This window comes from Perognathus longimembris, chromosome 2, assembly GCF_023159225.1.
Source record: "Perognathus longimembris pacificus isolate PPM17 chromosome 2, ASM2315922v1, whole genome shotgun sequence".
In the NCBI taxonomy this organism is placed as follows: Eukaryota; Metazoa; Chordata; class Mammalia; order Rodentia; family Heteromyidae; genus Perognathus; species Perognathus longimembris.
The window spans coordinates 3,797,658-3,868,391 of NC_063162.1; the positions used below are offsets into that span (position 1 = coordinate 3,797,658).

At 53.7% G+C, this 70,734-nt stretch overlaps 1 protein-coding gene across 1 annotated transcript; it reads left to right on the plus strand.

Annotated features, from left to right (window-relative positions):
• The first annotated feature begins 47,106 nt into the window (after window positions 1–47,106).
• Window positions 47,107–58,900, plus strand: Clrn3 (clarin 3). Its single transcript, XM_048338030.1, has 3 exons — window positions 47,107–47,462; window positions 53,873–54,052; window positions 58,298–58,900. Exons 1-3 carry the CDS (start codon window positions 47,234–47,236, stop codon window positions 58,567–58,569), a joined length of 681 nt encoding a protein of 226 aa, XP_048193987.1. The 5' UTR covers window positions 47,107–47,233; the 3' UTR covers window positions 58,570–58,900.
• Window positions 58,901–70,734: the final 11,834 nt, after the last annotated feature.

Sequence of the window (70,734 nt, forward strand, 5' to 3'; positions counted from 1 at the left end):
TGGCCATCAATGTATTTTGACTGGTCACTGAGTAAGCAGTGGCAGAAATAAAGGAGCAGTGGAGCCCCCATGACACTTCATGGGAGTGGAGGGTGCTGCCCTCCCCCCCACCCCCCTCCACTGACCGCAGTCTCAGACAGCTCCACTGGACTCCTGGGGTCTCACCAACCAGCCCAGAGACAAGGTGTCCTGCTCCTGATTTATCTAGGCTCAGATGCTCACTGATTCCATCCTGTGCCAAAGCTCACAGATTTCTTGTTTACCTTCCAAGCATCAGCAACGTTGCTAATTTTTCTGTTTTCTAAGGCAGGAAAGCCAGGCTGTGGGAACTACTGAAGTCCGGGAGGGAAGTCTCCCTGAATGCTGGAGTTTGGGAAGGGGACAGTCTGCCTAATGCTTAGCCTCAAGCCACCTGACCTGACCCGGGGGGGGGGTGTAAGATCTTCAAAACAATGTTGCCAAGCCTGGGAAAAAAATTACCTAATTTCTCAGCCATCCCAGACCTGCAACCAAGACCCCTAACTACTTGGTAACTTGAAGGAATTATTCATAGGGACTGACGGGATTCTGGTGGAGCAGGGTCCCCTTGGGGCCCTTCACGCACACACAGTGGGAAACCCAGAATTTAGCAAGACAGGGCACGCTCTTCCTGGTGTCCATGCTTAGGAGGGCAGACCCCGCACAGGAGACCGAGCCCATACACCATGGAGACCGGAGAAGGGGAGGGGGCCGAGGGGACCTGGGGTTTGGTTGGTCTGCTGTTTGCCGAGGTGGCTTCTGGTCTCAGGGTTGTCAGGAAGTGACTGCTATAACATCATTATCTCTCAGAGACATACAGAGCCATTCCTCAGGGACTAAGAAAATGTATTAGCATCTTCTGAGAGAGGGAAGCCCACCCTGAAAATAGCAAGCCTGTTGTTCAAGAACACACTATCCACAGGTACAGGGGCTTAAACTCAGGGCCTAGGCCCTGTCCCTTAGCTTTTTTGCTCAAGGTTGGTGCTCTACCTCTTGAGCCACAGTCCCACTTCTGGCTTCTTAGTGGTTAATTAAAGATGAGAGTCTCATGGACTTTCCTGCCTGAGCTGGCTTGGAACTGTGATCTTCAGATCTCAGCCTCCTGAGTAGCTAGCCTGGGAAGGCCATGCCAATGAGGAAAGCCGCGAAGTCAATGATTTGTCGGTGAGCTAGTTCCTTGGGGCCAAGGTTTAATAATCTTCTACCCACTCCACCTGGCTAACCTTACCCTCATTTAATTGGGCTCATTAGGAAGAACCTCTTATAAACCTCACAAATCAGTGTCTAGCTTTAAGAGTAGAGAGAGAAGTTGGGGGAGGGAAGGAAGGAGGGAGAGAAGGAGCGAGAACAGGATGGAGGGAGATAAGTCAATGTCCTCAGTATCAACGGCATCCTCTTAAAGAGGTAATGGTTATGTCTCCAGTTAGAACAGAGCTCATAAGAAAACCAAGCTTTCGGGGAACTTGTAAATCATCAAACCCTAACAAACCCTTCTCTGGGTGCCGTTGAGGACAAGCACCTATTTTCCCCACACAAAGTTTTCTGAACTCAGAATGGATTCCCTCCTCCCTAGGAAGGAACACTGCGACATTCATTTGACAACAAAAACAGCATTGTGATGAAAATATGCAGCGCCCTACCCGGGAACAATCTGCTGCCACAACAAGGCAATGTGTGGCTGCCTTCTGGCTGTCTACCTAGAAAGGTCGGCTCTCCTCTTCCCTGATGGGCATCACATCCATAACACTCAGGGAGAACAGCTTCTTCCGTAGGATCCATCTTGGAATCTCCACGGCCGTGCCACGCGGTCAGGACACTCACAGGCCCTGGGGTGGTGGGGGGGGAGGGGAAGCCGTGCTGTTGGAGGCCAGAGGCAGCGAGCAGGACTGCTGTGTGTCCTTGTCTGAGGGGACCGCGTAACGTCCGGCATGGGCCTTGCGGTTGTCAGGTGGCGGCGGAGGGGGCCGCTGCACCACTGACTGTCAGCGTCATCCCCAACTGGCCCGAGTGAGTGGAGTGGGCTAACGCTTTGTGGTTGGGCCCTTTGCCCGGGAGAGCTGGGGGCGTCGCAGTCTGAGCAGCCCCCTTCCGTTTACACGAACCTGCGGGTTGTGAGCACTGATTCCAAGGGGCACAGTGTCCCTTGCTGTAAGTTCGGCTCTCTGAGGGTTCATTGCCCACTCTACTTCAAAAATACAAAAAGCAGGGGGCTGGGAATGTGTCTTGGTGGTAGAGTGTTTGCCTTGTATACATAAAGCCCTGGGTTCAATTCCCCAGCACCACATATACAGAAAAATCCAGAAGTGGCGCTGTGGCTCAAGTGGCAGAGTGCTAGCCTTGAGCAAAAAAGAAGCCAGGGACAGTGCTCAGGCCCTGAGTTCAAGGCCCAGGACTGGCAAAAAAAAAAAAAAGAAAGAAAGAAGGAAGGAAAGAGAGAGAGAAAATACAAAGCAGAAAGTCCCAGAAGCAAACAATTGATCATTCTAATCGTCTTGCTAGTCTGTGAAGAATGACGTACTTTGCCATCCACTCTGCCCAGCGCACCTCTGCAGCATGCGGTACCCACCCGCCTGACACTTAGCATGCAGCAGATGGCATTCATTATAAAGGTAGCACCGTGCCTGCATTCATGGGGCACTTCTTTAATGATTAATGGCCACGAAGCCCATAGTGACACTGACAATTTTATTGTGTCCCTGGGCCCTTCCTCTTTCTCTTCTCTCTTGGTCTCCCCATCCCTTCTCCCCTTCCTCCTTCTCCCTCTCCTCTCTCTATCGCCTTCTTATCTGATAGGAAGTGAAGATTCTCTCCTCCCATTCTCAGCTGCCATGCTGTTCCAAAGGCCAAGGAACAACGCGATCGTGGATGGAACCCAGTGACTCCATCCCATAGGCTGCTTCCTCAGGCGTCTCGTCATAACCACAGAAAGTCACAAGCACTCAGGACGGTGAGCCCTTCTGTGGTGTCACACTAGCATAGCGTGTGTGCCCAGCAAGTAGCAGTCACAAGCAAGTTAACACCCAAAGTTCAGTGCACAGTGACTCACAAGCAGAACCTCTGTGAAAGACACAGGCCCAGCAGCCTTTGCTGCTATATCTAGATAGTGATACCCTGTGGTTCTGGTGCAGATGCTGGACAGGACACACACACACACACACACACACACACACACACACACACACACACACGGGGCTTTGCTGCATCCATCAGTTGGCATGACGCAGAATCACATCCAGCCACTAGCCTCAGGTAAATTTCCTCTGATTTATTTTTAAAATGACTAATTGTTGAAAGCCTTCCTAATTAAAATGAAATGACATTTCTTGAATAATTCCGATGACACAGGTAGGAGTATTATTCACCCAATCTTCAATCACAAGCCTGTGAGTGCAGCCCTGGTCAGAATCCTAGGTCAACCTAGAAGGAGCACCAGAACAGTCCCACCCAGGAGGCTCGAGTCTGGGGAGGGGCGGGGCCTGTACACTGTTGGCCGGCAGGGTTCCGCCTGGGCCTCGGTGCCGTGCGGTGCATCCCTGGCTGGGTGGCAGGCAGCAGGTACTGATGGAGTGCCCACTGTGCGGAGCAATGACGAGGCGCGTCAGGCTGCGCGAGCACGCGCAGTGAGCGTGAGCAAGGTCAGCCCTGACCTCAGGGGGTGAGGCGGAGAGATGAGCTGGCCTCGAAGGACACCCACTCATCCAGCCCTAGTGGGGAGACAGCGAGATTGGGGTGGGGGGGCGGTCGGCTTGGAGCACTGCTTCCAGCTAACAGTGCAGACGTGGACTTGTCACTCGCGGCTCTCGCGGTCCAGTGATAAGATCGTCGGACGCCCTTCCCCTGGCTTGTCTAGCGCTGCGCCTAGGGGCCACCGGAGCGCAGATGCTGTACACGCCGGGGGGCGGGGCCTGCTGGAACCTCGTCCTGGTGAGCTAGCCTCCTGACTTCATCTCCCCTGCTTCTGCGTCTCCCAGCTGTAGTCTGCACGGGTGGGGCTAACACACTTTGGGTCTGCACTGTTACTGGGGTACATGTGTGTTAAGTTCACTTGTGAAAAACGAAAACGACCATTTCAATACATGGAGTATTTGCCTGGAGGTTGCAAATGAATCCAAACTCTGGCATTTCCAGGCAGGAGTTGTCCTCCTCAGCTCACTGACCCTGAGCCCCACGACGCTCTGGGTACCCTGGGCCTGAGCCCCAGGGGTAGCATGCCATGCTTAAGAAGGAACGCCTCCGCGACCAGCCACCAGTGCCCGTGTCAACAGCTCTCAGCCCTAGACCCCCTGAGTTCAACATCAATCACTGTTACATTACAACTGTGTAGCTTTATGGCAATAAAGAACCCCCTCCCCAAGTCTGATCCTCTCCTTCACAGAGGCACAGCCTGTGCTGGTCTCCTTCCGCCTCATAACCACCCTGTGAAGGCACCAGCTTCACCCAGCTCCATCCACAACAGAGCCCTTGAGCCGGAGGGCAGAGGAGCCCCCTCTGCCCCAGACCTGTCCTTGTCATCCAGGTAATTATCATGAGATGGCCACTGGAAAGAGCACACATGGACAGAGCAACGGAGAAGCACAGCTCAGCCCTAACTCCAAGGCATGAAAATTAGCCCTCCTAGTGGTATATTATATGACTTAAGTCTCAGATTCCCAGGTTGTTTTTTTTTAATTGAAAGATTGACACATGCATGCTATAGGGTTGACAAATGGGTTTCTCCTCCTTTGGGGGGGGGGGGGGGAATCCCCGTGGCAAACCCTGTAATCCCACAAAGGTAAGGCTGTCTTCGACTGTAGCACCAGGAAAGTGTTTCTACTCCCTGAAAACCAGGGAACCTTCTTCGAATCAACCTAGAACAATTCAAGTCATTGTGTCTCGCTTTTGCCTTTCAGCCAGGAAGCTCAGGACTGAATGGAGGCACAACCGCAGTCTCTTATCTCCAGGGAAAGGCAGCCAGCTTTTATTGAATGTCAACTCATGCAAGATGGTTCCACAGATTTTTGTTTTCCTTTTTAAATTTAATGCTCTCAGTCCCATAGCTATTTTATTATGACCTCATAGGCTAGAAAGTCAGAACTGGAAGAAGCCACTGGAGCTCAGCCATTTGGTTAGCAGGTGATGGTAGGAGCACCCAGCCCCAAACCCTGATCATGAAGCTTTCCAATGTGTTCTCCTTCCACAGATACCTCAAGCCCCTCCTTTGGAGACACACAGATTGTCACAGCGTGCGGGGCAGAGGTGGGGCTCCTGCCTGGTGTTGGGGTGAGGGGGCAGGTAGGACTCACAGGATGGAAGGATGGGAAGCATTTTGTCTGAGTAGATTGGGGGCAGGAAAGCAACTGTCTGCTTTGATGGATGTACCTTCACTGGACAGGGTGGCTTCTCCTAAAATGACCCCTGGTTTGGTAACACTGGGAAATTGAACTCAGAGCCTTGTACTTGCTACTCATGCGCTCTACCATCCAGCTGTGTCCCGAGTCCTTTCTGCTTTAGGAATTTGGGGGACAGAATCTCAGTTTTGCCCAGCCTGGCCTACACTGAAATCGTCTTATGTACACTTCTCCCATAGTTGGGATGACAAGCACACACCACCAGGCCTGGATTGCTGGCTGAGCTTTCAACGCTGACCTTCCTGATACCTACCTGCCTTGTGAGCAGCTGGGATTGCAGGTATGAGCTACTACGTCTGGCTTAAGATGACTTCTAATGGTATCGCCTGCTCCTCTGAACCTAAGGGTCTTGGCCCTTGAAGCAGCATTTGCCTGCCACCCAAAGCCAGATTTCCTGTAGGCCAGTCCGTTTAACCTTTCGGTAGGAACTGTAGCTGGAAATCATTTTCTGGTTGTTTTTTCAGAAGGAAGAGGAACCTCATAGTCTCTTCCCTTTGTAAGGCATGGGTCCTTGGGATGACCTTGGGAGTTCTGTCGGGAGGCTCCCCTCAGGGCCATGGCCCGTGGCATGGGGTAAGAACGTGGGGCAGGGGACAGACTCACACAGGCCTCGGCTCCCTGTGCACCTGAAGCGGGAGCCTGGGACACACCTCGCCTTTCTGTACCCCAGTTTCCCTTTGCAAATGGAGAGTCGTCCCCTTTGACCTTGGGTGCTGAGAAAGGCAAGTGGCTCTTCTCACCCTGTCCAAGGTCGTTTCCATTTTAGCACGAACCCTCTCCCACCCGGCTCAGACCCGCCAGAGGGCCCGGCTGCCTGGGTCTCCCGGGGCTGTGTGGAAAGCCACGGCAACGAGCCCCAAGGGCTTCCCCGATGCCTGGTGGACAAGGCCAGGCCCCCCAACACCGGTCACCACCACCGCCTTCCCCAACAAACTCGCCTCTCGTGTGTTCTGGCTGTGCCGTCCGCCAACACCTAGGGGCTCCCTGGGGCCCTCGCGCTCCTTCAGCTTCTTGACCCACTTGGAGAGATAAATGGTGGGCAGCTGCCCGCCGTTCCTACCAGAATGCAGAGCCAGAGGGCTGCCATCCCAGCAGATGGGCGCCGTGCTGCCTTTCAGAGACGCGAGTCCTGGAGGGAGAAATCTGCCAACCTAAGACGCCGGGTCTGACCTGCTAGCGAAGGTTGGGAGGGTCCACTCACGCCGTCCCCTCCGACGGCAAGCACAGGGGCTGCGAGCCTGCCAGGCTGGGGCCACCTGGTGGCTGGTGGGGTCCCAGTGCCGTCCGTGGTACCCCCGGGGGCTTCCGAGGAAGACCAGGACGGAGGAGGGGCTCGCGTGGCGAAAGCTAGGGAGACGACTCCCCAGGCGCCCCGAGTGGTACAGGTACCCGGGGCTCTCCCAGTATGGCTACAGGAAGAGGGGGGAGACTGGGGGGACCCTAAGCCTGTGAAGGTCTCCCATTAGGAGGGGGACAGGCTTGGGGCCACAGCCTGAGACCCCCCACTGCCCCTGGAGGGTCCCCACACTTCTGCAAACGAGGCCAGCTCTCTGTTCTCTTCTAATGTCTGTATACACACACACACACACACACACACACACACACACACAATATACAAGCTGTATAGGAATTAACACTGAAAGCATTTATATGGTTTTGTGTTCATATAAACTACACAAGGAATACAGGATAAAAACAAAAACAACCTTCTTCCCAATGCGAGGAAATAAACAGGAGATGAGGAGCCGGCTCTCACCTCCTCCTGGCCACACCAGGATGGGAAGGGAAGGGACAGGACTCGCGTTGCACAGGAAGAAAAGCCCGAGCTCCAGGGGAAAGGGTGCGGGCGATCCAGGCCTCCCCCTCCTGCATTTTCCACGGGGATGCAAATCAATTGAAGCACTGAAAATAGCCACCGAAAGAGAGGAAAGAGATGGAGCTCTACCGGTTACCATGGGAATTACTAATTGAAGCATTTCTTTTGTCTTTTAAAGATCCTTGCCATTCTTGTGACATTTAGGATGACAAAATTAAGGGAGTCAGCATCTAGTCCCTGACATTTGATAATTATAAAACCACTGCCACGGAAGTTCAGTTCCACTTACAGTGACGATGGCGGGCCGGTGAAGGAAACCCACCACGACGGCAGTAGGAGGTCAAAGGCAAGCTCCCCAGAGGGATCTGAGAAACCTGGACCTCGGGCAGAGCTCTGCCCATGGTGGTGGCGGGTTTCCTGAGACGCAGGCATGAGCTTGGTACCGGGCCTGGAAAACCACCGCTCAGACTGCTAGAGCCCATGCTTCCACACCTGTGTGCGCATGTGCACACACACACGTATGTCCCGGACACTGCTGTGCCCGCGGGGACGAGGGAAACCAGCCTGTGCCGCCCTCAGACATGGCCTCCATCGGGGTGCCAGACGGTAGAGGTGGTCCCCCCGCTCGCCAGGCCCCATGCCCGCCAGGGTGCACTCCATCCACTCCGCCTCTGCCTCCCTGGCGGCCGTCTCTGTCCAGCGGGGTGGCTGCGGGCTGCCACTGTCCCCTAGCGGGGTCACCAGGAACGCAGGGCTTTGCCCCTGGCCTGGTCGGCCTTACCTGTCCAAGGGCAGGAGCCGCTGGCCCGGCCCCGCGCCTGCAGGGCTGTCCCATGGGTGCCAGCTGCCTGCAGGGGGGAGCCCAGCCCAGGGCCCCCTCTCCTTCAGGGCTGGGCCGTGTGCCCAGCCCGCAGATCTCCACACCCTCTTTCTCCGCACCCCACTGGCCGCCCACTGCCCGGGGCTTGGTCTCCCTTTGACCTCTTGGCCTCAGCACAGAGGAGGAACTGACAGTTCCCAGTTTCCTCATTATCTAGAGCTCAAAAAACAACAGAGCACCCCCCACCCCCACCCCGTGCCTGGATCACGTGATTCGCAGGTATGCCATGGCAGTGAAAGTGGTATTCGACATGGTAAGACATGGTAAGAAGGAGGGCAGTGACAGGCCATTTTCAAGTTGACAGCCACCTGTCTCTGGGACACAGTCACTCCTCCCAACTGACCAGTGTCCCCTTGCCCAGGGGCAGGTTGAGGAAAGCCAGCTGCTCTCCTTTGCCCCCACGACGCCTCCCCTGCCCAGAGAATCCTCTAAAGATGCATTTTCCATCCTCCACGCCGGCTGCCTTCCAAACAGCTCCCAACAAGCCCGCTCTGTCTCGCCTCACCTCCAACAGCCCCGACCCAAACAGGGGCCGCTGTCCCGGACGACGACAGGAAAGAATCGGCCTGCAGCTGGGGGATTCTACTGAATGTCTAATGGCTCTCGCTTGTGTGAGCTGCAATAAGCACTCTGTGCCCCCAGAGAAGGCCGCATGCATCCCGGGCATGGGGGGGGGGGGCGGGCAAGAAGGCGTGAGCCCCCAGCTCTGCCCTGACAGGCTGAACCCTTGGCGCGGCCTGAATGCACCGACAGCCACCAGGCGCCCGCGGCACCCCACTTGTCTCTGGGGTAAGAAAAAAAGCCTCACAGTCTGCGTGGCAGAGCCGAGCTCTCCTAAGTGAAAGCCAGGTCGGGTGATGGCAAAGTCACTTATTATACCGTGAGGCCCGAGGATGACTTGAGTCATCTCCTAGAGCTCTGAACAGATGCAGGGTGGGGGCGGGGGGGGGGGTGATGGAGCTCAGGCCCCAGGTGAGGTGGAGTCGTGGGGTGGAGAGTAAACGCCAAGGAGGCTGACAGCGGAGCAGACCCAGGAGCCTGGGCAGAGGCCTCACAGAGGGGCTCTGGAGCAGAACCACCGACCTTGTGCCTTTCAAGGGGCAAGGCTGAAATTGTGGCTCAGAGGCCCCTGGAGGGGGTTCTCCTGTCGTTCTAACTCCACCCTCCCTGCCTGCAGTGGGAAGGGCAGTGAGGATCCTGTAGGTGGCAGCCAGGAAGCCACCTTGCCCTTCAATGTCCCCCCCTCCAGAGGGCCCCCCTCTGGCCATTCAGTGATGGGGCCTCGAGTCCCCAGGTGCCATGGGATGGGTCCATGTTGGAAGAGCCGGTCTCCTTCTGGCCTGTCTCTCTCACCACTTTCTGGCGGAGGCCATCACCTGCATCTGTTCGGCATCCTAAGGAAAGGCTTCCTCCACAGCAGAGGCGCAGCGGCTCAGTCCCCTGCCTGGCACCAAGACCATCTCCCTGTAGCTCACTCTGAACCAAGTGTTGTACCGGAACCTTCGCAGAATTACCTCCAGTACCCTGGCAAACAGCCCGGAAGAGTGCTGTTGTTATTTGCATTTGCAAAGGAGGAAAGGGAAGTTAAAGAGATAGCCCCTAGCACACGGCAGAGCCGGGCTTCACGGGCGGGGCTGACTCTGCAGCTGCGCCCTGACCGGCTTGCCAAGGGAATCTCTGGGACACGGGGGTAGCTCAGCCTCGGACTTACGCTCCTAATTTGCCTGGCAATGATTTCCTTTGCAAATTCAAGAAGATCACCTTTGGTCAAACATTTCAATAATGATTCGAAGTGATAAAGTAATGGAGTCCGAAGGCTTCGGGATGGACTTATACTTTAAAAAGAAGTAACCAAGGAAAAGCACAGAAAAGCAAGGGGAAGTTGTGCCTGTTTTCACGAGGAAGGTTGGGGTGCGTGAGAACACGCACAGACGTGCAAACCAATGGCTCCATGAGCGATGGTGGGAGCCAGGCAGCCTGCTAAGCATCACATCACATCTTTCCCAACCCCAGCAAGTCCTGTTTTGTGAAATAGAGAGACACAGATCCTCTCAACAGAACCGTATCTACTTGAAAATGAATCAATAATGAATAGGCTTCTAAAACAGAAAGAACCAAGTACAGATAGGCCACCAGCAAAATCATCTGATGTATTGAAGGAAAAACTTATGCTCATTCTCTATAATCTCTTGTAAGAGATAGAAGCAGGGAGAAAACTTCACAACTCATTCTAGGAGGTCAACACTACCCTACCAGATCAGGATAAAAAATTATACACTGGGATCTCTCAGGATTGCAGAGGCAGAATCCCCAGCAAAACACTAGAGGATAGATCAACAGTGTACAAAAAAGAACTATATAATACAACCAAGTAGGTCTTATCCCAGGTAAGAAAAATGAGTTCAATGTTTTAAAAATCAATGGCTGCAAGTCATCACATCAATAGGCTAAAGAAGAAAAATCCCATGATCCCAAGAATGGACCCAGAAAGAGTATTTGACAAGATTCCAAGCCAGTTGTGACAAAAGGGAATAGAAAACTTCCTCAAACAGATCCGGCCACTTACAAAACACCTGTAGCTAACATCGCACGTAATGGTTAGCGAACTGACCCTCACTTGTGAAGATCAGGCACAGGGGAGAACATCAACACTCCTTGATATCACGCTGAAGTCCTAGCGAACGCAACCAAGCAACAACAACAAAAGAAGTAAAACTGCTCTTCTTCATAGATGATATCACCATCTACAAAGGAACTAGAATAATGTAAGTGATTACTTCAAGGTTGCAGGATACAAGGTTAATATAAGAGGCCAACTATTTTCTATATGCCAGAAACAAATGAGTACAATTTGTAACAAAAATACACAGTGCTGTTTATATTAGTACTGCTAACACTTAAATTGAACAAAGTAAGTATAAGATCTTTATGAAAACTAGGAATACTCTGATGAAACAAATTGAGACCTTGATAAATGGAGATATATAGTCCATGTTCAAGGACAGGGAAAATTTAGTACTGGCAAGTTTTTCCAATCTGATCTATAGATTTAGTGCAACCCCAACCAAAATCTCAAGCAACTGATTTTATGACTACCAATAAAAATGATTCTAAAGTTCAGATAGAGAGACAAAAGGTCCAGAAGAAAAAGAATAATATGTCACTTGCAGGGAAATGGATAGACCTAGAACAAATTATGTTAAGTGAGGTAAGCCAACCTCAGAGAGACAAACAGCGTATGTTGTCTCTCCTATGTGGAAGCCAGATCTAAAACGAATTGGGACACAACAAGTTATACAGGACTCTAAGCATTCACATACAGTGAGACCAAAGGACAATGCTCTTAGGAGGGGATCACAAAGGCTTAATACCGCTGCGCCTCTGATCATACAAAGTATTTATCCAAATGAGCTCCAGGAAATGGAAACAAGGGGTTTTTCTTTGTTGCCGCTTTCTTTTCTTTTCTTTCTGTCTTGTTCGTTTATGTGTCTTTGGGAGGGTAAGAGGATCACAGAAATGGAAGGACAAGGGGTAAATAAATACAGCAGTGGTATTCGGTAGACACTGTGTTGAAAAATGAACTCTACAACTTGTGGGTGGGGACAGGAAGGAAAAACTGGGAGAAAGTGAGGGAGGGGTGACATTGTCCAAAAAGAAATACCCTCTTTACCCGACTTACGCAACTCTAACCCCTTTGTACATCACCTTGATAATAACAATAAAAATTTAAAAGACACTGAAATTTAAGACAATTTTCTTTAAAAATCTAGAACAGTTAACACAATTTGAACATAATAATGAACAGGAGAACCAGAATCAATCAGAGGGCTACCACTCCCCAGACTTAAGACTTTCTTAAGAGATACAAAATCAAGGCAGGAAGAGGGGTAAGAAGCAGTAGGAGAAAAGGGAAAGCCCCCAAACAGACTACCTCTAACAAAGAAAATGCAAAAGCAATAAAATGACAGAGATACAGTGTTTTCAACATAAACTAGAACAAATGGAAATGTACTTGCAATAAAATGAATTTAGGCATAGATCTTATACCTTTCACAATACATTTAACACAAAATGGATCACAGATCTAAATGCTGAATGCACTAACTCAAGGAGATAACACAGAAGAAAAAAATGTGAAGATGAGCTTGAGTATAACAATAACTTTTTAAAGTACAACATCAACCCATAAAAAAACAATTTAGAAGCTGGACTTCATTAAAATCATGAACTTCTCTGAAAAAGACAGTGGAGATAGTAAGAGAACAAGACAGAGAAACTATTTGCAAATGAAACATCTCAGAAATGACTGCTATCAAAAATGTACAAAAGAAAACAAACAACTGGATTAAAAAGACCCAAACAGACAGATGCTTCAACAAAGACAGACAGAGGGAAAATAACCATATGAGAATTGCTTTGCTTCATCATCTGCAATCAGGAAACTGTAAAGTTCATAAAATAAGATGTATATTTTATATTAGCCAAAATCCAAACCGTGGATGACCCCCATGCTGTCAGATACAGATAAAGCAGAATTCTTTCATTGCTTGAATGCACAAAGGTCCAACAACTCTGAAAGACAGCTTGTCAGTTTGCTACAAAATAAGCCGTGTTCATATCTTATGATCTAGACAATTGTTTCCCTTGGTATTTATTCAAATGAGGTGATAACTTTGTCTATACAAAAATGCACAGATTGGGGCTGGGGATATAGCCTAGTGGCAAGAGTGCCTGCCTCGAATACACGAGGCCCTAGGTTCGATTCCCCAGCACCACATATACAGAAAACGGCCAGAAGCGGCGCTGTGGCTCAAGTGGCAGAGTGCTAGCCTTGAGCGGGAAGAAGCCAGGGACAGTGCTCAGGCCCTGAGTCCAAGGCCCAGGACTGGCCAAAAAAAAAAAGAAAAAAAATGCACAGATAGATACACGCCCCACTTTATTCACAGTTGCCAAAACTTGGATGTGACCAAGAGCTTAAATAGTTGGGGAGTAAGTAAAATAAACAGTGATACATCCAGATAATGGAATATTGCAGCACATCAAGAAAAAAAATGAGCTACCAAATCATGAAAAGACATGGCAGGAGCCAAATGCCCAGCACTGACCAAACAAAGCCAGACTGGAAAGGCTGAGTCCTGTCGTCATGGAAAAGACAAAATTATGAGGACTGGAAGAAGGGAAAGGGTGAGAGAGACGAGGAGCTAGAGCACAGGGAAGTTTCAGGGAAGTAAAACCATTTGGTCGTTTTTTATACTACAATGGTACATAGATGGCAAATACAAACCTACAGCATCTACCACACCAAGAGTGAATCTTTTTGTTTTGGCCAGTCCTGGGCCTTGAACTCTGGGCCGTGGCACTGTTCCTGAGCTTTTTGCTCAAGGCGAGTGCCCTATCACTGGAGCTACAACATCACTTCCAGCTTTTTGGGGGTAGTTTTTGGAGATAAGAGTCTCATGAAGTTTCCTTCCCAGGCTGCATGTACAGCACCTTAATAATAACAATAAAAATTTAAAAGACACTGAAATTTAAAACAATTTTCTTTAAAAATCCAGAACAATCAACACAATTTGAACATAATAATGAACAAGAGAACCAGAATCAATCAGAGGGCTACCACTCCCCAGACTTAAGACTTTCTTAAGAGATACAAAATCAAGGCATTAGCCTCAGATCTCAGCCTCCTATGTATCTAGGATTACAGGTGTTAACCACTGGCACCTGCCTAAGAGTGAATCTTAGTGTAAACTTGAAACCACTAAAGCAGCACTTCATCAGCTGTAATGAATACACCTCCTAGTGCATGGTGTTGGTATTGGGAGACCGTGTGTGTGTGTGTGTGTGTGTGTGTGTGTGTGTGTGTGTGTGTGCAGAGATATCTCTACATACATCTCTCTAGCTCCCATTTAGTTTTGCTGTGAACTCTAAATTGTTCAAAACTGGGGCCAAGAGAAGCTCTAGGCTGAGCACCTTGGCTTTGTTGGTCTTCTAGGCTTGTCCTTCTCCATCTGCTCTTCTGGAGGTCAACAGTGACCCAACACACATCTGAGTAAGTCATCCCTCAGGCCCTTCCTCAGCGTCTCTCCATCTTCTCCCAGGAAGCCCACACTTCAGAGCATGAAATGTCCTTCCTGTTGGAGCCCCTACTTACTGATGTGTCTGCCTCACGCCCCAAATCCCTTAGTCCCCCATATCCAAGAGATTTGCAAATTGTACACACTCAGGACAATGCCAGTTTGCTTGCACACTGAACTGTCAAAGTAAGGGATTTTCAACTGTGAACATGCTCAAACCCAGACCTTTCCTGTAACAGAGCACAACAAACAATGCCCTGGAAGCCCCAGGACCCTCTGCTGCTTCTGGCGTGGTCCTGAGACAGGAGATGGCCTTTAACAGGGGTGACAGGGCCAGGCATAGAAAAGTATGCACCGAAGTTCTGTGAAGATTTGTCCAAAGGCAAGGGAAGCATGCTAACCCAAAGGACTGAGCTGCACTTTATAAAGAGACAAACAGACTTCTAATGAATGTGAAGGGCGGGGGTGGGGGGGAGGGCTCTGGATATGGCAATACCATGAGGGTTTTCCTAACAGTTGAAGAAAGTAGTGGTGGTGGTGGGGAACTAAGGAGAGGAACTTTAGAATGTAGGTGAGTGTATCACTCTAGCTCTCTATCTAGCTTTTGAGAAACGGGCCTCTAGAACTCCCTTCTGACCCTGGGAAATGGAAGGGCTGGGAGATCTAGAATTAAGAGTCCAAGGAGAACAGACAAAATCCCCCAGCCGAGTGCTACCCACCCACGGAATGAGGCCCGACTCTTCCTAGTTCCAGGAACCTGGCTGTCCAGCAGGCCTAGGCCCGCCCAGGCAGGGAGACTTCCTGAAGCCTGGGGGCTTGGTGGCTGGGGCGTGGCAGGGATGGTCCCATTGTGGGAGGATCCTTTGCTGAGCTTCCTCCAATCAGGACTCGGAGGCCTGCCCATGGATGCTGAGCAGGCCGAACCCCACCGCCTCCTCTCTTACCAGTGGGAAGAGCCAGAAAAGTTCCAACATGCATTCTGACACTGCAGGAATCCGTGGCAGCACTAAAAATCCCCAAAGCCCTCAGGCTAGTGAGAGGGAGGGGGAGAGAGAGAGAGAGAGAGAGAGAGAGAGAGAGAGAGAGAGAGAGAGAGAGAGAGAGAGAGAGAGAGAGAGGTGGGGGAGGATGAGATTATCAGGATTCTTTACAGAGACCTAAGGCAAACTTTGCCTCATCCTGAAGCAGTCTTACATTTCAGGGGTGGAGACACACCCCTCTAGTACTCAGAAAAAGACAAATGTTGGAAGCTCTGAACGTGCGGGGAATGATTTAACGGCCCCGCCTGGCGTTGAAAGCCTTGTTTTCATTAGGACAGGACATGCTCATGCCTGCCAGAGTCAGGAATGGAAGGATGGAATTAGGAGACGGCACTCAAGGTTCCTGCCAGACCCCGGCCGCTCAGGTACCGGGGCCCGGGGCCTCTAGGATGAGCCTGGACATGGCAGAGCGCTGGGCACTGAGCCAGCACCCGCCAGACGTCCTGCCCTTCGGGCCACAGGCGTGACCTTCAAGTGCCTGCTCTTCTAGGGTTTCCTACACACGGCGGTCACAGTCGGGCCAAGTAAAATGGCCATTTTTGTGGTGCACACCCGCCCGGACACCCTGCATCGTTCCGAGGCTGTTCTAGCTGGCCCCGCCTCTTTTCCCAGGCTCAGACTGCGTGTGAGCCAAGATGGCTGCTGGTGGTGAACCCAGAGGCGATCCGCGTAGATGTAGGCCGCCCCTTAGGGAGGTCCCTCGGAGCTCCACCGTGACGGACAGCTCAGGCATCAAATCCCAGCCCCTACATAGGTGCACGTGCCCCTCCCCTTCCGCTGCCCTCCGACACGTTTAAAAGAGCAGCTCATTGCCACCATTAAACGAGTCTTAGCGCTGACTGGCTCCTGGACTGTCTGTGTGTCCTCCGACGAAAGGGGAGCTGGGGTGGCAGTTCGTAGGCCCTTTCCTCTTCTTGGCCCATCCGGGTGGGGCGTGTTTTCCCGTCTCTCATGCAGGACAGGAGAGCCTGGGAGGCTAAACCCCCCCGACACATTTTAACCTGTTGGGGATGTGTGGCTCCGTGGCATGGAGAGCATTCACGTGGCTTTGCAGCTGTCTCCCCCCCCCCCCCGCCCCATTCCCAGGCAATCCTTCAGCATCCAAGCTGAAGCTTTGCCCTCATTAGACACAAACTTCTTGTCCTCCCCCTCTCCAGCCCTTGGCCCCAAATACACAACTGGATGTGACTACCACGTTGGTCTTTGCGCCACGGCTGATTTCCTCATGAAATGAACCTCACCCAGGTTCATTCTGTAGAAGCTTTTGGCAGGGGTATCTTTCCTTTTTTTATGACTGAATAGTATTCCACGGTATGCATACACCAAAAAATGTTCATTTGCGGATGGGCATGCCTTATGACACGTGTTCCCCCTCTGACACGCGGGTCTCTGGCTTCCGGCGTGGCCAGGCTCTCTGAATGCTCGATTGGGCTACAGGAGACTTGGCCTGCTCTCTGGTTATGCTGACCTGTGTTTTTTTTTTTTTTTTTTTCCCCCTAAGGGATGTTAGATGTTAGAGAGATGTTAGAAAGACATCCGGCTCTGCACCGAAGCATTTACGTTTTGCCTTCCCCCCCCCTCCCCGCGCGGTCACGGTTTGGGTTTGCTAGCGAGGTCAGCGTGGGTCCCCGTTCTTGCCTGTGGCTCTGCACACGGCCCTGAGCAGGAGCTGCACAGCCCAGCCCTAGTCTGTTCCCCACACTGAGAGCCGCGGGGTGCAGGTCCAGGACAAGTGTGCAGAGCCCTGGTGGGACTTGGCTTGTGGCTCCGTGGAGATGGAAGAGGCGGCTGCTCATAGAAGGGGCGGGGAAATGATCGCTTCAGTAAGGAGGTGACTGAGCACACCGACGACGGCTCTGGGACTTCCGCTATCCACCAGGAAATAGACCCTATTTAGCTCAAATGTTAGAAAAACTGCCACATACCCACTTGTCTACATTCGAAAACAGCACCATTACACACACACACACACACACACACACACACACACACACACACACGATCTAGATGCATCTCCTGGAAAGCAGAAGACGTGCCCACAGGGGCTGGACTGTTTTGTATCCCCGGTGGGCTGAGCAGGGAGGGGCTGTTTGGGTTCCGGACCGCCTGGCTCTCCTTGTAGCCCACACCCTCCTGGACCGAAACTGTGAGCCCCGGGACTCCCATCCTGGGGCATGGTACCCAGCGGACATCCCATCCTGTCCCCGCAATTGCCAACTGGCCGCTGTCCAGGAAGCCGGGGAGGGCCCTGGTCAGAAGGTAAGTTTAATCTGACGCTCTAGTTTCATGTGTGGAAGGACTCTTCCAGTGACACTGACCTTGACCTCAGGGCCTCCTCCCTCCCCTGGGAGGGCAGACCCTCACCCTCTTTCCTGTCTGCCCCGTCCAAGCACTTTCTAGAACGTCCCTCTACTTTCCGGAACGCTGTCTCCTACTGCAAAGCCCCCAGCAACAAACCTACTGCCAGGCAGATGGCACAGAGACCCCGAGGAGACAGGACCTGAAAGAGAGGAACCGGGCCGGGCTCGATGCATACACCACCTGCCACGAACTCCATGCCATATGCGCCTAACCAAAGTGTGGACCGTGTCAAGTTTCAAACATTGCTTCCATTTGAAAGGCCGCCTGCACACCCACACCTCTTTGGGAAGCCGCCTTGGCTCCAACTTGGCCATGGGCAACTTCTGTGCTGTGTGGTGGCGATGGGGCTGGCGGGTTGTGTGCCGTGAGCATCGATGTGCGCGCTCAGCAGCACCGGCCGCGGGGCCGCAGGCTCCTCCCGCCAGGACGTGGGGTTTGCCCTGGGAAGATCCCATGAGTCACAAGCCCCAGGGCCCTCAGCCGGGTCCTGCCGGGGAACACGGGACCCGAGGTCACGCGTGGGGAAGGGACGTGGAGGGAGGGGCCGGAGGAGCCCGTGTCCCGGGACCCAGAGGGGCGTGCCAGCGGAGGACCTGCGCCACGTGTCCCTGTGCCAGTGTCTCCATGGAAACGGAGGGAAGAGGGGCTGCCACAGAGGTACAAGGGGGAGAACAGCACTGAGAACAGAGGTGGGCAGCCCTTTCCTCCGAGGGCTGAAGAGGGAGACCTCCCGGCAGGGCTGCTCCTGGACTGGAGCCCCGGGCACCTCCGCCGCCAAGGCCGCGGCTCATGCACCGGCCACCATCCTGCGCTACGAGACCGCGCTCTCGGAAGTTCTGCACGTGGCCACGCGGCTGAGCCACGCTGTCCAGACACACAGCAGGAAAGGCCGACTCGACTGTCCAGGGGCACACCCTCCGTGCAGCCCAGCCCTAGAGGGACCAGGACACCAGCCCAGGACTAGAGGGACCAGGACACCGGCCCAGGACTAGAGGGGCCAGGACACCAAACCAGGAGAAGAGGGACAAGGACACCAGCCCAGGACTAGAGGGACCAGGACACCAGCCCAGGACTAGAGGGACCAGGACACCAGCCCAGGACTAGAGGGGCCAGGACACCAAACCAGGAGAAGAGGGACAAGGACACCAGCCCAGGACTAGAGGGACCAGGACACCAGACCAGGACTAGAGGGACCAGGACACCAGACCAGGACTAGAGGGACCAGGACACCAGACCAGGACTAGAGGGACCAGGACACATCTCTTCTTCCCCGTGCAGAGGAAATGGGACAAAGAGCAAGAGTCCTGGCTGATGTGCAGCTCAGGATTCTGATCTTCTGCCTCAGTTTCCTCAGCCAGGCCTGAACTAGAGCATCAACTGAAACCCTGTGTCCAGGGGCCTGTTATCCCAAAGATAGGACAGGTCCTTCGGAGGAACAAGGTATTCTAGAAAATGCCACCATTCCTGAGCTTTCTAGGAAGAAACTCAGGTCTTCCCACGTGGAGGAGGGTGAGGACAGCAGCCCGTTTCCCAGAGGCCCGGTGGGGCCTCCCTCTCCAGAGCACAGAGCTTCTGTGACACGTGGAAGAGTCACACCAGTGTCCACACTGCGACTCGAAGCTGTGGGGACAGACACACACGAGCCGAGCGAGCCTGGAGCCCGTGGCCTCGGAGAGCCCGCCCACAGTTCAGGAGGCAGCAGAGGGGACCGAACCCCATCTTCTCAGATTGTACGGCCAAGGCTTTCCCCAGCAAACATCCTCATTGGAGGTGACAAGCCTGGGAGGTCACGAAGCAATGGTGTCAAGAAAGCTGGGTGAGTTCTTGTGGGAGGTGTGTGTGTGTGTGTGTGTGTGTGTGTGTGTGTGTGTGTGTGTGTGATCAGCAGGTATCTCACCCCCAAGAGACTCCAAATCACTTTCTTAGCGATTCCTTCACTAAATCCTGCCACCACCATTACCATTCCCAGGATACAAAGAGAGAGAAAAAGCACAGGACTTGCTCAAAACAGCCCAGCCTGGAAACTGGGGTTGGGTGGCGGGGACAGAGAGGAGACCCAATCTGGACCTTGTACACCCCAACTTCTGCATCCTCACTTCTGTATCCAGAGGAGACCTGTCGACCTTCACAGAGAGAGGCCCCCTTGAGCACCGCCTGGGGTGTCTGGGGGGTCCCCCGCTCTCTGTGAAATGCCAGGGGGGTCTCAGGCAGGCTCTGGGCCATATAATGAGATAACTCTTTAATAATTTAACAGTGGTTGTGCTTGCCAGGAACCTCAAAAAACATGGCATCCGCGAGAGCACATTTTTATCGCGCGGCAGAACACTTCCAGGGTTGAACCTGGCTCGCGGTGTAAACCGTGCTTCATCTGCACTTAGAACGTGTGGCGTGCGGCAATGCTTTCAGGAAAGAAAACAGCCATCCTAATTTATGTAAAGAGTATTCCTCAAGATGCGTCTAATGCATTCCGCGAGGTTCTCAACACCGAGCGTGTAAATATCACGGGGCTCTCACAGCACACATCGTCTCCAAGACGGAAACAAATCTCTTACTGCAAATAGTCACTCGAGGGAACCTTGAGTGTTGTCAGCTTTGCTGTTTGTGCGTGGAAGGGGGCGGGGGTAGCAGAATGCTAAAAGCGTCCCCCAGATGTCCCCTTTTTTAGTTTCTTCCTCCCATCGGGCACTAATCTAAGTTGGTAGAGGTGCTGGGCAGATGGGAGAAACTAAGTTTGTCAATAAGATGATTATAAAACAGAGAGATTATTCCTGGTTCTCCGAGGGGGGGGGGGCGGTACAGTCACATGAGCCCCTGAAAGCAGACAAGGGCCGAGGAAGCGCTCTGCCTACCATGGCTGGCTTGTCAGTGGAGGGAGGGGCCGTGAGCCAAGGAATAACGGCCACCACCCGCCGCCACTATGCAAACGGGGACTTGAGTTCTTCAGTCCCACGGAGCTGAATTCTGCAAGCCCGGGTTTGACCGTCAGTTCAGAGACTCCAGGGAGGAGCCCGGCTCTGGGACACACTGTCCTGAAAGGACTCTGAGCAGAGAGCTGAGCCAGCCACCCGGTGCCTGGGCTGGGAAGAACTGGATTCCACCTGAAGCCCGTAAGCAATTTGTCAGAGCAGAAACAGAAATCTGACCAGGCTGAGTGAGGGGTGGAGAGACCATACTTGCCAGGGAGTAAAAGCGTCCTTATCCACGCCTTGCACTCCAGGACACGGAGGGGGACAGGCCTTGAACGTCCCACGGCCCCTCTTCATGGGTGTCCTCCTCACGTTCATTATTTATTTATTTATTTGCCAGTCCTGGGCCTTGGACTCGGGCCTGAGCACTGTCCCTGGCTTCTTATTTATTCATTTTTTACTTATTTATTGTCAAAGTGATGTACAGAGGGGTTACAGTTTCATACGTTAGGCCTTGGGTACATTTCTTGTACTGTTGGTTACCTCCTCCCTCACTCCCCCCTCCCCCTTTCCCTCTCTCCTCATGAGTTGTTCAGTTGGTTTACACCAAATGGTTTTGCAAGTATTGCTTCTGGAGTCGTTGGTCTTTTTATCCTTTGTCTCTCGATTTTGATATTCCTTTTCACGTCCCTCGTTCTAATACCAGGCTAGCACTCTGCCGCTTGAGCCATAGCTCCACTTCTGGCTGTTTTCTATATATGTGGTGCTGGGGAATCAAACCCAGGGCTTCATGTGTAGGAGGCGAGCACTCTTGCCACTAGGCCGTATTCCCAGCCCCTGTCCTACTCACTTTCTCTGGGCATTTCCTCACTATCTCTGAGGTACTCTGCACATCTGGACAGCGGGTCTTTCTTTATAACCAAGGCCCCAAGCCATACGCACGCGACATCTGTTTACATTCTAACCCAGTGTGCATTAATTTCCAATCTGTGCGCTGCATTTCAGTTCACTATTTTTTTTTTTTTTTGGCCAGTCCTGGGCCTTGGACTCAGGGCCTGAGCACTGTCCCTGGCTTCTTCCCGCTCAAGGCTAGCACTCTGCCTCTTGAGCCACAGCGCCGCTTCTGGCCGTTTTCTGTATATGTGGTGCTGGGGAATCGAACCTAGGGCCTCGTGTATCCGAGGCAGGCACTCTTGCCACTAGGCTATATCCCCAGCCCTCAGTTCACTATTTTTAAAAAATTTTTTTTCATGGGGAGAAGGAGAATCCTAGAGTTGCTGTTGAACTAAAAGTAAAATGACACAACTTTCTGTGGAGGAGCCATAAAATAAAAATCAATATATTTATTATAAATACACTTTGTGGTTCCTAGAAATAACCCCCAAAGATGGTGTTGGAGTTTGACTGGTAGACTTGGTTATGACTAAGTCAAAACTTAGCTGCTCACTTAAAATAGTCCATGGGGGAATTGTGTTGGAGGAAAACCTCAGATAGAAGAGTTTCCCCGGGAATGTTGCCGTGGGAAACACAAGACAAGGAGGAAAACACATCACGTCCGTGACAATAAAACACACACACACACCCCTATCCTGCCGGCCTTCAGAAGCGCTCGCCACCGATTCAGAAGGTCAAAGACCAGGATTGCGCTTCCGTGACGGCTCAACAATCATGTAAAAATGTGGGCAAAGGATCCAAGAGGGCCTCACCATTTCATAAACCAAAATGGAAGAAATGCTTTGCTAATCCGCGAGGAAGGAGGGGATCCCATGTTTACGGGTGAAGGAAGCCTTGAACCGCTATTCACTCCGTCACGGGTGAGCAGCGTCTACAATGCCGGCATGGCCATCTCGGAGCAAGGCAAGTACGCCACAAGGAAATGCAAAACATGTAGAGAATACAGGTCCTTGGAAGCCAGTGTGTCTTTCAAGGATTCTTAATCTCTTTAATGACACGCATCCCGTTCTCCATCTAGTGAGGCTTATGGATGAAATAATGCTTCTAATTACAAAGAAATACAGGATTAATAACCCAAAATGTAAAAACAGGCAAAAGATTTGAGTGCACACAGCTACAGTAGATAAACAATCAGCAAATAAACATATTACTCACCAGGGAAATGCAAGTGTAAGCTGCAATAATACTATTCCCCTAGAGCAATGGCAAAACAGACACACAGAAACGCAGTGTGGGAGAGAATGTAAATGGCCTGGCTTCTCCCACGCTGGTGGTGGGGCTCACGGCACGTTTCTATGGAGAAAGCACGGAAGCTTCTTCTGAAGGAAAACTCACTTTCTTCCTGGGGTGCGGCAACCCCTCCTCATCCATCTATGGGAAGGAAACTGAGGCTGAGACGGGCACCCACCTCGCATCTCAGAGCCATGTCTTCCACTCCAGGCCCCAAGTGGACATAGCCCCAATGTTCCCCACGAGGGAGTGGACAAGCAAGGTGTGGAACATGCGGCCAAGACCTGGAATGAGGGCCAGAGGCGCAGAAGAGCCCAGCCCAGCAAGTCCGGGGCCCTGCACCCAAACCCAACACTTTACGATTTAAAACAGAGAACCAGGGGCTCATGCCTGTAATCCCAATCCTAGCTACTCATGAGGCTGCAATCTGAGAATTGTGGTTCAAAGCCGGCCCAAGCAGAGAATGTCAAAAGGCTCTTTTCCTCCAATGAAACATCAGAAAGCTGGAGCTGGGGATGTGGCTCAAGTAGCAGAGCGCCAATCCTGAATAAAAACGTCCAGTAAGAGTTTAGTGCCCTACAATTAAGCCTCTAGTACCAGCGTACACCAGTATACACACGCAATATGGAATGAGTTATTGCTACACAACAAGAACGTTGTGCTGTGTAAAAGAAGACGCATCAAAAGAGGACAACTATGTGATTCCATGTCCATGCACTAATAGAAAAGGCAGCCCTAGGACTGGGGACAAATTGGAAGTAAGGAGGGGAGGAATATTAGAGTGCGACTATCCTGGTTCAGTCCAAGATGAATTATCTCCAGATGTGTGTGTGTGTTTGTGTGTGTGTGTGTGTGTGTGTGTGTGAGGGGGGGGGTGCTCAGGCTGACTTCAAACTCCCTATGTAGCCTAGGCCAGTCTTGAACTCACCATCTTCCTGTGTCTGCCTCCCAGTGCTGAGACACAGGCATGGTGACAATGTGCAGCTTACAGCTGTGTGTTTTTGAGTGGACAGGGGGTACGCAACTCTGGATATATCTTTTACAACCCATAGAATTGTACGGCAAAAGAGAGTTTACTCTGAGAAGGAAAGCAAAAAGAAAATTACCAAAAAAAATCAAAGTGCAGTGGGATGCACTGAACCCTGAACGAGGCTCAAGAAACAAAGGGCAAGCCTTTCCACGTGAGCGCTCTGCATTCCCTCCACGAGTTCTCGGCAGACCCCAGGTGAAGAACGACTGCGACCAGAACCTGCTATGCTTAGAGCTGCCGGGCAAGCCCCGGACCCTGTGATCCAGACAGATCTGCTGGGGGGGGGGGGGGTCCTTATGGTGCTTTGGCTGAGAGCCCACCGTCTGTTCATCTGTTCACACCTGGCTGGACCTGGGGCAGATCCTCCAAGGAATCTTCCAGAAATAGTACACTGATTTTTCAGGGCAGGGACCTTCCTTCCTTCCTTCCTTCCTTCCTTCCTTCCTTCCTTCCTTCCTTCCTTCCTTCCTTCCTTCCTTCCTTCCTCCCTCCCTCCCTCCCTTTCTTCTTTTGTCAGTCATGGGGCTTAGAACCAGCACCTAAGCATTGCCCCTGAACTTTTTCACTCAAGTTTAGCACTCTACCACTTAGAGCCACAGCTCCACTCCTGGGTTAGGCTGGCTTTGAATCACCATCCTCGGACCTCAACCTCCTGAGTAGCTATGATTATACGTATGACCCACTGGTGCCCAGACAGATCTTTCTATCTCCAAGCTTCAGTCCATGTAGACATTTGATAAGTAACTGCAATATATATGCAATACACACATATGTATGTATCTCTCTATATATACATATATGCACATATTTTTCTAGTCTCTAAAAATTCACTTTTACCTACTTGCTATGCTCATATTTCCAAGTAATTCTTTGTCACATTACTATTAAGCGTTCTATAACCATTTAGATGTGTAAAGGGACTTATGCGTTCATTACTTACACAGCATACATCACAGAAGAAATTAACCTGAAAAATTAGTTGACAGAACTAAATTACTGCAAGCAATAATACAAAGAACCTCCTAATTTCACCACGCATGCTAAACTCCTCACTTCCAAATAAAATGGCTTAAGGTTGAAAATAGACAGCTCAAGATTTAATTTTGCTTTAAAATAAAGTAGCACATGTGGAACTTAAAAGGAGCTGAGTATAGTCAGAGGTATGATTGGGCATACAACTAATGAGGTTTTGACAAAATTGAACCCATAAATCTATACACAACAACTCTGTGTTTAACAAACATGTCACTCCACATAAATCCACAGTGAATTTCTTTTCCACTGTGAAAGGCTCATTTACCACCGCCTTAACATATGAAATATTTTCTCACTGTGCTGTTCGGCTGTGAAAGTTGGGCTAAGAGCTGGATATCTGCACCTTACGCCTATAGTCCTAGCTACTCGGGAGAATGAGATCTGGAGGATTGTGGTTTGAAACCAGCCCAGGCATGAAAGGCTGTGAGACTCCATCTGCAACATAACCAACAAAAAGCGAGCCTAGAGGCATGACTAAAGTGGTAGAGTATCAGCAAGCAGCCAGCGTAATAAGTAGAGACTTAATTCAAACACCAGAACCACTAAGAATGACATAAAACTGAAGGGTCAAGTATTTTCATGTGAGTCACCAACACAGCTGTCATCTACCAAACCTTGTGCTTTCCAAAATGGTATTCCAAACGCATGCTTACCTTCAAGCGTGCAACTCCCAGTGTATGCCCACAGAAAGACACTTGTTCTTTCTTGACTCCCGCCACGTCGCCGCTGCCCTCAGCACTAGGGACAGCCCCCCCACCCCCCCACCCCCGTCTGCCCCAGTGCGGTGAACCGGCCTCAGAGCCAGAGGAGAGGGCTCTCCGAGAGCAGAGAAAAACCATTAATGACATGAGAAAAGAGGAAATGGGTTTTGGCTCCAGACTCTCCAGAAGAAGGAAGGACAGATCAATACTAACCAATGATCACGTGTCTATATCGGAAAACTCACAGAATTGCCACATCTGCGTTTCACTTTCTACCATTTCCTTCCTGCTCAGAAATTCCAAGCTGTAAGCAAGCCAACCCAGGCTTGTCAATAGCAAAGATTGACCGAAGCGGGGAGCAGGCTAGAACTGGGCTGCGAGATGGCTGGAGAAACGGAGCAGACCCGGGAAGAATTAAAGATGTTCACAGATGTCTTCAGGTGCTGCCTGAGACGAGCTGGACACGCAAATGAGAGATGGGGAAGCAAGGAGGCTTGGGATTCATTCAAACTCAACTTCTTTAGAGTTTTGCCTTACCTAGAAATCAGAAAGCTGCTGCCGGTGAGGTTTATGACTCTGGAGGAGAAGGCCCAGTCAGGATGGCCGGTGCTGGGAGTCAGTATTCCCTCTAACAGCTCTCTGAGTGGTACCTCCATTCTTGATCAAATAAAGACGGCAGCCCAGCACCCATCATTCATGTCTGCAATCCTAACTACTCAGAAGGATGCGTTCTGAGGAGCAAGGTTCATAGCCAGCCCAGGCAAGACAGTCCATGAGAGACTCCTATCTCCAATCGATCACCAAAGAGCCAGAAGTAGAGCTGGGGCTCAAGTGGTAAAGCACTGGCCTTGAGTGGGAAAAAACTCAGAGACAGCACCCGGGTCGGAGTTCAAGCCCCAGGACTGGCACTCCTACACGCTTTTAAAAGGGATGAATCTAAAAGCTGGAAATCACTGCATGCAGCAATAATAAACAATAAAGATTCCATGGGAAGGCAGTAGTTAAACAGGGATCCTCTGTCTGTCTGTCTGTCTGTCTGTATTGGAAGTACAATCAACTCAGAAAAGTAATTCACTCCGTGTCCCGAAACCAGCGCGATCTGTGTTTTCTGGAATAAGCAAGGAGCACAGGCCACTGGAATCAGCGGGTGTTGCGTGTCCTCGGCCACGTGGTGTGGGAAGGCGGGGCATCCGTGAGTCCTGGTTGGGTTCCGGGAGGCGGCTCCCCAGAGCCTGGGCACTCCCGGAGGGCCGCTCTGCGCCGGCGCTCTGCGCCTGTCACCTGTGTCACCAGGTCTGGAACTGAGAACCCGGCCTCGCGTGCCCGCTCTGCTACCCTCTGGCCTACGAACCCCCGCGGGAGGCTCACCGTCCTGGAAGCGCCCGTTTCTCTAGCCATCGAATCTTCTCACCTCTTACATCCAATAAATGCAACACGAAAATACTCAACCAGGCCCCGGGCCCGCTCCGACGTGGCGCCCCGCCACGCGAGCCGGATTCTGAACAGCCCTGCGGATGTGCATCGGGGTTTCGCCTAGCATCGATCCGCCAGCCTGTCAAGGACGAGGCCGAGCCTGTCCAACCTGAGGTGCTGGGGACCCCGCTCAGGTGGGGGGGGACCCTGCCTGTCACAGTCACTGTGCATTCAAGCAGCCCGGCCCCTCCCACTGGGTCTCCCTCCCTCCTCCCCTGTCCTCCTGGGTGGCGGCATCTGCGCCCCAGCTGGTGTCCTGTCCAGCTCCTCATCTGCGGGTCCTCCTCTCTGCTAGTCACCCCAGGACTATTTGGGGGCACACAGCCGCTGGCTGGTACTTGTGTGATGGAGTCTAACTGTCCCGGGCTGGCCCACAGCAGCTGCCTTCCAGCCTGCTTTCCCGGTACCCTGATATCGAGGAAGGGCAAAATCAACTCTAGGAAACTGAACAAAACATCTCTGCTATATATAGCTTGAAAGCTCTTTACAGGAAAAAAAAAAAAAACCAACAAAAACGTTCTTGTGGAAGGCAAATTCTCCAAGTGTGACTTCCTTTGTACAACAATTAAAAACTCCTGCTTCTTCACCCATTCAATCATTGCCATTCTTAGTTCTTAAAGAGGCTGGCATTCAGGCAGCCTAGCAGATAACAGTATAAAAGAAAGCCAAGCTTCTTAAAAGTTTTAACAACCTGTACTTTCTTCAAGAAGATAGTCAGTTGCTGTGGAGGGAAATGGAAACAACGGGGTTTTCACTCAGCATGAGACACTGCCGTGATTGTCTATACTTGTTAAACAGCTCCACCTTGGAAGAAAGGAGAGCCTGTCTCACCTTAAGAAAACACAATCTATACAGTCCAGATCTTTGAGGGGGGGAAAAAAAAGTTAGCTAAGAGGTATTTATCCTGTAAAAGGATTAGCTCTTTTACAAAAGGGTTATCTGTCACTACAACCTATTATGGCTGGGCACTGAGGCTCATGTCTTTAATCCCAGCTACTTAGGAGCTGAGGTCTAAGGATGTGGTTCCAAACCAGTTCAAATCAGTGAGACTATTATCTCCAAGTAGCCAGCAAAAAGCCAGAAGTAAAGTCGTGACTCAAGGGGGTGAGCACCGGCTGTCAGTGAAAAAGCTAAGGGACGGCGCCTAGGCCCTAGTACCTGGGTACATGTGGGAGCATATCTACATATCTACACAGACAGACAGACAGACAGACAGACACACACACACACACACACACAGGTGTGAGGTTGAGCCAATGCGCAGAAGACATGACTTAATAGGTGAATACTGTAGTACTAGCTAGATTACCGCTCAAGCCATGCTTAAGCTCAGTGCAGAACAGACAGAGCGAGGTTCTGCAGCCTAAATCTTCTTCCTAGTCTGAGAAACCATCAGCAGCTCCAAGAGCCCGGCTGCCAGGCACACGGCCCTCCTCCCCTCCCACACCGTCCACACGTTTCCCCCCCCCCCCCCCACGGTGGGCAGGTAGGAGCACACACCGCCCAACAATCGCTCCTGCCCAAGAGCTGGGCCTGTCAGGGCGGGCAGTGCCCTGGCCCCGGGTCGCTGCGGGAGGCCCGAGAGAGGCCACGCCGCGACGCGCACGGGCCCCGGGCCGCTGCGGGCCGGCCAGGCCTCGCCTGAGGCTCCGGCTGCTGATTTCTACTCTGGCTCTGAGCCCTGCGCTCCCGCTGTACCGTCGGCCCGAGAACGGCTCCGTAGCCGTCAGTCGGGTTCCTGTTCTTCCTCGGTGTAGTGAGTTCACCGATGCGCAGTGCTCCGTGACGTCCAGATTCTAAAAGGACACACGACTGGGAATTTCCAAGGTTTAAAGGGCCACATTATCTGGGCCCGCGCAGTCTCTGTGTCCTGTAACCAGGTAGAGTTTCCGGAGCATTCATCCAACCAGTCCTGGTAGGGGTGTGTGTGTGTGTGTGTGTGTGTGTGTGTGTGTGTGTGAACTTGGATCGCTGGCTACGCTGAGAGGACAGTGACCTGCGTGAGGTCCCTGTGGTCTGGGGGTCGGCGTGCCGCCTTCCCCGCCCTTCCTGAAGGGCGCTCACGCCTGCGACCCCAGAGCAGGAACTGGATAGCGCTGCTTCACACACAGGTTGTCTCCCTTTCGTCTGTTCAGATGCTCAGTTTCCTAGAGATGTCTTCTGCCGCACCCCATGGCACCCACGGCACTGTCGGCACTCACGTCACCGCCGGGTCTGCTCGGATGCCATGTGGGGTTCACCGGCTACGTCGGAAATCGGGTGCTGTGACGTGAGCACTGGGAGCCAGAGCCCCCTCCTGAACATGAACGCCGGGTTCAGACCCATCCGAGATCCTGACAGCGACACTCGGAAATAAAATGTGTGCGTATGGGCTCCTACACACACACACACACACACACACACACACACACACACACACGCACAGAACGATGGAATCTGCAACACTAGGCTATCTTGATAGCATTTTTCTCAAAGCAAAAACTCTCCATGGAGCCCTTGAAACTGATTCAAAATGACTTTCACACCAGGGGCAACTAACGGGGAAGAGCATTCCACGGTGGACTCCTCCCAGACTCGTAGCACTTAGCTGGAGAGAGGACTGGTTGCTGCAGCCTAAGTTGGGGGGCTTCCACACCCCCTCAGCCCTGTGCCCACTGGGGTGGGGTGGCACCCAGTTCCAGGAAGACTTGCCCCTGGGTCCTTCTTCCCATGAGAAAGGCCATGTTGGGCAATACCAGGGAGAAAACACCAGACATTTTTTCGGACTTGCTTTGCTGTTACTCACTTCAAAGGAATGGCATGCCCGCCCGTGTGCCAGCTCGAGTGCCCTCTCTCCCGGAGCCACCAGACCCCGTCTGGGTCAGCCCTGGGCTGGGTCAGCCTGCTCTCTGGGCAGCCCGGCAGGAGCACACACACACACACGCAAGCCCGGTGGAGCACGTTCACGCGAAGCCCAGAAATGCCTTCTCGTGGGCGCCGGCTGGGGGTCGGAGCAGCACGGTGGGGCAGCCGCCCAGGCAATGCCGGAGTAGAAACCAGCCCCAGAACGAACCCCGTGGCTCTGGATCTCCGGGAAGAGGAGCCTCGCGGCGCCTGGACACGGGAGGCCTCGGGTCTGTGAGGGTGACCCAAGGGCCTCACAGCCGCCCACCACGAGTCCCAGAGACACCGCGCAGGGCCTGGGCGCAAGGCTGAGCGCCACACGTCAGCCTTTCAGGGCAGGGCCCCGCATGGCACCCGGGGGGTGAAAGACACAGGAAGGAGGTGGGTTCCAGAAGAAGGCTCCTGGGGCAAAGGACGGGAGAGGCCCAGTGGCTGGAGCCACCACTGGCGTCCTCACGCGTCGTAGAGGAACAGGAGCGAGCCAAGACTGAATGGAAGGACGCGACGGCTCCTGGAGCTGCTCTGTCACCCAGCTGACCGCCGTACCACGGCCAGCCTGTGCCTTCCCTGTAGGCTCTGTCTTTCCTCAGGGGTCTTCTTTTAAAGAGCAACTCTGAAATGGACCGTCCCGTCAAGCACCCTGTCCGAGCCAAGGGAAGACGCTCATCGTGGTGAGCCGCCAGTCCCTCGGGGGAGCCCCTCTCCCGCCGCCACCAGGCCTCGGGGCACAATCTTGTGAGAGGGCTTTAGGCTTTCGGGGGTGTGCTCTTGGGAGGTGGTGGTCCCTCACAAGAAGATTCCCTCCTCTCCCTCTGTTCCCGTGTCCGGCCCTTTCCTCCATTGTCCTACACCAGGCACCTCAGGGGCCCTGGCTTAGTTAGACATGCGGTCGAGTCCTCCCTCCAAACAGATTGGCAGGATAGGGGTGGTGCAGGGCCACGTGGGCAGCCATGCCCCCCCCCCCCAGCTCCCTGGCTGCGGGAGGGGAGCTGGAGCAGAAAGCGGGCCCTCAGTGAGACCTGATCTGCAAGATGCTTCTCACCTTCCTGGTGAGACCCAGGGCTCGAGGAGGTTCTCTGGCCTTGACCAGTGCCTCCTGTAAGGTCACCAGCGATCAGCTCCACTTCCTCATGGTCAGCTCAGCCTCCGACAATCCCACGTTCATGCAATTTCCACCCAACACCGTTCCAGCCATGACGGAGAGCCAGTCACATTGCTGCGGCTGCTCCCGGTACCTGCCCACCTAAACATGAACCCAGCCCACAGCCCACTGAGCCGAGGGCTCCCACGTCCAAGCCACAGTAGAAAGCCCTGCTCCTACCTCCCCCAGTCACTACTACCTTCAAAAGAGAAAGGAAGCCAAGGCTAAGCAAGACAACCAGGGTCTATGGCCCTGATTTGTGCCCAGCCATTCAGGATGCGCATTTGAATGTAACAAACAATAAATCATTTGCTAAACAAAAGCGTGCAGTGTCAGGCACATACACACTGCGCACACACTACCCTGCCTTCTGAAATTCCTCCTGGATGCAATTTGCTGGTGGAAACCACACCTCCAGGACCAGGCCAAGCCTCGCTTAGGCTGAGCAGCTTGCGGAGAAGCAATGGCTTCTCACCTTCAGGTCCTGCTCAAGGTTGGAAGGCACTTCCGTCCTGGCAGACAAATAGCCTGGGCTCTCTTGCTGGGTGCAGAGGAGGGGCTCCCATTTCCTGAGACCCCGCAGCATCAAGCCATACGGAGGGGGCCTGATGAGCAACCCACCGGACAGGGGCAGGGCAGGAAAGTGACACTCAAGCCCCGGGGGCCTGCGGCACACTGTGGGGTCCAGGGACACCCTCGTTTCTGTTTCCCTCATTTACAGCCGGTGACCGGCTCTAAGCAGGGAGAGGGGCAAACGTCACCCCACCTACAAGAATATCCTCAGCAAAAGGCAGAAATCGACTCTGGTGATGGATGAACAAGGTTCTCCAGAAACCTTGGGTTCAGAGAGATGAGGAATTTATTGAGAAAATAATTAGAAATGAATAAAAGCCTTTTAGAAAATAATTGAGGACAATGCTCTTTGGGGCTGACCCTTTGGTATGTGATGAGTCTGCATTCCTGAGTTTAAAGGTGAAGACGAATGTATGCCGAACTTCCCCACTCAGAAGGGCAGGCGTTTAGGCAAGGCTGGATTTGTCAGAGGATTTTTTAAAGTGAATCCTTCATGCACTGTGGGGGCCACTGTTGTTTCTGGCTGTTAAGAGGTCTTCCAGCCCTTGGAGCCCCCAGGCAGTATCCTCTCTCCCTCTCAGAAGGTCCTCCTTGATTTTCCTGGCGGAGCCAGTGCCTTCGCCTTTCAAAAACCACATCTTTCCCGCTCCTTAAGAAACAGACATCCACAGTGCACAAGGGCCCAAACCTCTTCCTGGTGGGTTCCCTCCTGTCTCTCCCTCCTGCAGTCTGGGATGCCTCCTCTGCCCCTGCAGGGGGCCGGCGGGCTGGAGCCCCTCCCTGGCCCTGCCAGTCCCACTCCCACCCTTCGCGGCTTCCACAGAGGAGTCTCCCATGTTCAGAGGCCATGGGGAGCGTGGGAAGCCCTTCCACAACAGGTGTGGGTGTCGCGGGGCGCAGGGGGCGACTCCCAGGCTGCTCCATGCGCAGCTCCAGGAATCCACTCCTAGTGGCTTTTCGAGGGGGAACAGGGTGACCTGGGCCTTCTCGTGTGCTGGCATCCCCGAGGTGACCGTGGTCACGAAAAGATCCCCCTGGGTCAATGGACTGGGAGTCCTATCGGATCCTGAGGAGCGTCCGCGGCAACCCGGCCTCGGATGGAAACTGTAAGCACGAAGGGCGCTTACTGGACAGGACAAACAAACCCTGCCCACCGGCACCTCCTGAACCACGCAGGCTCCGGGCTGGGGGGGCGGGGTCAGGCGAGCCTCTGCTGAACCTGGCGCGCGCACACACACACACACACACACACACACACACACACACACACACACACACACAGAGCCAGGCAGAATCTCCTTAGTCTCCACAGGGCCATGATCTCCACTGACTGGGAAAGGCGAGTCCCGCACACAGAGCCAGCAAGCAGGAAGCGTTCCGTTCCACCTCTCCTCCCTCGCCGCCCTGGACTCCAGCACGCTCGGCTACCTGGCGGGATGGGCTACTGCTCACTGCAGGGCACACCTATAGAAGCTCCCCTGTCTGGAATGTTCTAGCCCTCTTGGCAGGAAGAAAACATTCAAGTCTGCTCCTGAGGCGATGCCCTCTTGGGCCCCATTCCACACCCCGCCCTGCCTTCTCTGCCCCGCCTTTGTGGTGGCCCACGTGACATCTGTCACTCTCTGCAAGAGGCTCGAGCCCCCCAGGGTGATACGAAGATGCCTCTTGTGGAGGACCCCAGTGCTGAGCTCGGTGTGTGTGTGTGTGTGTGTGTGTGTGTGTGTGTGTGTGTGTGCGCGTGTCCACACTCTCGGCGCTCAATCAGGACTTCCGATGCTCGCTTGGCTCTCCCGCATGCTCTTCCAGCCTCTCATTCTTCCCAGCTGATGAAAACCAAGAAAGATCCTTTGAAAGAGTCATGCTGGCTTGATCAGCACAGGCCTAGCTTGGCTCAACACAGTACCAAATTATTACATTTCTGGCTCTTGCACTTTCCTATTACATTGGCTCAAATCAGAGCTTTGCTTAGAGGAATTTAAATGCATAGGCGGATAACATCACCAATAGTTGACTGAACTTAAGCTGAGCCTTGCAAAAAAAAAAAAAGCAATTGATTGAATTACGGAGGCCCTTGATCAAGGGCTGCTAGGAGCATAGGATAAAGAATGCCGAGTCAGCTGGAAGCTCCCATGGCCCGTCTTTAAGCACTTCCTCTCCAGTCCTGCAGTGAGTCTAGCTAGCTGTTTTCAGGACCACAAATACCATATATGGATAAGATAAATTAATTGCAAGGAATAATCTGACTACACACAATGCAAGCTTTGAGATGATTTGTAATAACAGACTGGTAATAAAAGTTTCTTTGGGGTTAGATGACTTCACAGTTCAACCCGGACTGAAAAGGACGTTTGCTTATCTAAGAAGCTAGGATGTCTTAGTCTCTGTGGAATAAAGCATTCGCAAATGTTACTTGTTCACTGAAGTACCCTAAAGCACCATTCTGCTGGCTCAGACGGAGTTACTGTCAATCCATGAATGTGGTAAAAGGACATAAATAGTTCAGCTTTTTACTGATTGCTGCTGATTTCCTTCCCTGTAGTTGTGAGAGAACCGTGCCTCAGAGGCCAGGGTGCTTGGGACAGAATTCTGTGCCTGACGCAAGCATGTCACCTGTCACCATGCTCTCTGGAACTGTCCCAGGCACACCCCGGTCCTTATCTCCCGCCCATGTGTGCCTGGGACACAATGTTCACATTCCCAGCTGACAGAGAGGGTACACTGCACGGGCCTCGTGGGCCAGCAAGAGAGGGCGATGGGGGCTCAGCTCCTAAGACTCCTCTCTCTCTCTCTCTCTCTCTCTCTCTCTCTCAGCTCTGGCTCTCTGGTTCTCTCGGTCTTTTCTCTGTTTTTCCCTCACCATTGCCCTCTCCTACCCACCCTCCCTCTCCTCTCTCTCCTCTTTCTCTGTCAGTCATTCTTCTCTCTTTCATATCTCTCCTGTCTCTGCCTCAGTCTCTTTCCTCTGCCTCTGTCTCTGTCTCGTCTTCGTCTCGGCATCTCTGTCTGCTTCGGTCTCCCCTCTCCTGCTGTATTAGAACAGGGGTGACAGGAGGCTCACTGTAGAAGAATGAGTGGAATAGCATCAGGAAGTGCCTGCGCTGGAACCCAATGGGGAAGGTCTCTCCAGGTCCCTCTGGAGTCTGGGACCCAGGTGGGAAGGTCTCTGCAGGTCCTCTGGTGTCTGGAACCTCATGGGGAAGGTCCCTGCAGGTGCTCTGGAGTCTGGGACCCAGATGGGAAGGTCCCTGCAGGTGCTCTGGAGTCTGGGACCCAGATGGGAAGGTCCCTGCAGGTCCTCTGGAGTCTGGAAGAGGCCCAGGGCCACTGAGGCAGGACTCAAAGCATGCTCTGTATCGAGTGGGCTGGTGCTGGGGAAACTGGTATAAGCAATTCTGACTGCTGGTGTCCTCCGAGCCCGGGCCCCGCCCTGCCCTCCTCTCCCTCCTGTCCCCTCCCCAGTGCACTCTGGGAGCACTCTCAGGTCGGTGTTGGGAGGAGACACCATCCTTCCCGAAGAATTTCCACCCGTGCTGAACAAAATCAAAAGCATTTGCCACAAGAATTTCAAACAAATTACTCAGGTGTGCGAGCTGGGGACAGGGTGGGAGGGGCGCCCAACGGCTGGGCATCAGAACGGGGGCCCGAGTGTCTGCTCCGAAGGCCGCCCTCTCTGGACGGAGAAGAAAGGAGCGCAGATCTCACGTCTAGCCTCCGCTCAGAGCACGGGCCCCGCACCACCTGCGGCACCTCTGCACACGCGTGTCCTCTGCACACGCGTGTCCTCCACACACGGAGCCGGTCTCCCGCCCGGCCCGCGGTCACAGCAGTGCGGACCTCAACCTGACCCCAGTCCTGTCCCAACGTGCTTGTCCTTCGCACCGGGCCTTGGTCGCCTCCCCTCGGCAGCACAGCTCTGTCTGCGCCATGGGGCCGCTCCCCAGCCAGACCAATCGTGGCCGAGGGAGCTCTGTCTCCTACCTGGACAGGCACCCCCCCCCCCCCCCCGCAATGCCTGTCATCTTCGCCCGGCCTCTCCTCCCCTGCATACTTCAGACAGTGCCCTGAGCCCCAGGGCCTTGAGACAAGACAGCCAGGCATCCGGGGAAACAAGGTCGGGGACCAGTCACTTTTACCAAGATGTAGGCCTGGGGTCTAAGCAAGGCTTCCTATCAATTCCTCTTCTTTACCCAGGAAACCCTAGCATCCACGCACTGGCCCTAAGCCCGTAAGATTTCATCCCACAGCCAAAGGTCAATTTTCAGTTCAGTTTCCCTTCTCCTCACCAAGTTTACCTTTGCTTTGAGGAGTCAGAATGTGTCCTCTTCTCTTTCTTACCTCTCAGTGATAGACCAGACTAAAACTCTTTATTGTAGTGAAAAGATCTCTTCAAATACATGTGCTTTCCCTTTAAAAATACTCCATTTGGTCCCCATTTCACTGGGAATAAATATAAAGGATGTGTTTATTTGTTGTGCTGATGACATGAGGAGTTTTTATTCCAGAAGCCTGGCTGAGCCCTTTGAAGTACTTCTGTAGCTGAAGGGGAGACAATGGGCCTGGCAGAGAGCCAGAGCCAGGGAGATCCCACAGGCTCGGGCCACATCAAAACTCCATGCGCGGAACACCTGGACGGGGCGGCCCTGGGAGGTGAGATCGAGGGAACAGAAGCCAGGACTAGAAGAAGGAAAGGAGGCTGTGTGGAACCCCCAAAGGAGGACTCTCCCAGCCCACGCCCTGCGGCAGTACCCCCACCCCACTCCCCTACACATGGGGGGACGGGTAGTGGCTTGACACACAGCCCACCCCCGTCATGTGCTTATCAAGACTCTCTACCCTCTAAAAGTGTCGGTCAGCATTCTGGTTTCACAGGGGGACAAATGCAAGTGACAACATCATGAGACCTTCACACACCTTCCAAGATAACCGGGTACCATGTCTGGATCCGTCCCTAAAACAAATGGCGCGTGCACGGTCCTCACACACCTGCCCAGGGAGCCCAGGGGCCGTGAACACTCTCCCCGGAGCTGACACCTAGAGCACAGAGGACAGCAGCCCCTCGGCTAAGCTGCTAGGCCGGCGCCGGCCCCAGGTCAAACTGCACGGCGTGCTCAGCCCTCCCTGCCCCAGGGGCAGGTGGAATCTGGCCAAATACCAGAGCCAGGAAGGCAGAGATGAGGCACCGGAGCCTCTCTTCGGGAGGAAGGAAGCAAGGTAAAGCGCTGAGGTCTGGGGTCCTCATAGATCGCAGCGTTATGCTCCGTGCTGGACGCCGCTCTCCCACCCTGCTTCCGTGCACAGCTCCCGTGCCAGGCAGAGGTGGGCACGCGCCTGTCCCGCCTCACACCCGGCCCGGTTTGCTTCAGGCCGTGAACCCAGGTGAATGTGCAGAGCACGCCGTATTTCTGCCTCACCGACCAGCGGCACTGGAGCCGACGGGGCATGCTGGGAACAGATTCCACCACGGGACACAGCTCGGGGTCAGCACTATGAGACAAAAGATTGACGCGGGCAAATGCTGCCCAGTGATTCGGATCATCATGCGGAATCCAAGCCAGTTAGCACATCCCGCCCTGCGGATTCGACGGCCCGTCTGGACGACACACGACCGCAGCATCTGCCTTTCCACGGGCTTGCGCGTTGCTCGTTCACCGGAACCTCGCGGGGTTTTTAACGTGTGCCGTGTGCAGCACTGGGGGGGCTGTTCCCCTGCAGGAACAGCAGCCACCGTTTTCCGGGTGTCGGTTACATGACTTGTAATTATGTACTACATCGTGTGCCCCACCCACTCCCCACGGCAGCCAACCGAAGCAGAGATACCAAGTCCCGCATTAGAGGAGAGAACACCGAAGCCGAACTTGGAGGCCAAGGTCACTCCCCGGCCAGGATTTGAACCCATGCCCAACCCCAAAGTCCAGGCTGTCAGAGACACACCCTCCACTGACTGCTGGGTGGAGGAAATACAAAGCAAATGAAACCCAAAACAGAGTCCAGATTGTATTTTACAGTAGGCACAGATAGCCTTTCACGGAACCGGGAGGTCACAGAGTGAGAGAGCCCGGGAAGACTTAAGGGGCACTGAAGCATTTGAGTTGGGTCTCGAAGTGTGGATAGGAGTCCCTGTGACAAAGAGGAGAGAGGAGGGAGCCTCGCAGGAGGCTCAGAGGGCTCCATTGTCTGAAAATGAAAAATATGGGCAGAGAGAGGCAGTTGGGGAAGACAAGGCCATGGCTCCCTGGGAGAGAGCAGCCTAGAACTCGCAGACATCTTTCCTAGTGATAACCGAGGATCAGGATGGCCAGTCTCTGCCCCAGTGGGCAAGGTGCTGGGTGGGGATGGACAGAGCTCACCCACTCCACTTTGCGGGCAGATGTATGTCTCTGAGGCATCCTAAATGAAAACAATGTGTCACTGATGGGAACGGAGGAGCGCATTCCGAACCTGCCTCCCCAGGAGGTCACCCGGGGTCACTCTGCGCCAGCAGTGTGCTCAGCGTTCTTGTAAGAATAACAACGGACGGGCTGTTCCCATCTCTCCCGACGCCATCGGACATGTGTGGCTGCCCCCTGCCCATGCCTGACACCCACTGAAACCACAGCTCCTCCACGCAAGCCCCTGTGCCACTGGGAGACTCGCCCACGGAGCCAGGGCCAGCTACCGTCCCCCGGGAAGCTCCAGTCCCGCCTACCCTTCAAAGCAAGGCGGCTCTGGATGAAGAAGGCCCCGGGGAAGCGGAGGAGAGGGACTGCAGGCTTGATTTTGGACACAGGGTGTGCGTGGCACGGGTGGTTGGTGTCTCGGGAGAAGTAGGAGCTGGGGAGCTGGGCACGAGGACGGTAGAGGAATGGCGAGAGCCACACATGGTCCTCTGGCCGGCAGGGAGGATGCTGACAGCGAGGGCCGGGTAGACCCACTGCAGCATAATCGGGGGAGCGCCACATTTGGGCCACTTGGGGTGGATGTCCGCGCTTCCATCCCTCCTGGGCGCCTCCCCTCTCGGGGGCTGGCGATCCGCACACAGGAGTCCCTGGAGGGTGGAGGGCACCCCTAGGACACAGAGCTTTGGGCTCCTCCCGGCTTCCTTTGGGGGTGAAGGTGCTGACCTGGGGACACCTCTGGTCCCAGAGTGCCTCTGACGAAGCGAGAAGCCGGTTTGGGGGACGGCTGAAGATGAGTACACGGCTCAGTACTCACGGGGCGCTCCACAGGACCCCCGGAAGTAGCACACAGACCCGACTCTCTCACCCACCTTCTCCACGGTGGGGGGGGGGGTTGGTGATGGTGAGGGAGGGCTGTTATTAAATCGAAACCATCCAGATCCTTCCAGAGTCCCGGCTTTTACACAGACACAGCTCTTAGTGATGTGCACAGGAAAACCTATTGGGGGCAGGGGGGGAGCTGGAGTCCTGATTCACACGCCGCCGCCGCCGCACTAACCCCAAGGACAAAGGCCGGAGCCCTGTGGTCACGTTCGGGAGCCGGGCCGAGGCTGGGAAGGCTGCGGCCGGCCCTTCCTCACCGTGCACCCTCGCCTCGCGGGTCTGTTCCTCCTCAACACCTGGCCTTCCGCCCCTCACAGCCCGGGGCCGGCGCCAGCAGAACCCTGCCCCCCCCCACCACTCCCTTACACTCGGGGCTCTGTCCACACCACCAAGGCTGAGCACCCAGGGTGGAGGCCTGGCGGCCCTAGCACCCCGCCATGCCCTGCGCTCTCGGCTCTGGGCCTCAGTTCTGAAACACACACGCACCTCTATGTTCCCTAGCACTTCATCCACCTCCCAGCACCAGGGGTCAAGGGCAGAGCTGGAGGACGGGCACAGCCATGTCTAGAAAGGTGAGCACCCTTGGCTGGTGCACTCACTGGCTTAGGGCTGCGGGGGCTCTTCCTGCCTTGACTTTCCCAGACTGAAACTCTCCGAGCCCGTGGCTCTAACTCAAGACAAAGCAACCCCACACTTCTGCAGGTGTCATCGGTTAACCTTTCTAGAAAGATCTGCCAAGCCTCGAGGGAATTGCGATCAGGCCCTGTCAGTACTGTCTAGGAAGGGGGTGTGGGGGGGGTGGTTGGCCCTGCCTCCCTGCCCCAGATGGTCCTCCGGAGCACAGCACCGGGGTTGGCAATGCTGGCCCCTCGCTCCGGGCGCTCTGCCGGGTCACCCATGCCGGGGTCTCCCCGCATGGACCCCTCCCGTCTGTCCTCTGCCTGCCTGGGGGTGGGGGTGGGGGTGGGGATGGGGAGGCGCTGGGCCCGCAAGACCCCCCGCGGGGGCGCGCAGAGTCCGTGCACCGCCCATCACTTTTTGGAAAGACTCCAGTTATCAACGCTTGCGGTGCGCAGTAGCGCGGCTGGCATCGCTTCTCAGGGCCCTTGCCGTCCTCTCCCCCGCGTGTGCGCGCACACACACGCACACACACACACGCGCGGGCACATGCATGAGCGCAATTGCACACGCACGCACACACACGCACACACACGCACGCACGGTCTGCTCCTGTTTACCAAGAGCAGCCCAGGTGGTGGGCAAGTTGGGCTGGGGTCTCCGGACGGGGCCGCGCGGCGGGCGGGCGGGCTGGTAGTGGGGGTGCCCGGCCTCCCGATGCGGGCACGGGCGCGTGGCGAGGGCGGCGGGGACCGGGCAGGGACTCGGCACGCACCCGGTGGCGCGGCGCGGCCCGTCCGTCCCTCCCTCCCTCCGTCCCTCCCTCCCTCCCTTGGCGGCGGCTGGGGCGGCGCCTCCGGCCTGCCCGGGCCACCCTGGGGCGCGCGGACCCCACCCCCCTCCCGGGGCTCGGGGACCACCCCCCCCACCGGGCGCGCGGACCCTGCCCGCGCCGCGCCGCTCGCTCACCTCCGGGGGGCCGGTGCTGTGGCGCCGCTCGCCCCGCCGCCGCGGCTCCGCATCTCCCGGGGCGCTCGCGGTCCCGCCGGCACCGGGAGGCGGTGGAGACGCGGGAGGCAGCGGCGGGGTCCGGGTGCCGCCGCCGCCGCCGCCCGCGGAGCCGGAATTCGCCCCGCGGGGTCCCGCAGCCTCGGTGGCTCCCGCTCCCGCTCCGGCTCCTCGGGCTCCTCGGGCTGGGGCTCCGGCGGGGGCGGGGTCCTGGCGCTGCGAGGAGCGGGGGCGACGCCTGGTGCCCGGCGCGGGGAGCGCAGCCCGCCCGCCCCGCCCCGGGGGCCCGCGGAGCCGGGGACACTCGCTCCCCGCCATCCCAGCCGCTTACCTGGCCGACGCTCGGGGGGCGGGGGGGAATCCTAGCCAGGCCCCCCCCTCTGCCGGGACCCAGGCCCACGGGGTGCCAAGCTGTCGGACGGCCCCCAGGCCCCGGTGTGGAGAAGCCACTGTCCTTCCTGCCCTGCCCGGCCTGCCCTGCCCTGGCCGGGGGAGGCGACTCGGCCCGCCCGGGACCTCCAGGAACTTGGTGAGGTTGGGGTTCGGGGAAGTTGGCAGCGCTGGGAAAGGCTAGGAGGAGGGCGCCTCCTCCTCCAGGGAAAGGGGAGAGGAAGGGAGGGAGGGAGGGAGGAAGGGAACGGGAGGGGAGGGGAGAGGGGAGGAGGGGAGGGCGAGATAGAGTGCTAGCCAACACTCAGACCCAGAGACTGAGAGCCTTGGCCGGCACTGACCGCAGCCGCCCCCCCCCCCCCCCCAAGCAGACGGCTCCAGGACATAATCTACCTTCCTAAGAGGCAGCTGGAGGACTTGAGGGCCGCCTTCCTGCCCTGCCCCGCCCCGACACACCTGCCTCTGGGGCCCTGTATTCAGAGGCGAGAAAGGGGGGGGGGGGCGCCTCCAAGTTCAGCTTCTGGCAACTCCTGCCAGCCCAGTCCTCACTCTGACTTTGTTTCCTCATCTGCACCTCCTCCTCTCCTATCTGCAGGTCTCCTTGCTGCCTAGCTCCTCCATGCACCCTAGAGGCCCCTTCCCCCCCACCCCCTCCCCCTCTTCTCCCCCCTCCCCCTCTCCTCCCCCCTCCTCTCCTCTCACTGTCTGCATGCCTCCTGCCACTGCAGCACCCCTGAATTTCAGACCCCTGTTTAGAAGGCTCCATTGGGAATCACACTCAGGCAGTGGGGAGGAGCTGCCCTGCCCGCCTGCGCTTGGAGCCCCTGCCCGCCTGCTCCAGCTGCAGCACAGTTCTCAAGTGGCAAAGAAATCCTGCCTGGGGCTCTTCACCTCCTCCTCCCGATTGCTTCTGGAAGATGGCTCCATGCCCCTCCCTGCCTCTGTCTTCTACATCCCCACCACAGTTGAAGGTTGTTGATGGGCTTCATGGCTCCTTCGGTGTCTGCCAGCCCCTTTTCCTTGCTCCTGGGGCTGGGAGCACCACCGGCCATGGCCGAGCCTGTCTCCATCTCTCTGTCCCTTTTGGTGCCAAGAGGTACCCAGTGGGGGGGGGGGGGACATGACAACTGAGCAGAGGACAGGCCAGCAGGCAATGGCAGGTAGCCCTGTGGCCCGTGGCCCAGTGGGGCAGGTAGCTCCTCCTGAGTGGCAGGGCAGGGACAGCCCTGGTGGGGTGGGGCCGAGTCGCCCAGGGACTTCACCCAGCTCTAGATTTGCCTGCTATGGGGGCTGTAAAGGCAGATGTATGTATAATGGGAGAGATGATTTCAAACCTCTGATCAGCATCGTTTTGCTTGTTAACACCGCAGGGCTGGAGAGGCAGAGACTGTGATCCACAGTGAGAGGAATGACTCGTCTTGTCAGACATCTGCTGTGGCAGAGCGTACAGCTTTGGGGACACGAGGAGCAGATGGCTCTGCTCTCCCAGTCATATCCTCCCTGTGGGACCCCAGAGAGTCTTCTAGGAATTAGGCAGCAACCCCAGCATCTTCTGAAGTCGACAGCCCTCACGGCCTAGATTACCCTACGGTCCTTCACTGTCTCCACGCCTCTGTTAAAGTCCAAGGTCCCTATTAGCATTGACCAGTTCTCTACATCCCCACACCTCAGCCTAGGCTACACCCCCCCCCCCCCCCCGCCCGCAACCCCACCTGCTCTACCCCAAGCTGTGCAATTCCTTTCTATCTGACACCGCCCCAGGTGGTGTTTTTCAGATGTCCCTGTAGGTCTGTCGCTGTGTTTGAGGGACTGTGACCGACCTTGGTTTCCTGGGGGTGACCTGACTGTGTTCCTCACGATGAAGGGTTCAGTTGGAATTCTCATGCCCAGGCCAGGTACATATGCTTTTCAGGACAATAAATAAGGGAAGGCAATACCAGTGTGTGTGTGTGTGTGTGTGTGTGTGTGTGTGTGTGTGTGTGTGTGTGTAGCAAATTAGCATTCGCATTTAAACAACAGACAGAAAGCATTATTATTAAACTACTGAACTATAGGGGGAAAAAAAACCAGGCCCGAGTGATTGGCTGGCTACAGAAGCAGTACATCCTTTGTAAGTTTGTTCAAGATCTGTCCCCACAAAGAGGTGCCAGTCAGCAAGTTATTCTGATCTCCAGAATATACCAGAAAGAATAATACATCCAGGACTTTCAATTTTCACACTACTCCAATACTCTTCCCTCTTCTTTTTTCCAAGTTATAACCAAGTACTAACAGCGGTTACCTACTGAACTGGAGAGATCTGACCTTTTGCTGGGGGCTTCTTCTACCTGCCCAGAAAAAAATAGGATAGTTCCACTTTACTTTAGGCCCTCACAATGTTTTGATTTTTTGGGGTTGTTTATACTGATGAATCATCAATGTGTGTTGTACAGATCCTAAAGTACATGTGTTAACTAGGACAAAGGCATAAACTAGTGCTATTCATCCTTTGCTTATGGCGTTTCCATCCATTGAATGTGTTTTTGTGTCCCCTATTCCTGCCATAGACAACCATTGTTCTGATGCGATTACTGTAAATAGTTAATCCAGGTATGGCTCTTCATAGGAATGCCTTTGTACCATACAGAAGACCCTTGGCTTCCCCACGTACGTGGCTCCAAGGAGAAGCCATTGGCACCGTGAATGCTCAGAAGGCAGAGTTCAGGGCTGTACTGCAGAAGTTTGGTTCATTTTCCCAAAAATAATGTCCAACTTACACCGTTGGAGTCCTCCCCTGCGTGCCATAGTTTAATTAACACGTTTAGGTATATGTGTATGCAACCCTGTATAGGTTTACATCTAAGTTCCACATACAAGAGAAAACATAACTCCTTTGTCTCTCTGAGTCTGACTCCCACCTTCCTTTAAATATTCATTTCCTTGTTTTGTAATTATCTGCATGTGTCTCCTCCCCAGGGAAGTTGCTGGATTTAGTCAGTTTGCATCTATGGCACAAACCTTAATTGGTGTTGAGTAAAGCATTTTTGAATCAGTGAGTTTATGTTACACAGTACACCTGTAAGTACTAATTCAGGTTTTGTGACATAGGTACAGAATTGCCATTCCTGTGTAAAGTTACATGGTTGTTGACATTATGCTCGTATGAAAGAGAACACACATTCGTGACTCAGAAGGTTCCAGAAGTGAAACTGAAAGAGCTGTGTCTCACTTCCTTAGTCCCCCAGCTCTGCTCTCCAGACACAAAGCAAATGGCCAGCCCCTCTTGTCTTCCCAGAAGACCATTCGGTATTTGCAAACATTTACACCTGGAATCCTGCTGACTGAACTCTAGTATATGGCTCTGTTCCTCACGCTAGCTGTGTCATTCATTGTGACCACTTGAGTCAAGATGGAGGCATGCACCAAAGCTATTTAACTATCAGTGCAGAGCATGCAGGTCCTTTCCAGGTGCTTTCTGCTACAAAATGCGGTGAGGGATCTCACCAGCCACTCCGGGAGCTGCCCACGTGGTGGGTGGGTCTTCCCCCATCTCCTCCAACCGCTGTGTGCTGCCAGCCTTCCAGGTGGCCCCCTGATTCGGCCATCCCGGCAATCGAGGTGGTGGGAACTGAGAGCGGCACTTCACAAGTACTTGGGCAGCCATGTTATCCAAGGGGAAGAACAAGGCCAGGCGCAGAGGCCTCCACAGGAGTCAGCGTACAAAGGCCACGAAGCAGTGAGCACAGAATGTACTCACTGACCACAGTGGTCATGCAGTCATGCAAGAACAAAGGTTCACTTCCTGCCCTGCAGGTGACGGGGAGTCTGGAGCCAGGCTGGCCTTCCAGTCTGGAAGAATCGGGAAGGCAGAGAATGCACGCAGGCATGGCGTCCAGACCTTGGCCAGCAGGCAGCACAGGCTGCGACTCCTGAGAGAAAGAAGCAAAGAGGTTCAGAGGAAGCAAGGCCACGGGCTGGAATCCAGAAAGCATGCGGTGCCCTTCTGGGGTGGAGGAAGGCCAGCTCTGGGGAGGGCCCAGCGGCTGGCTCTGGCTGTGAGTCAGGGCAGGAGGACGCTCCAGGGTGGACCGAGGGTCTCTGGCATCGGATGGGTGCACGTGCACCATCGGAGCCAAGCCGAAGGAACGGAGCATCGAGACAGACGGTTCTTGGGGCTCAGACAGGGCCGGCAGATCCTAAGCCCAAGAACCCAGAAAGAGACGCACACAAGAGAGTCATCTAATGTGCAATGGCAATGCCTAAGAGATTCGTTAAGAACAGGATAATAGTTCCTCCTCTCCCCCTCGAAAATCAAATAAGACAATTTCATAGCCGTCTGTCTAAAAGTGAGCCTCAGCCCCTCTCTTATTCCACATGCAAATCTTAACTTGAAGTAGACCATAACTGTAACATAAGATAAAAACCTATATTACTTGTAGAAGAAATCTAAAAAAAAACCTTGTAAACTTAGATTAGGCAAAGAGTTCTTGAAGGTGACATTTAAAACCTAATGCATAAAAAATGAAAAAATGATAAATTGGACTTCACCAACATTTTAAAAAATGTTCTTCAAAAGATGTAAAATGCTAGTTTAGGGAGGATTGGAGGACTTGGCCAATGCTATATTCAGAAGAAAATCCATGGTTTTAAAATACGTTCAATCTTAACACAAAAATAATTAAGGAAATATAATACTTATTCCAGAAAATTAGAAAAGGAAACTTTAAATTAAAGACATCATTAGAAATAAAAATCCAAAACTATAGAAACAAAACAAGAAGCAGAAAAAAGAGTAACAATTTCTAGTAACTTCCTGGGTCTTTCATTGACACCTAGCCATCACAAAAGACTGTATCCAATGTGAGCTACATAATGAGGCCTGTCTCAAAAAATAGAGAGGGAGAGACAGAGATGGAGATAGAAAGAGACACAGAAAGAAACAGAGACAGAGACAGAGAGGATGGAAACTTGCCTAGAAAATGTGAGACACTGGGTACAAGCACAAGTATCACAAACAATGGGGCTGGGAATATGGCCTAGTGGCAAGAGTGCTTGCCTCCAACACATGAAGCTCTCGGTTCGAATCCCCAGTACCACATATATGGAAAACGGCCAGAAGGGGCGCTGTGGCTCAGGTGGCAGAGTGCTAGCCTTGAGCGGGAAGAAGCCAGGGACAGTGCTCAGGCCCTGAGTCCAAGCCCCAGGACAGGCCAAAAAAAAAAAAAAAAAAAAGTATCACAAACAACAAAAAAAAGCATATAATTAAGGCTGGCAAGTGAAAAAATATCTCTATAATTTGAAAAGTTCCAAGGATATGGCTCAAGTGGTAAGGCATTTTCTTAGCAAGTATGAGGCCCTGGGTTCAATCCTCAGTACCACAAAAAGGGAAGGGAGAGTAAGAGGGAAAAAAGAAAGGGAGGCTGAGGGGAAAAGAGAGAAAGAGAGGGAGGGAGAGAAGATATTAGCCAGTGCATGACTTACTTTGAGGGCCAGAAATGACCATTTCTAGACTATTGACTACTCAGCACAGAGAACACAAAGTTTATAGACCTGGAGCTGGAGGCATGGCTCAGTTGGTAGAGCTCTAGCTAATGAGCCAACGTGTTAGGTACTGAGTTTGAGCCCAGGTCTCACATCAACAAAGAGAGAAAGGAAGGAAGGAAGGAAGGAAGGAAGGAAGGAAGGAAGGGAGGGAGGGAGGGAGGGAGGGAGGGAAAGGAGGGAGGGAAGGAGGAAGGAAGGAAGGAAGAAAAGAAGGAAAGGAAGAAAGAAAGAGCTTAAAGACTTAGGCAAGAGTGTTCAAAACTCCTTTATTTATTTACTACCACTACTGGTATTATTACTACTATTTACTACTTTATTTATCACTACCAAGGTTTCCTCTGGAAGAGAATATTTGAAAGACAAGCCCCGTCATAAGGCAGGGAGAGAGGCTCTGTGAGGGCGGGCTGCGTGCCCTTCCCTGCAGTCCGCGGGCCCTGCGCGCAGGCTGTGCTTTTCCTGGGACAGCAGCGGCAGAGGACAAATCCTCCAGCAGCTGAGCGAGGGCTCGCGGCGCTGGCGCTTCGCTCCGCTGGCTGCCGGAATCACCGCGACGCGGGCACGGATCTGCTGGGTACATCGTTTAGGGATTCGAATCCCGCCCTGGCCCTGTCAGCGGAACTCGCTCCCGTGGGGTAACAAAGATTGTAAATTAATGGTGTGATTGAGGAAGTCTGGGAGGATCTTGCCCGCCGCTGGCTCACGCGGGTTGGCCGTCACCACGGCAACGTCTTACAGCAGAGCAAGGTTCAGTCGCTGCCCATCTTTATGACCGTGTCCACAGTTCAATGTTCAGTAGTGTGAGCCTTCCTGTGACGTGAGGTTTTTATAGTGCCCACCCCCCAAGCCTCCGACTCCATTCCTCAATCCTAGACTCCCAATGATAAGGTCCAGACGTTTTACAAGAAGATCAAAGGGACTTCTTTTCCTGAGAAAATGCCAACCACGCAGAAAACGTTGATGTTCTTAGGCAGCTTCCTCACCAGCCTGGGGGCCGTGGTGGTGACTTGCTCGATTCTGGCCACACAAGTGTGGGTCACCAGCACCATCGCCTTCAGGGACCTGCACTCCAACGGCACTGTGACCATCACCTACGGGCTCTTTCGCGGCAAGAGTGTCCAGGAACTGGATCATGGGCTTCCCGAACTGGACAAAAACTTTAAAGGTAAATGATAAACTAATTCGGATGGGGAGAGGGAGAGAGGATTAAGATTCACGTCATTCTATATTTGGGCCCAGTGACCATTCAGAAGCAATTTCCTTGGATGCGTTGCTAGGCCAAAGGTGTAAGCCTAACTTACAATTTTGAAAATTCACCAAGTCAGTATTCAGCTTGCTGGGTTTTGCTTATCCATTATCCTAATCCTCTAGACCATTCTCACAACAGCTGTTTGACTAGTTTATTGACAAGTAAGTACTTATGCTAAAGCATTGGGCAGTACGCTGGTGTGTATTAGCTAGTAGGAACAGCGTTTTTTTAAATGAAGATGATAGGACAGTTTCCTAGGAAAGGAATACACTTTCAGTAGACTGTAAGCAGATTGTCTCTTTAAAACGAGAATGGCTCTAACAGCACTTTTTAACTGTATGTGTTGTAGATTTTGATTTCAAACCATGTTTGAATTTACATTCTTAAGGTCCCAAATATTGCGTTCTTGATAAGGTAATGATATTTAATTTTTACTAGTTGTATATTTTATAGATCTCCTGTTTTCCTCATTTCCTTCCTTCCTTCCCTCCTTCCTTCCTAGCTTCCTTCCCTCCTTCTTTTCTCTCTTTTCTGTGCCAGTCCTGGAGCGTGAACTATAGGCCTGGGAGCTGTCCCTGACCTTCTGTGCTCAAGGGTAGCACTCTACCACTCAAGCCACAGCTCCACCTCTGGCTTTGGGGGGAGGGGGGTGAATTGGCGATAACAGTCTCACAGACTTGGGCTGGGAATATGGCCTAGTGGTAATATACTCGCCTTGTATACATGAAGCCCTGGGTTCGATTCCTCAGCACCACATATATAGAAAACGGCCAGAAGTGGTGCTATGGCTCAAGTGGCAGAGTACTAGCCTTGAGCAAAAAGAAGCCAGGGACAGTGCTCAGGCCCTGAGTTCAAGGCCCAGGACTGGCAACAAAAACAAAACCAAACAAACAGGCTCACAGACTTTTTCCTTCCTGGTCTGGCTTTGAACTATGATCCTCAGATCTCAGCCTCCAGAGTAGCTAGGATTACAGGAGTGAGGTACCAGTGCCTGTCTCTCTCTCTCTCTCTCTCTCTCTCTCTCTCTCTCTCCATATATATACATATACACACATACATACATATATACATAGATACATAATACATATATGTATGACAAAACCTACATATGGGCAGTTTCCTACAAGTGTCTTTGGGATGAGTTGGCCCTATCTGGAGGTCAATGGCTTCCATGGAAATTGGCTCCTTCCTAGCTGGGCAGACCAGAGGAGGCCAGGTAGTGCCGGCCTGGACGGAGGCCCTGTCACCTGAGGGCAGGTAAGTGTGTCAGGTCCAGGAGCTGTGACAGCTGCAGCTGGTGAAGACTGAACGAAGCCAGCTTCAAGAGCTCAGCACGGGAGCACAAGGATGCAAAACTGTTTGCACCCCTTCCAGAAGGTAACTGATCGCCCAGTCAAGGCAGGGGCCGTGCCGTTGCTCAGAGTTGGCATCCAAGAGCCTTGGCGCTCAGAAGCAGACCACCACGGAGAGCAGTGGACTTGGGACCCTCCAGGCGTGCTCCCAGGCAGGGAAAAGCTACACTGTCCGCCTGGTGAGGGTGGGCTGGCAATCTCAGCCCTCGACAGGAGACACCTGAGCGCCATGCCAGTGTGCTGTGCCACAGGGCTCACCTCACGAAGGCATCGGTCCTCGGCGGCAAGGTGAAAGGTGTGCCACAGCTCTTCCTGCCCAGCAGCGACGGGCGCCCTGCTCTCGCCGGGATGTCGGCCTCTTGGCTGGAGAGTAATGGCTGTCACCCGCATCTGCTCTGCTCACCAGCCCCGCTCTGTGTCTGTCACACTGCCAGTGGGAGCTGCAGATTTCCAAATGAAAGAGCAGAACGAGGTGCCCGTGTCGGATTTCAAGGGTGCCAAAGAATCCAGTCAACAATGGGGTCAGCGGATAGGGAGAATAATTGGTTGGCCCCGGGAAGGAAACTACCCATGTTTGGCTCTGGTCTGCTTGAGGATCTCACAGTCTGAAGGTGCCCTGGCTTACCCAATGCCTAGAGGAGAAGTCGTCAGTCCTTTATACCCAGCCCTGAGCACCTTGGTTCCACCTACCCCGGGGTTCTAGCCTCGGCTCAGGAACCTTCGCTGGGCAGCTGCTGTGGGCGTGAGCAGTGCAGGCTCCGATAGGATTTGCACAGAGTTCTTGGCACTGGAAGGCAAACTCCCTTCACTAGCCAAATGCAGGAGCCATGGTGTCTAAGTCTCGGTGACAACAGAGGAGGGCGGGGAGCACTGGTCTGCAGAGTCCTGGGGCACTGGATCCTGGAGAATGCACCAGCAGCAGCCATATGCTTTCACTCGCCATAGTCCACCCCTTCCTTTGGTTTGGTTGTTTCTTCAGGGCCGTGTAAACAGACTCTCTCAGCCGGGCCAGCCCTGTGACAGGGTCTCAGGAGTGTAACGTGGGCCAGGTCCTCCTAGGGACAGGAATGGCACCGTCAGTCACCGGAACTCAGGGTACAGCGTTCCTTCCTGGGAATGCCATTTCAGGCATCACTCAGCCTACTTGCTGACGGGGCCTTAGGTTTTCACGGAACCATCTTGACCAGAGAAGATGTTTCTGAGCTGTGTGTGGCACTGGGGCTCTTCGTTCTGAGTCTCTCCGTGTTTGGTTGGCCAGCAGGGGATGCTTTGTGCAATCACACCGCGACAGCAGCAATCCTGTGGCTGGAGGTAGACGGAGCCCCCAGGATGTGTCTGTAGCGTGTCTGTCCTCGGCCTTCCCGGGCGGTTTATAGCCATCTTGAGGAGTCGGTCCCGTTCTACTCGTTTTAAAAGCGCATCCTCGGGTGATGCTGGGAAGGATTGGCAGCCCCACCTGGGCCACGTGCTACACTGACAGGCGGAAGGGAGCCGTGGACGCACGCGTGCGTGCAAATGAGCCCCGGCGGGTGGGGAGCAGGTGCGGGGAGCCGCCGCGCTGGGCGAGCACTGACCGCACCCCGTGTGGTCCCGGCTCGATCCGCAGTCCTCACCAGGGCAGCCCATTCTCGGGGAGCTCGGTGCGGTGCCGTCCGACCAAACCACGCTAACGGTCAAAGACGTCTGCTAGGAACGTGGATGGGCTGCCAAGAGGAGGGAGCGTGCGGAGCCCGCGCCAGCCCCCTTGCCGCTCCCCTCTGCCCGCACGCACCAGGCCGCGTTCCTCCAGGGCAGCCGCTCCTCCTCTGCCCTCACGGGGAGTCACCACGGCTGCAGGTGGAAAGGACCAGGGGGCAAAAGAGATTCCCTGCAGGGCTCGGCCCTAAACGATCCCCGCAGCCCGGGCACCCGTGGGGGTCTCCGGGTAGGGGCCTCGGTCACGCCAGGGTTCTCCTGGGACCGGGAGCCCCTTGGGAGCGGCTCGCGCGCGGTCTCTGAGTTCAGGAGCCGTTGGAGGAGGGTCTGGAGGCCACGACGCTCCCTCCACGTCCAAGGAGCCCAGGCAGAGGTCTGGGGAGGGGGCTTGCGGGGGGGTCACGCCTCCCCCCTCCCAGCTGTGGGGTCCACTGGCACCGAGCTCCTCTCCGTGGCCTCGTGTTCTTGGCCTATTTTGGAGGGGCTGCCAGATTCCAAGCAATCAGTTCCAATTGTGAGGTGTCGGCCCTGATTTGGGTGCTCGCTTCCCCGAGAAAGAAAAGGAACAGCATGGATTCGCTAATTTCGCAGACGCGGAGCAGCTGTCAGATGCGAGGGCGGCTCCTTGTTCCCTCATTCATTCCTGCAAACTCTCTCTGTGTCTGTGGCTTTCGTTGTGTGAGTTCTGAGCAGGAACCATCATACCTGGGTGCAGGGCATCCAGAAGGCTAACGCGGTGGCCGGGAAAGGAAAGAACGCCCCCCACCCCCCCCCCCCCCCGCTGTACCTAGGAACGCGCTACGTCCTTAGACTCCAGATGGACCCCCCATTGAAGATCTCGTCCATTAGCTGTGAGTCAAAGACAAAGCTGGACTCCAGGATCGCTTTCTTGTTGGGTCAATCAGCAAAGTGAGATGTTAACTGTTTACACACCAACATTCACTTACAACTTCCAGTACATGTGTGTGCACGCGCATGTGTGTGTGGCAGAACAGTAGGACACAGGCTCCGTGCCTCACACGGAGGGGTTTCCTTCCTAGTTCAGCATCCAGCTGATCTCCTTTGTCCCCAGATCTAGCCAGGAGGACGGCTCCCGTAGTGCCAGCCCGCTCCGGCTGGGGTCCCGAGGTTCCTCTGGGAACGGCGGGCTGTGCGGGCCCGGGCCGCGGGGCAGCTTGAGGTGACTCGCTGCCTACGGCCCTGCCTTTCCCGCCCCTTCCTCTGACGTCGCCTTCCTGGAGTTTCAAAGCAGGGTTGAGTGGGATCAGAGCCCTGACTCCCGCTGAGCACGTCCACAGAGGGGGGAGCGAGGCCCAGGACCAGCCTCGGAGAGGCCCGGGAAGCTGAGCTTTGCTCCCGGGCCTCGGAAGGAGCCACGCTTGTGTTGCCACGGGCGAGGGAGTCACCCCTGCTGCAGAGCTGCTGTTTCTCCTTTCTGTCCCCTCCCCGCCCCCACCCCCGTCTTCCCCAGGCCCCCAAGGCCGTGCCCAGAGCTCCTTTCCTGCCCTGCCTTCCGGCGGCGCCCGCAGGGTCCAGCGCCTGCACCCCTCCACTCCGCTCCAGGGAGCCCGAGTGCCCCCTGACCTCCCGGCGGCGCCCGCAGGGTCCAGCGCCTGCACCCCTCCACTCCGCTCCAGGGAGCCCGAGTGCCCCCTGACCTCCCGGCGGCGCCCGCAGGGTCCAGCGCCTGCACCCCTCCACTCCGCTCCAGGGAGCCCGAGTGCCCCCTGACCGGGAGAGGACAACGCGCCTCCCTCGTGGAACCCGCTGAGCACAATGCCGACGTCGTGCTGGGGATGTTGTTCAAGTGGTAGAGCACCTGCTTAACAAGCTCAAGGCCCTGCGTTCAAGCTCTGGGCCCACTAACCAATAGCAAAAACTAAAAAATAAAAACAAGGAAGGAAGGGAGGAAGGAAGGAAGGAAGGAAGGAAGGGGGAGTAGACAGAATTCCGCTTTCCCACAAGGGGTGGACACAAGGTATCAGGGCCCACAGCATCCACCGTGTGAGCCTTGGTCTATGCGAGGGGAGGGGGTTTGGAGTCACCGCTCCCCAGAGGGGGGTCGTACCCCTCCCCAGAGGGGGGAGGGGGAGAGAGAGAGGAGAGAGAGAGAGAGAGAGAGAAAGGAGAGAGAGTACACGTTCCTGCTGTTTGGCTTCACAGGGGCCATCAGGCCGGGTGCGGCCTTGGGGATGGACTTGGGGTCAGCCCCAGGAAGAAGTTTTCCATCACGAAGGTGATGCAGGGGACAAAACGAGAGGGCACCTTGTGAAGAGAGGGCCATCACCCCGCTGGCCCCCAGTTCCGAGGAGGCCTGGTGGCCCCCCCTGGTGGCGTGGCCAGCACGCAGGCTTTCCGCTCATTAAAGCCGCTCTGGGCTGGGGACTCGAGCCTCCTCAACCCCCGGGGACCTGAGAGACCGGGAGGGGTGGGAAGAGCGCCTGCTCGCTCGCTCCCACTCACCCCTGCGTGGCTAGGGTGCCTGGCGATTCCCAGTGCCTTTGCTGCCTCTGGAATCCCTCTCCTAAATTACTTTGTGCCGTGTGACTCCATGGGCCGTCTCTGAGCGCGCTTTATTCCGCGTGAGGGCCTGGCACACACAGGCAGATGTTTTACAGATGTGTGGCCGGGCTCACAGGAGGGCGCGCGGCCACGGCAGGTCACGTGGGCTGCAGCGAGGGTGCCCAGGTGGACGCCACGAGGGACCTGATGACCGTGCCCGGGACGTCTTTGTTGTGTGTGCCCGGAGCTCGCGTCCGTGGCCGGGACTGCTTGGCATGGAAGAACCATGCAAATGTCATCTTGTGAAAGGCTCCTAGCTGAGGCTTCCCCGTGGCCTCCGGTTTCACAGTCTGTGGGTCCCGGCTCCTCTCTGGTCCCAGGACAGAACTAGGCCACACCGTGGCTCCTGCGGACAAGGGTCTCTTCCTGTCTGCCCGTCTAGCCTGCTCCACCTCCAACGACCCTTCCTCTCCAGGCCGCCCGGACTCCCTGGGTGCCCCCCCAAACCAAGCGCAGCCACGCCAGGGAAGCCCCCGGAAGCCTATCCATCGGCAAGGCGGGGGCCAGAACTCACGAAGGGGAAGTTTCGGGTGTCTGGAGGACGCGTGGCTGCCCAGTCCTCTGCGGAGATCCTGCGGGGTCTAGGGGTACCCAGCCTCTCCACCTGACCTCTGACCACCGCTGACCCGCGTACTCGGGACAGGGAGGGGGTGGGCGAAGCCCGGGAACAGTCGGGATCCGCGCCGCGTGCTTAACACTCACCAAACGCTGTTTCAGTTTTAGGGACGTTGGGCGACTCTCCGCCCCGAACGCTGCACGCGGTGACCATCCTGTTCCTCGCCCTCAGTTTGGCGGTGTCGGTGCTCAGCTCGCTCTTCACCCTCTACAACAGCGTCAGCAACCCCTACCAGACGTTCCTGGGCCCCGTGGGGGTGTACACCTGGAACGGCCTCAGCGGTGAGCCTCCCACCCGGGACGGGGGCGCCCAGCCGCCTGCCTGCGCCCGCCAGGGGCCGGGGTGGAGGGGAAGGGGGCGTCGAGGGGGTAGCGAGGGCCATGGGATGTCAGGGGCACGCGCTCCCGGCCAGGCTCTGTGGGGTGGGTGGTGCCTGCCTGTAGTCCCCGCCCTCGGGAGGCGGAGTCAGGAGGACGGAGAGGTTGCAGACACCCAGGGTGTGTAATGCGACCATCTCTCCCAAGCAACCCACAGACCAAAGGACTGAGTGATGGCTTGTGTGCTAGAGTACTGGCCTAGCGTGCGTGAGATCCTGAGAGCAACACCCGGGACCACAAGAGTGGACACTCACGCGTACACACATGCACACGACACACACGTTACTCACACGCGCACGCACACACGTGTGTACGTGTGTGTGCACGTGTGGTGTATGCATCTACACGTGTGCATGCACGCACACACCCTTGTTTACTCTCGTATAACGAGTCAGCCTGGGCTCTGGAGGTGACGCCCCTGGGTGACCGCGCCCTGAGGGCATTACTCACAGGACTCTGGACTAACGCCCTTCTTCCGGCTTTCCGTGGGCCAGGCTGCCGTGGGCTGTCGCCAGGTGCTTTGTTTCGTGGGTGGGCTGGGGGTGGAGGAGGGAGTCCAGATGGGGAGCGGAGCTCCGCTATGACTCACAGCTTCGTGGAGGCTGGCCTCCAGCTCCAGATCTTTCTGCCCCCTCCTCCCGAGGGTGGGGATTACAGGGGTGAGCCGGTGTGAGTGGCTGAGTGGACTTTGCCCCTGCCACATCTGCCCAGAGGCAGAGTCGGGCAGTGGCGTCTCCCTGCCTGTCCTGCCGGCCTTTGACAGGAAGCCAGGGGCCTGCTCTCCCTCTCTTTCCAGGTAGGGGCCTTCGTGTAACCTTCCAGAAGAATATTCGGGGCTCCTGGGCCCCTGTAATCACTCCCCGTCTCACTCGGTCTTCCCTTCCCCTGCGTTTCCTGTGTTTCGTGGCCTGCCCCATCCTCTTACACACCAGAGGGCTGCCAGCCACCTTGGACTCTGAGGACAGCAGCTCTAGAGGACAAGCTGTCATTTCTCAATCGTTCACAGAGGGTGGCCTGGGCCTCCCCAGCCCTGAGTGAGCCCTGAGCCCGCGTGGCTGAGCTGACCGGCTGAGCTGGCGCTCCCCGGCCTCAGGCATACACAGGGATGTTGGGGTGGGGGGGAGTGCTGTAGGGGGGAAGCAGGAGGCCGTGCAGAGCGGGGCCCCAGTGCCCTGTCCACGGCCTGCAAGGCTCAGCGTTTCCCAGGCTGGCTTTGCCTGGGTGGTGGAGGAAGGGCTGACTTCACTCATGGCAGCAGCTCCATTCATGTTCTTGGAGGAAACTATGAGGTTGGGGGCAGCTTTTCCCTTCAGTGCTTCTCAACAAGAACTGTGCAGTGAAGGAACGAATTTCTGCCACATTCCTCCCAGCCTTAGGGGCGAATCCTGACACCAGGAGAGGCGGAGCGGTGGGCGGGAAAACGATCTTTGACTGACTTGTAAGGCATGGATTTGCCTTGTGACCGGGGCCTGGAGAAAGCCTTCATCCAGCGCGGGGGTGGCCGGGGAGGCCTGTGGATACCAGTGCGTCACAAGCCAGGCTTTGCTGTCAGTTTGTCCTCGGGGACCTCGGATTTTCTTCACCCACGCCGAGGGCACAGAATATACTGGAAAGTCTGTTTTCAGGAGGCTGCAGAGGAGCATGGCCCGGGCCGCCACTGGACATCCCGGCAGTGGCGGAGGCCTGGTTACACTTCCAGGGCCCCCGAGCCCAGGGAAGCAGCGTGAACTCTGCTGTTCTGGCTTTGCACGCCATCTCCTGGGCTGGTGGAGGAGCTAGGCAGGGCCCACAGGGGAGAAGAGGAAGCGGGGTTCCTGGGTGGTTTCTGCTGGGCTGGAGAGAAGCAACGATGCCGCCACCCTGGCCTCATGCCCTCTGACCCTAGCTTGGCTCTGCGCCGTATCAGCCCGGCGGGGTGGACCCAGCCCCGGGGACGTCTCCACAGAACCGGAGGGCTAGAGAGAACTGGGCAGACAGACCGGTGGGCCTCAGTCGATGGCACTAGAAAGCAGGGAGGCTGCTCATGTGGCCAGCAGGAGAGCAGGGGGTCCCCCGAGTGTCCCCTTCCTGAGTTCCTCTGCCTCCTCAGCCCCAGCCAGAGGCACCGTGTCGCCCGCAGCCCCATGCGTCCGTCCGCACCACATCCTGTCCACGCGCCGGCCCCTGCCAGGGTTAAGCAAACGCTCAGGGCAGCCCGCTCTGCACACGGCTATTAACCCTGGTTCATCCCGGTCGTCTATGATTAAGCTTTTATAGGGAACATCACAAGGAAAAATGAAATGAGGGCTGACGAAGGCAGGTTGGCGCCGGGAGAGCATCAGAGGACGGGGCTTTTGTTCATCATGCAAATAATTAAGACATAAAACCACGATCCTGAAGACAAGGCCTATCATCCAGGCCTGTTAAAAGGGCCTCGCACACAAAGCCCCTCTAATTAGGGCGCTTGGAGAGCCGTGGGGGACTCCCCCGCCTTCGCCTGAGACGGCAGCGCACCCACGGAACGGGGAGCAGTCTGCCACGTCAGCAGGCGAGGGGTCCCGAGGGACTTCTGGCTTGGGATTTCCCTGACGGGGTTCCACTGCCCGGGACAGGCAGCTCCTCTGCCCAAGCATTCGCACCCTCCTCTCCAGCCGGAACCCCCAAGAACAGCTTCACAGAGATACGAGTCACACCCACAGAGTTCAGCTTCACAGAGATACGAGTCACACCCACAGAGTTCGCCCGCTCACCGATCGCAAGAGAATGTGTTCCAGGGTGTTCTTGAACACGTGAAAAGTTCCCCCGGTCAATCAGTTCAAAAAGACACCCTACGGGCTGGGGATATAGCCTAGTGGCAAGAGTGCCTGCCTCGGATACACGAGGCCCTAGGTTCGATTCCCCAGCACCACATATACAGAAAACGGCCAGAAGCGGCGCTGTGGCTCAAGTGGAAGAGTGCTAGCCTTGAGCGGGAAGAAGCCAGGGACAGTGCTCAGGCCCTGAGTCCAAGGCCCAGGACTGGCCAAAAAAAAAAAAAAAAAAAAAAAAAAAGACACCCTACACCCCTCCGTTGTTACTTTTCCTCAGTACAGCTTCCACCTGAAGCAGCCCCGGGTCTACTTGGTTGTAGATCCTTTATTTCGGGGATGGGGGGTAATATTGGTAATATTTGGGTTTAAGCTCAAGTAGAGCTATGGCCCTATGGCTGAGCCATAGCTCGAGCCTTTTTGTGCACTGGCTGGTCTTGCTTTCTGCCTGGGTGTGTGTACCTATTCTATTGGAATCCGCTTGTTCTCACCTTCCTGTCCTACCCGGGATGATAGCTTCTTTCCCCTGCGACTGAGTCCTGCAGGCTTTCCTCCCGCTGGAGGCTGTCCTGGAACTCCCATCCCCTTGATCCCAGCCTCCCCCATAGCTAGGATGATGGGCTCATATCACCACTCCCAGCTCTGAGTCGAGAAGAAGGCTCATGAACTTTTCTGCCTAGGCTGGTCTTGAACTCCGATCTTCCCACTCCCAGCCTTCCGAGTAGCAAGGATTAGAGGCCCGAGGCCCCGGAGCCTGGCTTGTACATCTTTCTCGGTCACTGGCTTGGTTACCTGCTTGGTCAGGCGGAATGAAACTCTCCAGGGCTGGCTCGTGTCCGTGCCCGGTGCTGAGGGCCCCGCCGCCGCTTGCTCTCTGCTGGGTGGTTCAGGATGCCCCTCTACGCCTTTGTGGAAGCTGCTACTGCCATCTGCAATGCTACACGTCTCCCTCAGCCTTTCCGAGCCTTGTTCCCCGTTCAGACCTCTAGATGCTCGCCCTGGGGAGACTCCGTTCCCTCATGGACTGGGTCATTCATTCAGCACACTTTCCACCTCACCCCCTTAGTGAGTGGGCTATCTGGTAGACCAGCTGTCCGGCAAGTAGCTACTTCCAAAAGGGACTGAGCACTAAGACTTGTCCTTGGTCAGATAACTCCCTGCACAATCTTTAGTATATCAAGCTTAGAATACAGTTTGTGTCTTACATCTTTTACTACATTCTCCCCAAGACTTGACAGGGGGAAACCCCAGGATAGATGTTCAACGGATGCCCATGGGTTACATATTCCATTAAGCAAATCGGTGGCACTAGCAAATATCAATGCACCTCTAAGTTGTTAATGAAACTTTCTGTTCCTTCCAGCATGCTTCATTTTCCTGACCATGGTCCTGTTTGTGGGGAACACAGAGTCCAATCATCTCTCCAAAGAATTGTCCCAGAAGCTTTATCCAGAAGTCACTTTCGGCGGGACTGCCCACACGTACGGATACTCATTTTGGCTCATATTCCTTGTCATCGTTCTAAATATCGTCACTGTGGTCATCATCATTTTTTACCAGAAGGCTCGATACAAGCAGAAGCAAGAGCAGCGAAAGCCAATGGAATACGCTCCCAGGGATGGCATTTTATTCTAATCCTACCTCCTGCCACTCTGCCACGGCATCTGTTCTGTTTGACGTCAGTCAGCTCCCAGAGCAGAAGCCAGTTCACTTCTTTGGACAATCAGTGTGGAAAAAAAATGACTGTCATTTGTAATCGTTTGGTTTTGTTCTTTAATCTTGTGATAGGTGCTCTTCCTGGATGTTGCGTGTACCTGTCTTCACAGATGTCCCCTTGGTGCCTTCAGGTGGAGGTGCGTGGGAAGGTTGCCAGTCTAGGCAGTGTTCCAAGAAAGACTGACCGGGGGCCTGTGGACCATTCTGAATTGGTCTCCCTATCCAAAATAAAATGGGTCTGTGTTCCTCCCCTCCCTCTGACTAGCTCCAAGCCTTCCTCCCTGTGATTAGGCTGTCCTCCAGGGTGAGTGACCAGGCATCAAGGATCCTGATTCTACTCTGTGAGCAATGCCTTCTGGGAACAGAGAGATTCAGAACTTGTCCTTACAGGCCAACGGTTGCAACAAGAAGGAAAAACACAGGAGGAACGGTTCTGCTTCTCTTGGTTCTCAGTTGCCGTCATATAAATCAAACCCAGTGGCAGATCAAAGAGTTGAGAGGTGACCCTCAAATCCATTTCTATGGTTCCAAGTGTGTTTTTCTGGAAGGAAGGCGTTAGTCACAAGTGAGAGGCCTGGGGAACAATAAAATTACAGCCCCGCGAGCTCTCTACTGAAGAGCATACTACTACACTCTTGGTTTAAGGGGATTATGATGAATTCAGTTAAAACGGACTAAAACATTTCAGCACAGTGTAGCAAACATCCACCAGTCAGCCCTCAGCTTAGTTACCTCAGTGTAGACGAAAGAGCAATGGTCCAATGGGAGCCTGGAGCCTGTCAGCAGACTCCAGCCTGACCAGAGGCCGAGGAAGAAATGAGTCAGATCATCATGGCTTCCTGACGTTCTTCTTCTGAGCCAGGGCCAGGCATGTGTGAGCATGGGTGTTGGGAAGTTCTCCAAGAACAGGTTGGAAGGAACAGGTTCACATCTTTCCTGAGAAGAAGGCTGGACAACCAGGAACACAGAAGAAACACCAGCACGTAGTCTATCAATTTGCCAGCAGACCACTCTGAGAATCCTTGGGGGTTGACACTTCTGTGAGTGGGCTGGGTTGGTTCTGGACATTGGCAGGATTGGGAAATAGCCATCTTTCATGACTTGGTGGAACCAGGGCCCCAACAAACAGATTCCCTGGTGCCACTGGCAACACAGCTACTCTTTAAGCATGGACTGGATCATTCCTGTAGTTTGCAGGAGAAATGACTTTCTCACTTGTTACTTTCCGATAATCTGGCTTAGAATTTTGCTCTGGGGGTGTGTGATGCGGCCAGCACTGAGCGTTTGCATTCATGGACTTGACTGTTGACAGACAAGGCAGACATCCAAAAAGCAATTACTCAATTCCAATTAAGATGAATATTTGGGGCTGTGGTACAGCTCTGTAACCGGAGCCCTGGCCTGGCATGGATGAAGCCTTTGGTTCCATCCTCAGTGCTCAGAAACAAGCAGAAGGGTAAAACGAATGAGCCACCTCCCCCCCCCCCCCCGTAGCCCTCTGGTTACCAAATCTGAAAGGACAGTTCTCTGTCACCCCCACCCAAACATCCTACCAATTCAGGGCCACTCAAAAACTTATAAAATTTAGAACATATATTTTAAGCATCTGGTCATCCTCAGTAAACCTTTCCTAAATTTGTTGTGTTCACAACCATTTGTCCTCTTTGAAGCTCTGCGTTTGGGGTCAGATTTTGAGAACGTGGACAGGTAGTGAGGATTGGAAAGGAAGTGTTTACTCACCCTGGCATGTGGGCAGAGCTGGTTTCCTTGGGAACAAACCGGCCACAGGTGACCTTCAAGGAAGGAACCATTGGAAACAAGGGAACCAGGAACACGGAACTCTGGTTTGCAAATCTTCCTTGCTATGCTTTACAGTAGAAGCCAATAAAGTTGCACGCCTGCCCAGTGGAAAGCTTGGTGAGCAAGGACCGAGATCTTTGTAGAGTTCTCACACATGGGTAGTGGGGAAGGGTCTGTCCCCCACCAAGAGCTGAGTCCTTCAACACGGGCGCTCTGTCCCCCACCAGGAGATGGGAGCTGAGTCTGCCAACAGGGCGCTCTGTCCCCGCCACGCGATGCCATCTCCAGTGGCATACACAGCTCAGCAAGGTGAACTTGACACTGTCAAAAGCAATTTGCTCAAATAAAACAACTTAACAAATGCACATCCTCTGGTGAAACTCCTCTTGTAAAACAGGGTGTGCAAACAGGTGTGCCCAGCGCCCACCCCTCCCACACGCCCAGCTCCGCGCCCTCTCCTACGCTGGCATGGCCACCTGCGGGACCGCTCCTTGCTTGGTGGGCTCTGAAGGGGCGGTCCCTGTGCTTCCACTCCACGGACCCCCCTTTTCCCTAAGACTGCCATGCGGAGTACCTTCTTGTGCTGTTCCGTCATGCAGATTCCTCTGTGTTGATGTGTCACAACTTTTATTGCCCGTGTTTTCCAATAAAAGGTTGTTTGCTTGTGGAGATTGGAGTTCTTTACGTGTTCTAGATACTTCTCCGTCAGATAAGCCCGTGGTCATCTTCCTCATTGTCACAGTGCTTTGCAAAAGGCCGACATTTGTGATACTTCAGAATCTACTTATCACTTTTTAAAAATGTGTAATCTCTTACATTTCTGGGCTGGATCCACTTGAAGTGCAGCTCTACGAGAGCTGAAGTTGTGTATGGAGGTGGAATGATTTCAAGGGTCATCACAGGACCGCCCAACAACCCACGTGGTCTTATTACCATGTGCCGGGTTACAAAGCTCATCCATGTTTGCAAAATAAGTAACAGAAAATATGCTCATTGACTTCGGAAAAATGTGTGGGCTTTAAAGAAATCGATTTTCACCCCATGTGTGAAAGGAGCGGCTGCCCCATGGGGCTGGAGGAAGAAGAAAGCGGCTGAGCCACGTGGCCCTTGGGTAGCCCGGTGAGCAGGGCACTGGCTTACTGCAGCTGTGGGGGGGGAGAACTCAAAAGGCCCCAGGTGGGGAGAACTTGAAGGGCCCAGGTGGGGAGAACTTGAAGGGCCCAGGTGGGGGAGAACTTGAAGGGCCCCAGGTGGGGGAGAACTTGAAGGGCCCAGGTGGAGGAGAACTTGAAGGGCCCAGGTGGAGGAGAACTTGAAGGGCCCCAGGTGGGGGAGAACTCAAAGAGCCCCAGGTGGGGGAGAACTTGAAGGGCCCAGGTGGGGGGAGAACTTGAAGGGCCCAGGTGGGGGAGAACTTGAAGGGCCCAGGTGGGGTGATGTGGGAAGGAGCTGTGGATAAGAACACGTCACTGGGCCAGCTGCCTGAGTCCCCACCTCACTTCCTTTCTCCCTTCCTGATACAATTTCTCAGCTGCCTAAAGATTTTGAACAATAATTACGGCATCAGAATTTGGGCAAGCCCTAGCATAAAATGGTTTTAGAAAAGGAATCTGTCTCCATGGAAATCTTCAGACTATGAACGTTTCATTTTTAAAATGTTTTAAGTTTAGTAGGAAGGAAGCATGTTGGTAGGAATGTATTGGATTTTTTTTTTATAATTACTTGCTTTAAATAAACTACTTAAAACAAGAAGAAGACCCTCCCCACACTCTTTCTGATCCTTCCCGCCTCTGAGTCCACGTCCTGCTTTTACTCCAGAGGAATGGTTCATTTCCGGTTCTCAGGAGGCAAGCTACTCCAGCCACCCCTGGGCTCCTGCAAGAGGCTGTTCCTGCCCGGGAAGTGCCTTCCGTTTGACCCAGAGGGCGGCTGGGGTGAAGCCAGCCTTCCTCGAGCGAGCAAGCAAGCGTCGGTTGTAGTCCTTGGCTCCACCAGCTGGATGGGCGTGACGCCAGCCGAGCCCTGTTCTCTGAGTGCCAGATTCGGTGAACCTGGCGTGGCACTTCACCAAATAATCCTCCCAGCAAAAGCACGCAGGGCTTTGTTACGAACCCTTTATATGGACGAGCCACGAAGGCATACATTCGCTCACTCCGGGATGTGTCATTCCACAGCGAGGGAGGGGCTGCGGAGTTCCACCGGCCAAGGTTTCCCAAGTCACGGAGCTGCGTCCAGTAACCTGCGGTGGCCCCAGGCTCGCAGCAGAGGGCTGTCCCCATCGGAGATGCACAGCCAAGTGCTAGTCCGAAAGTCCCCTGGCTGCGCCAGGCAGGTGCCACTTCTAGGAGATGAATGTCTTGGGCAACTGGGGCTTGAACTCAGGTTCTCATGCGTGCTGGGCTGCCATGCCCCCAGCATTGTTTTGGACGACTCTTTTCAATATCGGGTCTGTCTTCTTGCCTGGGTATGTTCCTGAGCTGGGACCCGGGTACTATGGGCGCAGGTATGTGCCACTTTTTATCTTACCCAGGCTGGCTTTGAACCCCCATCCCAGCAATCAGTCTCTCAAGTAGTTAGTAGCTGCTTACACCTGGAAGGCTACACAAAATCTTGACAAGTATTAGTTACTTGTGGAATCTGGAAGAATGTTAGTGAACTTTTTCTCCTTTATTACAGGAAATCTGTGGATCACTTTGATATTGCAAATGAATATAAATATATATATACACACGTGTGTGTGTGTGTGTGTGTGTGTGTGTGTGTGTGCTGGAACTGGGACTTGAACTCAAGGCCCAGGCACTCTCCATGTGCTCTTTTGCTCGAGGATAGCACCCTACCATTTGAACCATGGCTGTGCTTCTGACTTTTTATGGTTAATTGGAGCGAAGAGGCTCTTGGACTTTTCCTGCCCAGGCTAGATACTCAGATCTCAGCCTCCTGAGTAGGTAGGATTGCAGGCGTGAGCCTCCAGTGCTCAGCTCTACGCTTGTTTTTGCAGTATTAAGTATTGACCCCCTTGAAGAATACTGGCTGATTGATGTAACCAAATCTTCTGAACACTGACATCCTCTCCATAAACATAGCAAATTCACACTTGTTCAAATCACCACTTATTTGGTTAGGAAAATCTGCAGTTCTGGGAAGCTGGGAAGATTGCAATGGCAGATACAAGTTTTCTAAAATTCTAATTTTTGCTTGAAAACCCACATTATTTTTTTCATTGGCAACCCACATTGTTGGTTGTTTTCCTTGAGGTGTCAGACTCACTTTATGCTGTTTGGGGAAAATGCTGCCAAACGCTCCTAGTTAAGCAATGATGGTTTGTCAGTCACTCGAGTGGAAATGCAGTTCCATGAGAAAAACAGTTTCGCACACAATTCGCCCAACCTCACAAGGGCTTTTCCTGGAGAAAGGAAAGGCACTTGTATGTCTGCGGCAGAAGCATACCGCATCCAAGTTTAATCCTGCTGGAAGGTGTTCTGAGAGAATCTGGCTTGTCTCCCGCTCGAGCGCGGGAGCAGCGTGCAGGAGCTGTGTGCCAGGGCAAAGGCCAGGAGCGCCAGCTTTCTGTCCTGTCTGTGCACATGTCAGCTCGTGGAGAGGGAAGGACTGGACGTGCGCGTGTTGCCATGACGATGGGGCCCCCCGGAGCCCCCGCGGGGTGCACTGAGGCTTGGGATCCTTCCCGAGGGCTTCTGTGTTTGATGTCAGCCTCTGTGGACAGCAAGCGGGGTGGCAGTTGTGAAATCCATGTCCCACATCTGGTTTCCATCTTTCCATCAATAGAATTCCCCAGGGTCTAAAGGGTTCTGGATGCCTAAGACAACTTTCTGGTTATTTTGCTCTGTATCTTAATAAAACAAAATTAGGGTTACTGCCCCTTGCTTTAGAGGCCATCAGTCGCCACCGCAGGGCCCCCAGTCAGAGCTTGAAGCGTCCGCATCCATTCGCAGGTGGGCTGTGGGGGCCACAGCCTTCAGCGGCCCCCTCCGCAGGCCTGTCTCGGGGTGACCGGGCTCTGCTCTCCTGTTCCCGCGGCAGGAACTGCCATAGGTGTGAGGCCGAGGGTGTACGCCAGCTGTGTGTGTGTGTGTGCATGCGTGCGCTCTCCTGCGGCTGGCACCGTCACAGGTGTGAGGACACTGGTGTGCGCCAGCTCTGTGTGTGTGTGCATGCGTGCACTCTCCTGCGGCAGGCACCGTCACAGTTGTGAGGCTGCTGGGTGTACGCCAGCTCTGTGTGTGTGTGTGTGTGTGTGTGTGTGTGTGTGCGCTCCTGCGGCAGGCACCGTCACAGGTGTGAGGACACTGGTGTGCGCCAGCTCTGTGTGTGTGTGTGCGCGCGCGCACTCCTGCGGCTGGCACCATCACAGGTGTGAGGACACTGGTGTGCACCAGCTCTGTGTGTGTGTGCATGCGTGCGCTCTCCTGTGGCAGGCACCATCACAGGTGTGAGGACACTGGTGTGTGCCAGCTGGCCCTGCCTGTCAGGACTCCTTCCTCGACCTGGAATTGGTTTTGCTCTCTTTTCTCTTGGGCTTCCCGATGTGGTTAGAAGTATGCAGAGGGTTCCATGAGCAGTTGCCTGGTTTACAATTCTATCGTCCATCTACCTATCATCTATCTTTCTCTATTACCTATCCACTATCTGTGTATCTGCCATCGTTCTATGTGTCTATGTGTGTATTGACCTATCTTCTATCACCTATGTATCTGTCATCTACCCATAATATATCTATTGTCTATTATCCATCATCCGTGTATCTTCTACCTATCTATCATCTCTCTTCTTCTCTCATCTATCACCTATCTATCTACCTATCTATAAATAGTCTTCAGGAACTTCCTCTAGATCGCTCCCAGAACCTCACACGGAGGCGAGCTGGATGGCAGGTGACAAATCTGCTCTTCGGTGCTGCCTAGCAGAGGTTCTGACCTCCGGGCCCCCTAAGCCCCTGAAGTCCCAGAGTCCCAGCTCCTCTCTAAAGAATTCTTCTCCTATCTTGCTCTATTCATTTCTGGTTTTCTGTTTTTAAATGTAGAAATAGAAGAAAAGAAAACAAAAGAGCGGAATTATTTTAAGAACTCAAAATGCAAAAGACTACTTAAAGAAAGAAGGAGCCTGGGTTCCATGGATACACAGTGACCTTGTCTCTTGGTCCCCAGCAAGCTCTGACCCCACCTTCAGCTACCAGGTGTCTCAGTGGAAATTCTCTTCGGCCTTCTCTCTCGAGTCCCTGCTGCTAGACAACTGCTGTGGTTTACTGAGGGGAAATCTTAGCTGTCACTGTCTGGAGAAGGTCTGCAGAGAGTAACTCTGAATGCATCGAAAGCCACCAGGTCTGGCTATTTAACACAGTTCCCTGGAGTTTTGACCAAGTGGAGGGTGAAGAACACCCTTCATAGGACGTCTGTCCCAGCCCCTGGGCCCCCCGAGAACACAGCTGCCCCTCTCCTCCAGAATAGCCACCCTTTTGATTATTTTATCTTCCCTCTGGATAAATTGACTTTGCGTTCATACAGCTTCAGAGCCAGGGGTTTGTCCTTGAACACAACATTCTGAGATGGATTTTAAGGAATTCTCGTTGCTGGGCTATCCTTCAGCTTCCGGGCTTGACTAGCAATGTCTGTCTCGCTAAACATTGAGCCACACCCCGTTGTTTCTCTCTGCCTTCGCCTGGCCCTGTACTGCTCTTCTTAGGTGAGGGCTGTTCCACCTCTGACACTGACTACTGAGGTGAGGCCAGTCCCCAGACCAGCCCCACTCGGGACATTGGCTCTAAGTACTGGGTTTCCAGGACACCTGCAATTCTGTCCACATTGGCTACAAGCCAGAGCCCCGCCTCCTTCCACCCCCTGCCAGTCACTCCCCAGGTGTGGAGATGATGTAAGTTATCAAGGAAACAGTTTACTTACGTTATGGGAGGAGAAGCCTTTGATGGAAATGTTGAGGATCAGAAGTGCTTCAGATTTCAAAATATATATATATATATATATATAGAGAGAGAGAGAGAGATAGATATAGATATAGTATAGATATAGATAGATTTTGTGATATTTGCATCTACATAATGAGCTATCGTGGGGATGGGACCCAGACCTAAGCACATTCATCTATGTTTCCTGTATGCCTTCTACAGATAGCCTGGAGTAATATTCTTATTAACTATTCTTACTAAATTAATTTTGTTCATATGGGGGACTTTTGTGGTGTGGAGTTTCCCACCAGTGGCAACTGTTGCCACTCAGAAGTTTGGGATGTGAGAGCATTGAGGATTTCCGGTCTTTGGATCGGGGATGCTGGAGCTTTAGTCATTGACTGTAGAGAGTTCCACTTAGACCCAGCCCGGGGGAGGAGGTGGACAAGGGCCCAGCCTCCCAGTCCCCAGGTGCTCACCAACCTGGAAGCCCCTGAGCATCACCATTGCCTGGTTCTTGGAGGCTTGTTGACATCAGCACCGTCAACTAAACCCTGGGCTGCTGGTGGTAATTGAGTCCATTTCCAGCACCTTCCCTCTCCCTGGAGGGGGCGGTAGAGTTGCCCTGAGTTCTCTCCAGCCGGCCTTGGTCTCCCTGGTGCCCAGCCCCCATTCCGAACGTCTAGGATCCCAACTTTATGTGAAAGACGTCCATCCTTTGGGAGGTTCTGAGGACCTTAGGAACTCACACCGCAGGACCTGCGGACCATGACTGAAGGACAGACCACGGACACCCCCCCCTCCCCCCGCAGTTACTCGGGAGATATGGGACTTTCAGGAGCTCTGTGTCGGAAACCAGAGACAGAGGCTGTGGAGTCAGGCTGGGCCCTGGGGTCCTGGCGCTGTGTAGGACACCAGCTTTCAGGCTGCTATTGGCCTGTGTAATTCCATCTTTTTTTTTTCTGGATGCTTGATTTTGTTTTTTTATTTTTATTTTTTTATTTTTTATTTAATTTATTTATTAATTGAACACGAATTTTTTGACAAGGTGTTGTGCAAAAAGGGTACAGTTACATAGTAGGGCAGTGTGTACATTCCTTGTGATATCTTACGCCCTGTTTTTCTTTCCCTTCTCTAGGTCAGGTAGACATATATACAATATACAATGTATCAAGAACATAGACAGTAGCCACGTGGCCACACCCAAGAAAGTTCGCCTAGGGCTTTAAATGTAATGTCGATATTAGACCATATGTCGACAGTAGTCTTATATGAACGTACATACATAGCTTTGAGCTATTGTATTACCCTGAGAGGTCAATTTTTGACCTTTATATGTTGAGTAATTGTTTGGTTTTAGTTACATACTGTTGGGTCGCTGCCCCAATCCTGTGGGGAATACTATTTGACAAGCAGTTTTTGGTTTCACAGACTGGGTCTCTATTGTCTCTCCATCTCCCTTTGTTAACAGTCATATATCAGGGAGATCATGCCCCTTTGTTTTCTGTGTTCTAGGCTTGTCTCGCTCAACATTATTTGTTCGAGTTCTGACCATTTCCCTGCGAATAACAATATTTCATCATTCCTAATCGCTATGTAGTATTCCATTGTGTATAAGTACCATAGTTTTTGGATCCATTCGTCTGTGGAGGGCATTTGGGTTGTTTCCATATTTTGGCTATTGTGAATTGTGCCGCGATAAACATGGAAGTACAAATGTCTTTTTGATATCTTGGGGTTTGCTGTTTAGGATAGATGCCTAGGAGTGGTATGGCTGGGTCATAGGATAGGTCTATATTGAGCTTTTTGAGAAACCTCCATACTGTTCTCCAAAGTGGTTGTACTAATTTGCACTCCCACCAACAATGGAGAAGGGTTCCTCTTTCTCCGCACCCCCTCCAGCATTTGTTGTTGCCTGAGTTCAGAGTATAGGCCATTCTAACTGGAGTGAGGTGGTATCTCAGGGTTGTTTTTATTTGCATTTTCTTTACTACCAGGGATGTTGAGCATTTCCTCGTGTGTTTCTTTGCCATTTTTATATCTTCTCTTGTGAAGTCTCTCTTTAGCTCCTTTGCCCATTTCCTAATAGGTTTATTGGGCTTGGAGGGGCTTAGTTTTTTGAGTTCTCTGTAGATGACAGATATCAGGCCTTTGTCTGTTGCTGTGCTGGTAAATATCCTTTCCCATGTCGTTGGCTGTCTTTCTATTTTGGTGGCTATGTCCTTAGCTGTGCAGAAACTTTTTAATTTGTAGTAGTCCCATTTGTCGAGTCTCTCCCCTATTTGTTGTGCCCCTGGGACTCTATTCAGGAAGTTCCTTCCTGTGCCTATAAGTTCTAGTGTCTTTCCTACTCTGTCCTTCAGTAGTTTCAAGGATTCAGGCCTGATATTGAGGTCCTTAATCCATTTTGAGTTGATCTTGGTGCATGGTGATAGGCTTGGGTCTACTTTGAGTTTTCTGCATATGGCTGCCCAGTTCTCCCAGCACCAGTAGTTGAAGAGGCTATGTTTATTCCATTGTATGTCTTTAGCTCCTTTGTCAAATATCAGCTGGCTATAAGAGTGCGGTTTTATTTCTGGATCTTCACTTCTAATCCATTGGTCTTCCGATCTGTTTTTATACCAATACCATGCTGTTTTTGTTATGTTGGCCTTGTAGTAGAGCTTGAAGTCAGGTATTGTGATACCTCCTGCACTGTTTTTTTTTTTTTGCCTAGAATTGCTTTGGCTATTCTAGGTTTTTTGCTGTTCCATATGAATTTATGGGTTGCTTTCTCTATTTCAGTGAAGAATGTAGCTGGGATCTTGATGGGGATTGCATTGAATTTGTATAACAATTTGGGCAATATGGCCATTTTCACTATATTGATTCTGCCTACCCATGAGCATGGGAGGTCTTTCCATCTCCTTGTGTCTTCTTTGATTTCCCTTATTAGATTTTTATAGTTTTCATTAAATAGGTCCGTCACGTCCTTGGTTAAGTTGATCCCTAGGTACTTTATTCTTTTTTTGGCTACTGTAAGTGGAATTGTTTCCATAATTTCCTTTTCTGTTTGTATATTTGTAATTCCATCTTGTCAGGCTCCAGTTTGCTCCATTCTGATTGCAACGCTGAGGCAGAACGACTCTACACCGTGTTTGTGCAAGTAAACAACCACCATCTGTCCAGCACGAGCCATGAGACAAACAGATAATTTATTTGTGCAAAGGAAAGACTACCACCTATGAATTCATCAAATTAAACCAGGAATATACGGACACGGGGACATATCAGAAGTAGACAACGAGACTCGTCTGCTCATCCGACACACCGGACCACACAGGGCCCCGGCCCCTCACCTGGATGGTGGGGGAGGAGGGGCGCCGAGCACCGAGGGTCAGGCCCATCAGTTGCACTGAGTCAGAAAACAACACACAACTTAACCCCCAACGTCCCGGCCAATGCACCAAATATGTTGCCAGAAACTTAGGACTAAGTTGACCTCAGTTGTTTGGTCCTTGCATTTGGTAAAAGAAGAACTCAGGAAGGACATGGACTTTTGAAAAGAAATGTTGGAAAAGAAATGTGGCAGAGGAAGAGAGCACGTGCTAGATACCGCGCCACCCCCCCCACCCCCACCCCAAGAAGGCAGTGCTTAGGGGCATCTCCGCCATCTTGTGTTGGTGGAGATCCCAGACTGGCCTTGGGTGAAATGAGGAGAATCAGGGCCCTTGGAGACGGCTTTCTGATTAGTAGATCACCTTTCTGTTCTCTATGAGGTAGTGACACCAAAGGTTCACTGTCCCATCCTTATGTCCTCGTTCCTTTGTGGCCCCTGCTCCTATGCCGTTGTCGTCAGGCGGGTTTTTGGTTAGTTAGCTTGTCCTTCCGGCGGCCACACTTCCCTGACTGGCTGCTGGCTCCTGTCCTCCAGCACCGCTGACCTGCCACGGGACCACTCAGTGGACACACCACTGGCGACTGAGCCAGCTCCATCTCCAGACCCAGTGAGCCTGGGGACAGCCCGGCACCTCCAGCGGCCTTTTCTTCAGTTCTGATACCACAGAGTCCCGTGGCGCCGAGCTGGGGCCCTGCCGTCAATGTTACAGCTCACCACCCGCCACCGGTGAGCTCTGGCTCTGGCCTCGGGCCATTGCAGCCTGTGCGTCACTCTGAAGTAGAAATGCTTTGAGAGTAGTGGGCGTAATGAAGGTCAGAACAGAACTTCTTTGTCAATGACCATTGGCCATCAAGAGAAATCAGTAGTACTTAGCCAATTAACATTGACAGGTGGGGCATTTAATTGTAGACTTATTGTTATCCAATGAATTCTAACGTTGTGGAAATACACCATTGTGTTCAGCATGTGTTTGACATACCTCGCTCAC

Coding starts and splice junctions, on each gene's coding strand:
- Clrn3 (XM_048338030.1), top strand. CDS start 47,234: ATGCCAACCACGCAGAAAACGTTGATGTTCTTAGGCAGCTTCCTCACC. Junction 47,463..53,872: donor ACTGGACAAAAACTTTAAAG/GTAAATGATAAA, acceptor ACGCTGTTTCAG/TTTTAGGGACGTTGGGCGAC. Junction 54,053..58,297: donor CACCTGGAACGGCCTCAGCG/GTGAGCCTCCCA, acceptor TGTTCCTTCCAG/CATGCTTCATTTTCCTGACC.